The 72089-nt window shown below is 41.8% G+C and overlaps 1 protein-coding gene across 1 annotated transcript; it reads left to right on the top strand.

Annotated features, from left to right (window-relative positions):
* The first annotated feature begins 20519 nt into the window (after nucleotides 1-20519).
* Nucleotides 20520-46693, top strand: CD86 (CD86 molecule). The gene is given in 6 exon segments (XM_060149317.1): nucleotides 20520-20555; nucleotides 28719-29064; nucleotides 30659-30967; nucleotides 33907-34059; nucleotides 41946-41991; nucleotides 44468-46693. Coding segments are annotated over 6 exon segments (987 nt in total). The 3' UTR covers nucleotides 44565-46693.
* The last annotated feature ends 25396 nt before the right edge of the window (nucleotides 46694-72089 follow it).

Genomic DNA, 72089 nt, shown 5'->3' with positions numbered 1-72089 from the left:
TGCCTGGTGCCTAAGAAGTGGTGGAAGTCCTAGTCTGTATTGGTTGCCATTGGCAGCCTTACTTTCTAGCCCACAGTGGTCTGTGAAGTCTGGCAGCTCTTTGCCCCACGCCACGGTGGGGAATGAGGTCACGTACTGAGGCTGGGTCCCCTGAACCAAGGGCGCTGGCTCTCTAGGCATGAGCCACTGCCCCTGAGGTTGTTGTCTCTTTGGGAGCAGTGAGAGCGGTGCTTGATTCCCACTACACGTGGCCCCCATGCCCCTCTGCCCTCTCTCCCTTCTGCATCTCAAAGGCACTCTCCGTGTTGTCTCTCACCCTCTAGGGCACCTGTATTGTCTTTTCCAGGGGCTTTCACAAAAGTCCAGAAGTGCCTTTGACTTTAGATCTCTTCTGCTTTCTTCTCTGCGAAAATCTCTGTGTCAAGGAAGCTCAGAAGACAAACACTAATTAACATTTCAATAAATCATTTCTCTACAATTATTTGTGGAAACTATTTTATCCAGTATCAGAACCACCACCTGGAATACTTTTAGAGTGCCTCTTGACCACTGGCCACAGGAAGCCATTTATATAAAGCAACAAATACGAATGGAATTGGAAAATTCAGCTAAGTGTTTGGCTGTTTCCAAATACCACAGGTTTCTAGCTTTGCCTCCCAGAGTGGACCCTAACGATGTGGTCCCAGAGGAACATCTCTTGAGCAAAGCTGAGCAAGGACATAGGGAAGGGATCTGTTTCCTCCACTCAGCCACCATCTATAAGCCGCTCCCCTCCTGCTGCTTTCCTGGTAGCCTTGGCCTCCTCAGACCTTACAGCACCTGGGAGTGAGGCAGTGGAGGAAGCAGCCCCACACAGAAGGCAGGTTTCTGAGGTTACCAGCAACTTCCTCCTCACTAAACACAAGGAACTGATCTTCATTTTGTTTGACCTCTTAGCATCTGAAACTGTTGACCGCCATCACTGTTGAACCCTCTCTGTCCTTGGCCCTGATGACCCTTGGTAAGGCCTCCTTATCAGATTTTCGAATGGCACAGGCTTGGAGGGATGGCTAATTTACAATGGATGACATATGTGGGATTCAGAGTAATTTCGATTGGCTGAACGCTGGCCCCAAATACTGATACACAAACAAGATGGGGCCAGAGGGTGGTGATCTGACTGGACAGGTGAAAAAAATCATGGTCAGCCAACCTCCCAATGCAACTATTTACAGGCTAATTGGATCTCTGACTCATTAACAAAAGTGATCTTGTCACTGCACCTTTCATTCTGTGAGCAAAGAGACAGTTGACAAACTCAGGGAGATGGGTGCCAGTACGAGAGCCACCAAGTTGATTAGGGTTCTAGAGACCAAATCACATGAGGAACAGTTGAGGATGCTGACCATATTTAGTTGAGAGAAGAGACTATTAAGGAAATGTGTAATATCTGCTTTTGACTATTTGGAGGATTTTATATCTAGATAGATATAGATACAGATATAGATATAGACACACACATACGTATATTCTGGTAGTTCTAGAAAACATGTCAAGGACAACTAGATGGTACTTATGGGGGTGAGGAGTAAGGAGTGGGAGGTTTGGGATTATTATAAAGAAGACCTTTGTCTTTTTTTAAATTAATTTTATTGGAGGATAGTTGATTTACAATGTTTTGTTAGTTTCAGGTGTACAGCACAGCGATTCAGTTATACATATACGTATATCCATTCTTTTTCAGATTCTTTTCCCATATAGGTTATTACAGAATATTGAGTAGAGTTTCCTGTGCTACACATTAGGTCCTTCTTGGTTAGCTATTTTATATATAGTAGTGTGTGTATGTTAATCCCAAGTTCCCAATTTATTCCTCCCCCCCATGTTTCCCCTTTGGTAACCATAAGTTTGTTTTTGTTGTCTGTGAGTCTGTTTCTGTTTTGTAAATAAGTTCATTTATATCGTTTTTAAAAATTAGATTCCGCATATGAGCAATATGGTATGGTATTTGTCTTTCTCTGAAAAAGACCTTTGTCTTATAACTGTCTTATCAGGTAGTGAGTTTTCTAATATTAGTGAAAAGGCAAAGACTGGACATCCATCTATCAGAGATGATATCGAGGGGGGTCGTTACTTGAGTGAGAGACTGGAATGACTTCTGAGGTCCCTTAAACAACCCTGCAACTCAAATTAAGTCATAGAGTAGGAGAATTCCATGACACTGTATCATCTTTTATTTCTGCTGCCTGTCTCATCTCCCTGCACTTCTATGTTACAGCTTTGGAGGAGGTTGCTCTAAGCAAGAACTAAAATAAATGTATGAAAGAAGGGATATGGAAAAAAGAAAACAAAAACCAAAACCCTTTTTTAAAAAAGGGCCTACTACATGCCAGAATCTGTGCTAGGTACCATGTATATATATGTATATATGTCATCCTATTTGACCCTCACAACAAGCTTATAAGATACTTAGTATTACTTCTGTGAGGAAACTAAGGCTCAGAGAAGTTAAATAACTTCCCCAAGAGCACACAGTTATTAACTATTGGAGCTGGGGTTTGAACACAGGTCTCTGTCATTCCAAAGTCCAGTGTGGCGTGTTATTTTTACTCATCCTTTACTTATGGAAAATGATACTGCTTTTTAAAATTTTTAGTATTGACATAAGGATTCCTTTTAAAATAAATTTATTTAAAGTAAGTTAAGAGAAAAATATTGTACAAAGAATAGTACAGATTTTACATGGGTATGAAGTGGTACGAGTACCTAGAATGACTGAAGTTTGGGAAATACTATTCCAAATATTTTGATAGCAGGACTTTCCAATTTAGTCAATCTTATATTTTGATGGCTGAGTACAAGGAAGAGAAGAAAAGTTGAAGAGTAAGTTGAATGTGAATTAGTTCCCTGTGCTCTGATAGGTGGGGTAATTTCATGTGTTACAATAAGGAAACCAAATGGACCCTTTCAAATTAAAAACTATATGACTGTAAAATCCAGAGGAAAACCCCAGGTGGGGCCTATTCGAGTAAAGGATGACGTTTCCAAGGTATGCACACAGAGTGGCTGAGGGGAAGTAGTGGGAAAGAATGATAATCACCTTTCCAGTGATAGAAGGAAGATTTTTGTGGAAAGGTCAAAGTGAGAATTGGAAAGTCCGAAAAGAAGGTAGGAAAGTAGTAATGAAGACTAAACAGTGCAGAGCATGCTCTGTGTCGGGTGCTTTACATGCAAGACCTCATTTGTTTTTCACAACAACGCGGCAAGGAAGCTATTACTAGTCACAATTCATAGATGAGAAGACTGAGACTGGGAGGCGTTCAATAACTTGCCCAGGGTCCAGTGGCTCAAGCCAGGCTTTGCCCTTGGGCTGATCACCAGTTCCAAACCTGCACTACTTCCCCTGCACCACACGCCCTTGCTTGGGTGGACCTCCTCCACTCAGACAACATCAAGCAGTTTTCACTCTGTCACTCTTAATTTCTCCAGCCTTGCAGGGCACAGCTAGCCTCCAAGAGGTGGGGAGGCATGCTCAGAGGGGGGCTGCCTCTCTCCTGAGCTGCAGACTCAGAGGCACATAATTGCCCCCAAAATTGAGCAGAGGGCATTGTAGGGCCTGATCTGGTCAGAAAAAGAAGCTATGCGTTTGGGGCATGATTATATATGTGAGGCCTATTTCTGCCTAAGCACTGGATTTGGAAAAATCCACTTGGAATTCACATACTTTCATACTTCTTCTTGTGACTTTTCCCCAGACTCAAGAGTACCATCGGCTTCCAGGAATAGCAAACCAAGGTAACAGAAACGTTCTAGGCTACAACAATGGGGATTAGATTAGGGTAATCTGAAAATAGGGGCTGTGTAGGCTCATTGGGTTCTCACAGGATCCATGGAGTGAAACTCAATGAATGATTTTGTGGGGAAGGTGACAGGTGAAACACTGGGACTCTCTGCTCTCTCTCGTTGAGGACTGTCTCCTGCAACCCGGCCGAGCCAGACAGAGCATCTGGCACATGGCTGCCCAGTAAAACATGTGCTGAACTGAGCTGACTCTTTACCTGTAGACCTCTGCAATCTGTCAGGGAAGGTGTCTTTGCCATGTTTGTGGCGGGGCTGTCTTCGGGGGGTTTCCTCAGGGCTTTACAGTCACTCGCTCTCAGGAGTGCATCTGTAGTCATTCTCATCAGTGGAAATGCCCACCTGTCAGCAGAAGTTATCTGGAACCAGCGAGAACACTGTCACTGTCTGTGGTGTTATTTCTCTCTGGTCAGTTCCCCTTTCTGCATTTGAGATCTAGCCTCAGCCCTGACATTCTTTCTCTGTTAGGAGTGTTAGGAGGTATGGGGAGCTCACAAAGGCTCCTCTTCGTTTATTCTTAATACCTTGCTTCTGTGTTCCTCGGGAATGCCACTGGGCTTATGCCTCTGGTCTCTGGGAGCTGCAGTGGATGGGCATTTGTGACAGGTATGTTCTTATGAAGCTTGTATGCCTGGGGGAGCATGGTATGGGATCAAGCTGCATCTGGGGCAGATGTTCAGAGGTGGGGCTGACAGCCAACAAGGGAGTGGGTAAGAAGGGGTGAGGGGTACGTGATTAAAACCTTTGACCATTAGGCTTGATTCTCAGACGAGCTACGTCGGAGGTGGGACATTATTGAACCGTGTCTCTTCCAGTCAGATCCCTTTTTCTGCTTTGGTGAGCTAAGAGACGCGACAGGCAGGAAATAGAGGGCACCACTCACCAAACAACTGGCAGTTGCTCTTGGCCTTGGAGTGCTGGGGGCTACAAGTAGCTCTGCTCCAGGAGAAGCTATCCAAGTATGCTAGCCCTGACTGAGCCCCTTGTGCCAGTAGAAAGTCCAGAGGACGGGGACAAAACTTACACCCTCTGAAATGGCCTCTGCTTTCTTGTTTGGCCTTTCTCTTCTCCTGTCCAGAAACCTTTGCCCATTTCTTCCTCCCATCCAAGTGCCCCATCCCAATATTGGCCCCTTCTGGCACCAGAGACCAATAGCTTCTTTGGAAAGAAATAGTCCTAGGTCAAAAGAGAGCCCAGGCAGTGGTTTATCATGTTCTGTATACCATGAACATATTTGCATTTGCAAATAGGCTTAAAATAGTGCCTCCACTAATAGTTATTTAAGGCTCTGGAGAGACAGGTGAAAATAATTTTTGGCCAAGGGAACTTCCCACTCCTCTCAAATTGTAATAACTGAGGAGTTGACCTGTTCCTCCCAACCTCAATCTTGGGACTCAGAATCTAGACTAAAATAAGTCAATTTAATTATGTGCACAAGTTCACAGTTTTATATCTTCTGTTTGCTGCTACAGATACCACTAACTCTATTTACATGAGCTATCCTGTTTATAATGGAAGCTTTTTCAAATCTCTGCTCATTTGTGTGTTCTAAATACATTTATTGAATGCTTCCTACATCCTAGGTACCAGGTTTCTAACAGGGAGCATAAAAGACATGGTCCTTGTCCTCCTGAAGCTTCTAACCTAGTGGGAAAACAGTGCTAATTAAATAGTCACACTAAAAAATGACCATATAGCAACAGTGCTTTGAAGAGAAGAAATGGTTCTTTGTGACTGTGCTCACTGTTCAATAACTATGCCTTTGAGCTTGATATTTTGGCTCCTCTGATATCCCCAGATAACAGATGTCCCCTCCTGGTGGAGGTGAGGACTGGATTTCATGAAATTGAGGCTAGGGTGGGAGGGGAGAGAACATGAAAGGTGGAAGGGTGAGCCAAGCTAGATTCCTTAGGAGAAGAATCAAGGTTCAGATACCATGCTTCAAAAATCAGATGGGCTTCCCTGGTGGCGCAGTGGCTGAGAATCCACCAACATGGGTTCAAGCTCTGGTCCGGGAAGATCCCACATGCCGCAGAGCAACTAAGCCCATGCGCCACAACTACTGAGCCTGCGCTCTAGACCCCGCGAGCCACAACTACTGAGCCTGTGCCCCACAACGAGAGAAGCCACCGCAATGAGAGGCCCGCACACCGCAACAAAGAGTAGCCCCCACTCTCTGCAACTAGAGAAAGCCCGCGCACAGCAACGAAGACCCAAAGCAGCCGAAAATAAACAAATAAATAAATTTATTTTAAAAAAATCAGACAGAGGTGGGAGTTGAGTTTAGGGGTCTCTGGGCCAGGAGATTGAAGCTGTGAAGACACAGAACTAGAGCAAACATGTCTAAACAAGTGAGGAGGTGGTGGGGAGTTTCCTGGAGTCATTCAGAGTCCAAGCAAGTGGGGACACTTCACCTTTCATGGCCAGGAAGGACCGATAGGGCCCTAGGCTGAGCATATAACCCTTTATTAGACCCTTATCCTCATCTCGAATCTGATATAGAGACCTTCTGAGCTGCACATCAGAGTATACTTAGGCTGAGGTTTGGGAGAGAGAAACCATTTTGAATATATGTAGAAGAAGAAAAGTATCCAGCACTTTCTGTCTCTCCATCAAGATGGGAAAGGTCCCATTCCCTGTTCTCCCTCCCTTCATGAATATGATTTCTTTCCGAGTTCCATTTCCTATTTAGATAAATTAACTTGAACTTAACTCTTTTATTATTTTTTAAATTAATTAATTTATTTTTTGGCTACAATGGGTCTTCGTTGCCGCACGCGGGCTTTCTCTAGTTGCAGGGAGCAGGGGCTACTCTTCGTTGCAGTGCGCGGGCTTCTCATTGTGGTGGCTTCTCTTGTTGCGGAGCACGGGCTTCAGTAGTTGTGGCACACAGGCTTAGTTGCTCCACGGAATGTGGGATCCTCCTGGACCAGGGCTCGAACCCGTGTCCCCTGCATTGGCAGGTGGATTCTTAACCACTGCGCTACCAGGGAAGCCCAAACTTAACTCTTAATAGCTAAAAACAAAAGACATTTCTCCTTTCCAGATAGCATTTGCATTTTAACAGGGGTTTTCAAAAAATGCCTTTACCCAAGGAATGAGTAATTTGGGAATTCCAAGTACCAGGGTAGGGTTAGTACATGGAATGGGGAGAAGACTGTGCCCTTGAAACTTTGGTTTTCTCTTTTTGACCGTGATTCTGGTTCTGAGAGAACAGGAAGGGGCTCCCTTAGGTTGCCGGAATTGGCATGGCTGCCTTTTGGTAAGTTCTGTGAGTCTTATTCATGGCAGGCAGAGCCCCTAATTGGATGTTTACAGACTCAGAGAGAGGAACTTGTAAAACTTTGCATGATACTTACCCATAGGAACTTTTTGGCAAAAGGGGAAAAGTGGTTTCCAAAACCATTGATAATTTGAAAAAGCAGTGCTTCTTGACTGAGAAAGGTCCGATTCTCGATACGACTAGGAAAACTGGGCATCTGTCTCATACACAAACTTGCTGCTGGGAGACTGGAAAAGCTAATTACTATTGCCATGTTACGCTCCTTCTTCTGGGCAAGTGAGGGGAATGGACTCAATTTTAAGACTTTAGTTACCTACAATATTGGGGAGTGAAGAAAAGCATCCCCCTGCTCCTTATGAATCTGCCTAGACATTTCTTCTTTGTACCTAGGCATCTTTGATACTGTTCCCCTCATATCTGTGTGGAAACACTGTGCTCCCAAATGGGTGAGCAAAAGGACAGCTAACGAAAGGAAGGCAGTGTTAGGTAAGAAACTTCTCCGCCAATGAGGGCCCAGAGGGATTTGCTCCAAGAAGAGACTGGAAACCAAGTCAGACATATGATCCAGCCTAAGCTAGGAGATGTGGCTGGTGGGGAAGCTCAAGGAAAGCAGAGCTCAGGATGGGTGACGTGTGTCCGTACCAATCACCTCCCATGTCCACCAGACACCAGGAAGTGTTCACGTTTTCATCAAGGCATCACTCATGTCCATCTTCTTTCATGTCATGCCTGCTGCTCCTAAGCTGGTTCAGCCTCTTCATCTGAAGGTCTACAAGCCTTTAACATTGGCTTTCTTGATCACCCTGATATCAGCCCTCGCCTCCTTCCTCAGGCCACTGACAGGACTATTTTCTTTAAATTTTCATTACGTAATTCTTTTGCTCCCACACTATTAATCCCAAACTCCCAATTCTCTATCAAATCAAATATAAACTCTTTATCTGACTTTCTAGGCCTTGTTAAGCTATCCTACGCTGCTTACAGAAACTCATTTCCCATTATTTGTCCAGAGTCAACCATCAACCTCTCTTCCAGTCCAGCCTGATTTTCTTACTGTCCTATGAAAAGACCATGGTACTTCCCCTATTTCCAGGTGTCATAACATTACTATATTTGATTGTGGCTTAGGAAGTTGCCAAAGACTTTTATACTAGTAGGAAACATTGAACACAGGGTTCTGCCTCTGTTCTTATGCATGTGCATGCACCTCAAGAATATGGCTAAAGGGCTTCCCTGGTGGTGCAGTGGTTGAGAGTCCGCCTGCCTGCGCAGGGGACACGAGTTTGTGCCCCGGTCTGGGAAGATCCCACATGCCGCAGAGCAGCTGGGCCCGTGAGCCATGGCTGCTGAGCCTGCGCATCCGGAGCCTGTGCTCCGCAACGGGAGAGGCCACAACAGTGAGAGGCCCACGTACCGCAAAAAATAAAATAAAATAAAATAAATAAGAATATGGCTAAAATACTTATCCAGCTAAACTCAATCAAACATTTAAAAGTGGTTCATCAGGAGGCAGCAGTTTTTTGAGACACATTAACTGGATGCCTAGGATGGTACTTCTTCAGGAATCTGTTTGAAGGGCTGTCCTGGGAAGAATTGTTGGAAGCTTGCAAAGGCTTTCAAGGACAGAGGCAGATAGCCACCACATCGAGGTCTGGACAATCAACAATTGCTAACATGAAAGGAAGACAGAAATTCTCTGAGAAAGATTCTGTTACGCAGTGGCCTAGGCTGACAAGTCTCTGGAGTGGGAATATCAGAATGAGTGGGCTTAGGTGGAGCGCTGGGTAGAAGCCTCATCTGCTCTAACAGAACTTGACTCTCTCCAGCAAGCACTAACACCCCTAGCTTACTCTGTTCCTGTCACCAGAGGACAGATCTGAGACCAAATCTGACCTACTTTTAAGTCCCAGGTCAGTTATCACCATCTTCACCCCACCCTTCTGGACTATAGGAGTGCTTGCTGTTCTCCATCTCTTCTGAAGCCTTAGACCACATGTCAGCTCAGCAGACCCTCCACAGACCCTGGGATCCTCTAAATGCACCCTACCATATACTATGCTAAAAATAAGAGGAATGGAATTGGGTGGGGGCAGGGAAAGGTGGTGTGTCCAGGTTTTCTCCCTTATTTTTCCTCCCTCCTGGGAATGGAATGAGAAGCTTCAAGGTAAACTTAAAAGTTATGAAGTTCAACCACCCACCCAATTCAAGCATCTCTCTTAAAATGTCTCTCTGCATTATTACCCCGCTTTTGCTTGAGCAAGTCTCGTGATGAGGAGCTCATTACCTCACAAGAAAGTCCAGTCCTTGGTTGTACCACTCTATTCAAAGTTCTTCATTATCTGAAGCTGAGCTCTGGCTCCCTGTAACTTCCAATTATTGGAACTACTGGCCCTTTAACAACAGTGCATGTGTCTTCCTGTGGGAGGGCCATTAAATATTTGCAGAGGGCCATCAGGTACTTACAGGCTTCTCTTCTTTAAGTTAGTTAATCCCAGGCCTTTTAACTGTTCCTCATTTGACATACTTTCACTATTCCCCGGTGAATCCCTTGATAAACTCTAATTTGTCATTGTCATTCAAGTATAACCACAAGTGATGTGGTCTGATTAGCACAGAGCACAGTGACCACATTCTACACTAAGAGTGAATTAACTTTTGGTTAGCCTTGCCATGCGAACGCTTATATGATTTTTACATTTACTATGGATAAGCTACTTCTCTGTTGTCTACTTAACTACTTCACTTAAGTGCAGATCTTCATGTGTACCCTGAGATTCAGCATGCTAGTATCCCACTTTCTTTTCAGGCTTTATAAATATTAATTCAGCTTACCAACTGACCAGCAGCTATCTGGCTCATTCTTGTGCACATTTTTATGCACATCTGCACATTTGAAAGCAGAAGTATGATTTCTGTGCTTTCATTCATAGTTTTACTAAATATGTGAAAGTGAAAAAACAGCCCCACAGCACCCACCATGGTATCAGTCTATTAAACAAGAATGATTCCTGGCACTCAGTTGTTGAGTGAATGAATCAATCAATACCTTGTCCTCATTCCCCATATTTAACCCATCACCATGTCCTGCTGGCTATAATCCTGCTTGAACCTATAAACTTCTATCTACTTTTGCCACCACAACCAAAGGCCATCTTCTTTCACTTAAACAACTAGAGTAGCCAACTGATTGGTTTTCTGGCCTCTGCCCTGATTCCCTACTATCCATTTGCTACACAGCAGCCAGTCATCTTCAAAATGCAAACCTGATTATGTCACTCCTCTGCTGTTGATGTTGCTCTCAGAATAAAGACCAAAATTCTTAACTGACCCATAAAATGAGCATGGTCTGACCCTTGCCGACCTCTCCAATCTTGTCCTCCACTGCTCTGTCCACATTGACCTCCTTTCATGTGCCCTCAGTGCCCTTGCACATGCTATTCCCTTTGCCTAGCATCCTTCCAAGTCACCCCCACAACCCTTCACCTACTTAGCACCTATTCAATCTGTTCTCTTTACCTATTGATGTATCACAATCTGTTCTCTTTACCTACTGATGTAACACAAACTGCTCCCAAACTTAGCAGCTTACAACAATGAATATCTTACTCTTTCACAATGTGGGAATCAGAAATTTGGGCAGGCTTCTGAGTGATTTTTCTGGTCCTCATGGCATCAATTGAGGTCACTTGGCAGTATTAAACTGATGAATGGGCTAGTCTGGAAGTACACTGTCCAGTTCACTAGCCACTAGCCACATGTACCTACTGACCACTTGAAAGGTAGCTCATCTTAATTGAGATTTGTTGTAGGTATAAAATACCCACAACATTTTGAAGATTTAGTACAGAAAAAAGAATGTAAAATATCCATTAATAGGGCTTCCCTGGTGGCGCAGTGGTTGAGAGTCCGCCTGCCGATGCAGGGACATGGGTTCGTGCCCCGGTCCGGGAAGATCCCACAGGCTGCAGAGCGGCTGGGCCCGTGAGCCATGGCCACTGAGCCTGCGCGTCCGGAGCCTGTGCTCCGCAACGGAAGAGACCACAACAGTGAGAGGCCCGCATACCGCAAAAAAAAATAAAATAAAATCCATTAATAATTTTTATATTGATCACATGTTGAGATTATAATATTAGGTATATTGGATTAAACAAAATATATTATTAAAATTAATTTCATCTATTTCTTTTTGAATTTTTTAATGCAGCTACTAGATATTTTCAAATTACGTATGTGGCTTGCATTATATTTCTGTTAGACAGTACTGATCTAGAGCAAGGGTCAGTATTTTTTTTTCCATAAAAGGCCAGATAGAAAATATTTTCAGCTTTGCAGGCCATATGGTCTGTGTCACAGCTACTCATTTCTATCATTGTAGTACAAAAGCGGTCATAGATAATAATTAAATAAATGGGTACGGCTGTAGTCCAACAAAACTTTATTTGTAAAAATAGGTGATAGCCTGATTTGGTCTTCACGCTGCAGTTTGTTGACCTCTGATCTAGATGATTCAAGGTTTTATTCACATGTCTGGTGGCTTGGCAGAGATGGCTGGAAGGCTGGGTTCAGCTGGGTCTATTGACCCAAACACCTACACATGGCCTCTCCAGCATGGTGGTCTCAGTAGTGGGACATCTTACACGAGTATTCCAAGAAAGACAGAAGCTGCAAGGCTTCTTTTGACCTAGCCTCAGAAATCCTAAACATCCCTTCTAGTGCACTCTATTGGTCAAACAAGCCTCTAAGCCCAGCCCAGACTCAAGAGAGGAGATTAGCAAAGACTATGTGTCCATCTTTAATCTATCACAACATTCTTCAAAGTTTAGACTAGACCTATTATGGGCCCTCAGAGTACCATGAACCTCTCTTCTGTAGCACTTGTCATCATTGTAATTTTACATTTATTTGTATGGTCATTATCCTGCTCCTCTGCTAAACTGTAAGCAACCACATGAAGAAGAGTCCTTTCTGGTTTTGCTCATCATTCTATTCCCAGCACCTAGCACAAGGCCTGGCTTCCTAACTATTTGTTAAATGAATGAATGACATTAGGGCACAGCTTTTCAGCCAAGTAACTGTGCGAGTATATATCCCATATTTCTCCATTGCTCTCAAGCATATCATGAGACACCCTGTCAGAAGTTAAAATTCAGATATAGTCAAGTCCCAGCAACCTTCTTATTTTGCAGTTCAGAAACTTCGTAAAAAAGGAAATAAGCCTACCCTATTCCTCCCAGGGCCTCAGAGGTTATCACAGCTGCTCTAAAGGTAGAGCTTCTGGTGCCCTGAGAAGTGATTCATGCAGCACGTCACCCCGAGGCCAGCCAAAGCCCCGGGCAAACTTGTCCTCCTCCTGGCCTTCACTCTCTTCTCACCTGGCTGGCTGTGCCCATCCAGCACACCTGGCTTGTCTAGTCACAGTTTGAGCTGGCAGAAGGCAAAGGGCCAGGGCCTGAGCACTGGGCTGAGGCCCATCTAGTCCTCCCTCCATGGAGGTTGTGGCGTCTCCCGCTTCGCTCGGAGCAAGGACTCTCGTATGTGCCAGGAGGAGATAAATGAGTCCACCTTCCACACTGGCCTGGAGCTTGAATGGTAGCTATTTGTGGACATTCTGTTTCTCTTTTTAATGCTGGGTCAGGGACCAAGGCCTGCAGATCTTTACACTCCCCCATAACCTCCAGAACAAGCCTGACGCCAAGCAAATTCACTACATGTTGGCAGGAGACGGTCTCAATGAACACCTTCCTTAGACACCAGCAAACCTATCATCATTTTTCCTGGTGCCCTGATCACCACTAATAGTCTAGACAAAGTTGAGAAATAGGCAACTTTTTTCGTGCTCCCCAACTTCTGCCTTGGAATCCTTCTCTCACTTCCTGAGTCATCATGTCTGTGCTCCCCTGTCCCACCCCATGGCTGGCCACCACTACACCACACCTCTGCATATTGCATTTGGCCTGAACTAGATCCCACATCCTCCTGCAGACCTGAGATGAAAAAGAGCTCTTCTCAATCCTCTCCTTTTTCTGCCCCAATACCTGTAGTTCCCCGAGCTCTTCTAGGTGAAGCTTAGCTGAAACACAGTAACATGTGTCTGGAGGTCAGCCCAGGCCAGGAAACTGATTACCTGTCTAGGGCTGGAATGGAGAGGAGCATCCCCCGCCGGGCACATAGTGGGTGCTCAAGCAATATTTGTGGACTGAATGGCAGCTCAGGACAGAACTTTTCCTGATACACAGGAACACTTATGGCTCCCTCCTGCCCACAGCCCAGCCCGTCCCCCTGAGTGTCACACTCTGATTCCAGGAGCCACCGTCACACTTGGCCCCAGGGATGTGCTGCTCCCCTGTTGTCCTGAGAGGGTAGAACTGGGATCCTTTCACTGGGTCCTACAGCACATCTGAAACCAGCTGGAACTTTTAAAGGAACCACACCAGTGTTAAAAAGAACACAGTGAGTGACGGATGGAGACTAAATTTTTGGTGGTGAGCAAGCTGTAGTGTATACAGAAGTGGAAATATAATGTTGTATACATGAACCTTATATAATGTTATTAACCAATGTTACCTCAAAAGAATTTATTAAAAAGAATGCAAGGAGGCTGTGCAGGTTTAAATCCCAACCTTGGATCTCAACCTCTCAATCTCAATCTCAACCTCCAGGTGACTCGGAACATTCTTTAACCTCTCTGAAACTCCATTTCTTCATCTGTAACACGGGGAGAAATAATCTCACCTTGTTGTGGGGCATAATAATATACTTAGTCATTCAGCTGACTCTCACTCACATTCTATGATGGCCAGGTATGTAAAGCAAGGGAAAGTAGTGTCTGATGGGTACTTTTCTTTGGTTTCTGAAGTGAATCTCCAGCTAAATGGAAGCTACTCATTCTAGGTTTCTGACCAGTTCACATACCTACAGACTTTACTCTGCTCATAGCTGACAGAAATCTCCTCTCAGAGAATCCTCTCTGTAAATTCTTAGGTTCTTTCCTCTCCCATTCCCCTTTTTGCTCTCTCCCTCCAAAGCCTAGAGTGTCTACTTCTCAGGCCCTCTGGAAAAAGCAGTGACTCATAGTTGGGGTTAAGAGTTCATTGCACAGGAAGCAGTGACATTTCTGCTCTTCCTCAGAGCCGATGACATTGAAGAAAACTGGCTTCCTAAGTCAAGCCTCCACCCTCACGCACACTCCATGGCTAGAGGTGAGAGAAATTTTTTACATGGGGCATTTATACTGTATAAGAGAGAATCATGTCAATCTCAAGTGTTTTAGCCCTATATTTTAAAAGGGCCTCATAAACTAAGTGTCTAAAGTGTTGGCCAGGATGGTGGGCAGTCTCCAAATTAATGTTAGTGAAGTTTACTAGGAATGTCACTGTTGGGCCAGGATTTTGAGAACAAACATGATCTCTACCCCCCAAATCCATGAAGGGCTGAGATAGAAGTGTGGTAGGCTTATTCTGCATAGTTTGAGAGAACAACACCAGTATCAATGAGAGGAAATAAAGGAGAGGCAGCTTCTCCCTCGGGAAGAAAGAGTTTCCAAACAGAGAAGTCAGAAACGATGTTGACTTCCTTCTCATAACCAGTGCTCCTCCCCACTGCACGAATTACACGGACCATCTGTCCAGGATTTCCCAGGGCCATACCAATTTCATGTAATTGTTTGAACTAAACGTGATTCATTGGGCTTTCCTGGTGGCGCACTGGTTGAGAGTCCACCTGCCAATGCAGGGGACACAGGTTCGTGCCCTGGTCTGGGAAGATCCCACATGCCGCGGAGCAGCTGGGCCCGTGAGCCATGGCCCCTGAGCCTGCGCGTCCAGAGCCTGTGCTCCGCAACGGGAGAGGCCACAACAGTGAGAGGCCCGCGTACCGCAAAAAATAAATAAATAAAATAAAATTACAGTGAGAACCACCTCACACCCATTAGCATGGGTACTAAAGAAAAAAATACAGAAAATAACAAGTGTTGGCAAGGATGTGGAGAATTGCAACTCTCGTACATGGTTAGTGAGAATGTAAAATGGTGCAGCCGCTATGAGAAACAACATGGTAGTTCCCCCCAAAATTAAAAATAGAATTACCATATGATCTAGTAATTCCCCTTTCGAGTATATACCTGAAAGAAATGAAAGCAAGGTCTCAAAGAGATATTCGCACATCCATGATCATAGTATTATTCACAACAGCCAAAAGGAGGAAGCAGCTCAGATGTCCATCAACAGTTGAATGGATAAACAAAATGTGGCATATACATACAATGGAATATTATTCAGCCTTAAAAAGGAAGGAAATTCTGACATATGCTACAACATGGTTGAACCTTGAATACATTACGCTAAGTGAAATAAGCCAGATACAAAAAGACAAATATTGTCTGATTCTACTTACGTGAGGTCCCTAGAGTAGTCAGATTCATAGAGACAGAAGGTAGAATGGTGGTTGCCAGGGACGAAGGGGTGGGGGAGAGTATGGAGTTAGTGCTTAACGGGTACAGAGTTTAATTTTGGCGAGATGAAAGAAGTTCTGGAGATGGGTGGTGGTGATAGTTACACAATAATGTGAATGTGTTTAATACCACTGCACACTCAAAAAATGAGTAAGATGGTAAATTTTATGTGTATTTCATGACAACAAAAAATTTTTAAAAATTACACTGAGATGTCATTTTAACCTTCCCTATTGATAAAGATCGCAAATTAGCTTTTGTTGGCAAAAGCTACATGAAACTAAGTACACTCATGTTTTGCTGCTGGGAGCATAAACATAAAATTTTAGGGGAGAACAATTTTTTCAGTATCTGTGAAGATTAAAATTGCAATGACCTTTCGGTCAAGGCATTCTGCTTATAGGAAGATAGCTTACTCTCACATATGTGATTTGGCATATGATCAAGGTTTTTCATTGCAGCAGAAGATTGGAAAAACCTAAATGTCTATTGATAGGGACTGGTAAAGTAAATTATTGCCATCCAATAGAATACACCAGAATAATATGCGACTGTTAGAATACGGATACTCAGTACATGCGGATATAGAACAATCTCCAGGGGAGTGGTTAGTGTGCAAAACTGCATTATAGTATGCTAACAGTTGTGTTTTATAATAAAATGAAAAAAAATATGGGTATAAGTTTTCATTTCGTTTTGCCTAAAATAACTTCAAGTAGAGGCAAGAAACTGCTAACAGGTATCACTGGTCACTCCAGTTATTTCTATGGGGGAAAATCAGACTGCTAGGGGGCAGGGTTGGGAGTGAGTTGCTTCCCACTATTTATCACCTTTGCATTTTAAATTTAGTACCATGTGCAGGTATGATCTACTAAAATTTTTTTAATTAAAAATGAAAGGTTATAGTCCAGAAAGGAAGAAACAGACACCTTTGGCCCAAAGCTGTGTGCTGGGTGCTATGGGAAAAGAAAGGAAGGGTGTTTAGCCTAGCCCAAAGTCATCAGGGATGGCTTCTAGACAAATCACCCCTAAGAAAGAAATTTCTGCTATTGCATCAGGAATAGTTGCATATTTTCCCCTGAGCATTGGTGTGTTTTTATCTCATGGACAGATCTGTAAATTAATTCACCAATTAAGTTTACCTTTTCTCTTTGGCTGTTAAAAAAGCTACAAGCCAAACTTGTGACCCACACCATGCAAAGTGGGCAGAGTTCTATGGTAAGCATTTGGCATTTGCCTTGTACTCGGCTCCATTTTATATTCCTGCGTTTGGTTTGCTTTTCCCCTGTTTGTAATGTTGGTCATCTTTCCTATTCTGTGCTTCCCTGTAAGCCACTTTACAGCCCTTTTGGTCTAAGTTGGGGTAAGTGGGTGAATGAAGAAAGACAGAGGGCAGGAGAGTTAAAAAGAGAGGATGGAGTTTATAGAGCAATGCCTGTCATTTTCCTTGGCTCCATCATGTAGATTAAGTGAACACTCTAGTGCAGTGGTTCTCCAAGTGGGGTCCTTAGACCAGCATCGCTATCACCTGTGAGTTTGTTAGTCATGGGTTTCACTCAATCTACTAAATCAGAATCTCTGTGGACAAGGCCCAGGAAACTGCTTTGACATGCCCTCCAGATGATTTTTGTGCACAATAAAGTTTGAAAACCACAGGGAAGCCAAAGAAAAATTGATTTCTGAACATAAATACTTTCTATTTGCCCCGCCATACCCATTTATTGGTCAAGATAAGTAATGCTAGCTACTGCAGTAAACAACTCCCAAAATTTCATTAGCTGAACACAATAAAGGTTTATATTTTGCTCATGTCACAGCCCAATATAGATCACTGTGGGGTGTTGAGAGCTGTTTTATTCATTTGTCCAGCAAACCAGCTTCTTTCATAGTGAGGCTTTCCATCTTCTAGGCCCTTGGACTCCTCCTCTGGAGCCTCTGCATCCAAGAAGGCAGGGGAAGGAGGCAAGAGAGAGGCTTTAGTGCTGCTGTATCTGGAAGTAACACCTGTCACTTCTGCCCACAATTCCATTGGCCAAAAACCAGTCACATGGCCCACCTAACATGGGGTGGGGGGGACTGGGAAATAGAGCGTGTCTGTGGGGTTAGGAGGAAAAGAAAATGGCTTTGGTGTACACACTGTTTGATCTCTGCCACACCCATGGGCCTAAGTGAATTTCAAACTCCACTTGTTATATTTTGGTTTTTGGTTTCATTTTCTAATCAAGTTTTATCTCTCTTTTTTAACTTTAGCACCATGGGACTGAGAAACACTCTCGTTGTGATGGCCCTCCTGCTGTCTGGTAAGCACCCTTGGGGCTTTATAAAGTCCTAGAATCCTCCCACTCTCTCCCGATGAACCTGACCTCCAAGCTGGGGTTTGAGATTTGATGGGTTTTACTCACTTTCTATTCAGCGTTCACAATACCACATGCAAAAGACTTTCATGGAGAAGAAGGAAGTATCACAATCGAGAACAAGTATCTCAGCTGATGGCAGGCCCAGCCTGAGATGGAGCCCTACACCTTCTGTCGTCTCACACCCATGGTCCTGGATGCACAGAGGAGGGTAGCCTGGCCTGTCCATTGGTGCCCAGGGAGCTGGGGGAGGGTCCCTACTCTGACACGCCTGAGGCTTAACTCCTCTGCTCCTCTGTTCCCACTTCTGCATTCTCACACTTTTAGGAAATGGCTGACAGGCTTCTAAAAGTCTCCTTCCACTAGCGATCATTGTTTTTCTCGTTCCCTACCTTCCCTCTCCCCCCCAATCCACTGCCCTCCCCACCAGCCCGTGCCCATAGATCATAGTTGGCACTGATTACTGGGAGGGTCAAGAAATCCAGCTCTGCTACCACCTGCTTCAGTGAGCCTCAGCTAACTGTATCAGCTGATTTACCATCAAGCTAAGGGACTAAGCTTCAGGGCTCCTACTTGCACAGCTCTTTCCAAGCCCCTCCGAGACCCCAGGAGGAGCCCTAACAGTGTGGTCCTGTGTCTTAAGCCTTAGTAAAATTTTCATTAATAAGATATTTTAACCACAATAAGTTAAGACCACTGTCTCTTTCCACTGCGACTTTTCGACTTTTCTATCACATTCTCCCCATGTTGAGTGGCACTGTAGTGGCCATGGGCATTTTGTTTTGTGTTCTGTATTCTTTTTCTGAAAGAGCTCTTCCCCCTCAAAAGAAATTTTAGAAGTGTCAGGCCTCACAAAACTCAGACCTTCCCTGTTTACTGCTCTCTTTGAGTTTCAGTTTCATCTGTAAACTGGGGTTGGCCGAGGTTCCTGCCGCCCATTCTGCGACTGGGTGCCTTTAGTTTCTCCTGGCTCATCCCCTTCCTGCTGCTTGTTTTCCCCACCCTTAGCACCGAGAGGGAAGGCATCTGGTCCTGATGTGGGGCAGACGTGGAGGGGGAGCCCAGCCTGCTGTTTGGCTACAACAGCACACAGGCTGCCCCTGACTAACTGGCCCGGCCACGAGCTTACCTCCTTCTGATAGCCACACACCAGGCCCTTGGCCACTGTCCTTGTCCCTGCTGTGGGTAAAAGGAGTCAGGCTACAAGGGAGAGATGCTCCCTCAGATTGATGCTGGCTGGGACAGGCCTTTTGTGATGTGTTTTCTGTTTAGCACCTTGGAGCTTGTTGGGTCTGTGCTATAGATGTGCTGCCTGATCTATAGATGGGCTAAGTGATCACTTTACTGACTTAGGTCATAACAGCAGCTTCCACCTCCCAGCACCAATATGACCTGTTACTCTAGCTCTTGGGGAGGTAGAAGTGATGTGTGAGCAAGAGCAAGAGAGAAAGGGGATAAAACAAAGCTTTGCAGGACATTATCCAGCAAGAACCCCTTCCTATCCCACTTCTTATTTATTTGACAAATACAGAGATGTAGTGCTTACTTTGTGCCAGGTACTGTTCTAAGCATTTTATAAATATTAACTCAAACGTCACCATAACTCTCTGCTTTAGGTCTTGTTATATGATTCCCCATTTTACAGCTGTGCAAACTAAAGCCCAGAGAGGTTCAGTAATTTGCCTAAGACAACATTGCTAATAAGTGGCAGAGCTTGGATTCACACCTAGCGGTATAGATTCAGCCTCTCTTCACTTCACCTTGACATTATGCTGTTCCTCCTAACTCTTGCTAGGGAACTCTCCATAATACTAGGATTTGTCCCTTGGGGACTCAAACAACTTCGATAGATAATGTGGCTTGTGCCTTAGTCAAGTTCACAAGTTCCCCACCAGGTCCATCCTCCACCTTCCCAGCAGCTGACACCTTAGCTGTCCCTACAGCTCGGGCCCTGGCCCTTCTCATACAGTGACCAGCCCAGCTTTTATGACTTGGGAGAGAAGAAAGAAAAATGTACCAGGTACTTGGATACCTGGATACGTCCTAAATTCTAAAAAGAGAGTTATCAATATTGAAACTTTAAAAATAACTCCCCCAAACGGAAGTCATTTAAGCTTTATGGTGGTGAGAGAATAGTAGTTATATTTTTGGCAGTAGAAATTTTAAGTGGGATAGGAAAATGGTGACACCTGATTGGAAGATAACATTGCCAATACTTAACACACGATTAAAAATAACAAAACAGATTTCATTCTTTTTTAAAGAATGAAAAAGAATCTATTTGAATTTTATCTTTCTTCTCAGGGCACATCTCTGCTTGCTGGGCTGGCAAGCAGTGACCTGCCCATAGGCAGGAATCCAAAGGGAGAAAGGAGATGCAATTGACCCAGATAATCCACGGCAAAAATGCAGGGCTGAATAATTCATTTGACAGCAGAGATAAAACAGGACAGTGAAATAATTCTGTGTCTCCTTTTTCCTCCATATGTTTTGTGTCCTCCCCTAGTCATGGAAATCAGACATTGTAGTTGCTGCCCCGGCCCATGAGGCGAAAATTGGACGAGAGTTTAAAACCTAAAAGGGCGAGAGGGCAGCCATGGCCTTGCAGAATTAGGTTATAATTTGTGCTTTGTATTCATAAAGCCAAAGGAATGTTGAAGTGCCACTTGCAAAGGCACCTCTAACTGTCCAGCTCTGTTGGTTGCTACCCAGCACCTCCAGTAGCACTTAAAGCTGGAGTCAGAGCGGTGTTTGGAAAATCAGTAGCTCACGTATCAGGAGGAAGTTTCTTCCTAGTTTGACTTTTTATGGTGGCTCTTATTGTCTGGGGGTTTACCGGGTCCTAAGGCTTCTTATTTCTCTTGAACAATACCTCTGGTTCAATTAATGTACCAGGAGTATAGTTGGGGGTCTTCATTCACTTTAAGATTTACATAAAATTGGCTCAAACCCTCATTTCGTATCTTGTGTAAGGGTCTACTGTTTCCTCCTAGGTTTTTGCAAGTTCCTACATGGGTGGCTGCATGAGGATTATGTTTATATGATTACTTTGACTCCTACTTCCTGTTGCTGTTGATAGTTGTCACTATAATCACAGAGGTGAATAGATAGATAGTTCAGACGTAATTCCCAAAGAACTGTCATGGAGCCTAGTAGTTCTCCTATTGGAGTCACCCCTTTATGTTAAGGTACTGTCTCAGAGGCCTTTGAAATAGATGTTTGCTCCCCAGTAGGGAGTATCTTACTTCCGAAGTAGTGGATCATTTTAGTATTTAGTAGGTTCCAGAGAGAATGGGCTGTCAGACAAGTTAATTTAGTGGAAGATGGTCACTGAATAGGATAAGTAGAGGGCTGATTGGGAGCAAGAGTGAAATTTGTAGGGAACAGAGAGGCTCCAATGGCAAACAGACTACTTTGGGAAGCAGCAAGAGTTTGAGAGACTGTGGCTTGTTTTTACTCTGTGAGAGATCTTAATACCATTTCCAGAGTATGCAACTCGGGATTTTGGCCCCCTCGGTACTGTTAAGATTTACAGAAACAAAAACACTTGTAGCCCTTCCTTTATAGCCATTGCCAGTCACAGGGCCAAGTTCCAGGACCTCAAAATTATGAAAACTCTTTCAACAGTCTCTAAGAGTATTTACCCATTCTTGGTTTCATTTTCACTCTTTCTTTCATTCATTCTCCCTATAGATGTCTCCATTAAAAAGTAGTCAGCTCCCTCCACTACTTAAAAATCACTCCTCTGGGACTTCCCTGGTGGTCCAGTGGTTGGGACTTTGCCTTCCAATGCAGGGGGTGTGGGTTCAATCCCTGGTCGGGGAGCTAAGATCCCACATGCCTCACAGCCAAAAAAACGAAAACATAAAACAAAAGCAATATTGTAACAAATTCAATAAAGACTTTAAAAATGGTCTACATCAAAAAAAAACTTTAAAAATATAGAAAATTAAAAAATACATAAAAATCACTCCTCTGGTCCTTACTACAGTGTAACAGACAAGAGAGTAAAATTAGTTATATATAGTTGTGACCACAATATATAGGCAAATCCCTGAATATGTTCTATTCAATATTGTTTCATACACACTTTCTCATGTTTCTAAATTCTTTTCATTTTTATAATTTTTGAAATTGTATTAGTCCAGTGGGTTGTAATTTGCTTTATTTGAATGTGTGTGTGTTTTACTCATTCAGAAGTTATTGCCCCATTGTCTTCTTTGGTTTATGGTTGCTAAGGAGCTTTCATTGTAACTGTCATTGTTTTATAGGTATTCTTTCTTCATTTTTTTAAAGAATGAAAAGATTCAATTCTTCTTCTTTGTAAATTTGAAAAAATATTTTATGCTTTTTGTTTATCAGCTTCAGCACAACATATCTAGGTGTGGATTTATTCTCATTTATCTTACTCGGTACTTAGAACACACTTTTGATCTGAGGACTTGCGTCTTTTTCCATTTTGAATAGTCACAATCTTTCTCTCTTTTAATATTGTTTCTCTACCATTCCTCGCATTCTCTTCTTCTAGAAAATACTAGAGCTTCTCAGACTAACTCCCCTTGACTCTTAACTTGTTCTTCCACACTTTTATTTCTTTCTCCCTCTGTGCAGCACACCAGTCAAGGATCAGGTGGATCAACACAGACACGGGGGTTCTTCTCACTGTTGAGGGAGCCCCAGACAAAAGGCTCCAGCAGTTTTATGGACCCTGGGGAGAGGTGGAAGGGAAGGATGAGGGGAAAGGGCTAAGAGTAGAAATACTGAGTCAGCTGGGGAAAAGTAATTCTCCATGGGGAAAGTGTCTCCAAGGTCCTCCTTCCCTCCTACCATAAGGCAGCCTGAGCAGAAGCATCTGAAGAAGACCTCTGCCCAAGGCCCCAATAAAGAAACTGAGGAACGAAAGTGCCTGGGCTACAAATATAAATATGTGAAAGAGCGTGACTGACCAGTGACAGGGCCGAGTCCTTGACTGCAACTCCCTTCAGAGACTGCAATGCCTTCTTGGCTGTGCAACAAGAGTGAAGGGGGGAGGTCTTGAGATAGAATGTGCCTGGCATTTTGGAGGAATGGCAAGGAAGCCAGTATGGCTGGGGCAGAGTAAGTGAAGGGAAGAGGTCTGAAAGGTACCAGGGGCCAGATTACATAAGACTTTGTAGGTCATGGGAAGGATTGGGGGTATAGTTCTCAGCGTGATGGGAAAGGATTTGGATATAATTTTCAGAGTGGTGGGAAGTCACCAGAGACTTTCGAACAGGAGGGTTATACCATCTGAGACATATTTTAAAGGATCAATTGGGCTTAAGGAATTAGATTTGTGGGCAAGGGTGGAAGTAGGGAGATCAGTTAGGAGGCAATTGCAACTATCTAATCAAGAGGTAATGGAGTCTTGGCCTAGGGTAGTATCTGCAGATACAGTGAGAAATATTCCAATTCATAATATATCCCAGTGAGGTGGGAGAATTGATGGAGTGGTGGGAGAAGAAAGAATGAAATGAAAAGATAAGAGGTGGTGGTCACAAGGTGAGATGCTTGATATTGAGAGTTTTTATGGGGTGCAGTGGTAACAATAGGGTCTGGGGTCTGGTCTAGGGAAGAAATGGCTGGGGTAGAGTGGGCGACAAGATACTGGAGGAAAAGAGGACAAGAAACTGAGAGGCTAGGCACTGTGCGCAAGAGACCGAAATTGCCTAGGCAAGGGAAGTGATGGAGAAGCCAGGTGCCTAGGAGGAGATGGATACTGGGAGCAGTGGGTAGTGTAATCTGATGGCTTGGACTTAACAGGAGCTGAATTTTTTGGCATGTAATGATGTGTTTTACACTTTACATTTTACATTATATGATGCTCCATATATTTTAATAGATCGTATTTCATATAACATATAGTATAGTTCTATATTTTATAAAATATACACATTATATATCTATAATATATAAATATACATAATTGTATATACATTATATTTATATCTATAGTGGGATCCATGGTGAGCATGAGATCAAAGCAAAGCTAATCTTAACAGAAATACCATATCAGCCATGAAAACTCCTGGAGAACCATCCCTGCCCTAGTCACCATTTAAGGAGTGATGAGAGAAAACTGACCAGGATGTCAGAGGTTGGGAAAGAATAGAGTTTCAGAAGGAGAGATGGCCAACAGTGTGGCGTTCAACAGCGTGGTCAGAGATGACGAGGTCTGAAAAGTGTTCTGCGTTTGGCAGTGGGGGGAAGCCACTGACAACATCTGCCAGGGAAGTTTCAGCACAGAGGTGGGGACAGAGGCTGGGGGTGGAGGCAGCAATCTCCACTTACTCTTTCAGAGAGTTGACTAGAGTCTGTCATACAGAGTGAAGTAAGTCAGAAAGAGAAACACAAATACCGTATGCTAACACATATATATGCAATCCAAAACAAAAAGGTCATGAAGAACCTAGGGGCAGGATGGGAATGAAGACACAGACCTACTAGAGAATGGACTTGAGGACACGGGGAGGGGGAAGGGTAAACTGGGACAAAGTGAGAGAGTGGCATGGACATATATACACTACCAAATGTAAAACAGATAGCTAGTGGGAAGCAGCCACATAGCACAGGGAGATCAGCATAGAACAGGGAGATCAGCTCAGAACTGGGAGATCAGCTCTGTGCTTTGTGACAACCTAGAGGGGTGGGATAGGGAGGATGGGAGGAAGACGCAAGAGGGAAGAGATATGGGGATGGATGTATACGTATAGCTGATTCACTTTGTTATACAGCAGAAACTAATACACCATTGTAAAGCAATTATACTCCAATAAACATGTTTAAAAAAATAGGAGAAAGAGAAACTAAAAGCAGTAGCAGAGGGTACTGCTGAAGTAAGTGCTGTGAGGAAGGGAGAGGGTGGTGAGCAGGGCGAGCAGCTCAGAGGCCAAGTTAAGTGGAACTACAGTCTACCAATTTGTAATGTCACCAGCCTGATCAACTGCATAATTTCCTCCAGGAGTGCTCAAACATTCAGTCATAAGGAACAGATATGCAGATCAAAAGTAGATTGCTCTTGGGGTGAAATCTGCACAAAGGGGCAAGTTTATTGAAGTTGCTTGCAAGAGAATGATTGAAAAAATATTCTATCACTGTGCAAACAATATGACCACCACCGGCCACATGTGGCTATTTAAATTTAAATTAGTTAAAATTAAATAAGATGGAAATTCAGTTTCTCAGTCATACTAGCTACCTATTAAGAGAGTGCTTTTGGAAAGCACTGCATTATAGGGCCTAGACTGGACAGAGCTGAGGTCTTAATAAAGTTGAAGAACAGATGTAGGTAGAATCAAGAGCAAATCTTGGTGGAAAATATCTTGTGGACAGAGGTTGGTACACTGAGGTTTAAGATTCTAGGGGCAGAGGTGTTCTTGGTGATAAGGTTTAAGATTACGTCATGGGAAAGGGGCTGCTGAAATAGCCTGTGGATGAAGATCTTTGAAGTGGGAAAGATCAAAGAACTTTGAGGCAAGGGTGTTGGTAAACTCATCCATGCCAAAGTCACCCAATTTGATAGGAATAACTGATTGGAAAGAAAGACCTTGCATCTAATGCCAAAAATCTTCAGTGAGCAAGGAAGTAGTGACAAATGATTAGTAGCTAACAGCAGTGAGGGAGGAGAACACCTCAAAAGGGGAAGAGTGCTGCTCAAGGTCCCTCTGATGTGTGATAAAACAAGCAGTGGCTGGAGGCATGTGACGTTCTTTGGGTTGGGCCAGATTTCAATGAAAGCACAACCCTGGGGGAAACATTTGATGAAGAGGTTGAAGACATAGAGGAGTTTATTACAATGGAATGAGGCTTCCATAGGGCCTAGTAAAGCTCTGGAGGAAGTTTAGTAAAAGAAGGGAAATTCATGAGTACAGATAAGCATAGTAATATGAGGCAGATATGACCCTAGAATACATAAGACATGCATGCGGGGTAGTAGCTGGGGAAGACTGAAGTCCCAGGTGGGGTCAGAGACCTCACAAAGTTAGAAGACTGTAGTTTTTGTCTGACAGCCAAACAGTTTCTTGCTGATGACGTCCTCAAGTATCCTTTGAAAGAAATGTCTTCAGCTGATTAGGGAGGTGTCTAGATGGATTCTTGAGTGCCTAGCTCCTAACATCATCATAGCAACCAGTTTTAACTAGACCCAGGCCATTTCTATGACTCAAGTGCTAGGAAAGAGAGAGAATCTCAATGCTTACCCTCCAGGGGAGCCCAGCAAGTCCCATAGCTGGGTGGCCTAAGGTTTAGGGTCATAACAGGGGAGGCCTGAAGCCACTTAGAAAAAACGGACTTTGAGCTAAGTTTTCCCATATCATCAGAGAGGCAATTAGCATACATAGCTCTAAGTGATGTCATGGAAGCCAGTGGTTGGCGAGGAACTATGGAGTAAGTTGTGAAATACTTTCAGTTCCACTCAGAATGGACTTCAGAGTGATTTCCACCCAGGGTGAAGAGAGAGGGTTTGGGGAAGGATGGATGGAAACAAATTTTTCTTGTTCCGTCATCTCTCTGTTCCACTCTGGAGGCAGAGATAGAAATACTCTATTGCAGCTTCTCAAACTGGAGGTCTGTTAAAAATGCAGATTCTGACTCAGAAGGTCTGGAGTGGGGCCAGGGATTCTGCATCCCCTTGGGGATGCCGATGCCTTTAGAGCACAGACCACACTTTCGGTTGGCAGGTGAGAGGGGAGCAGTTACATGGGTGGAAGAAAAATTCCATATAATCTTTGGGAGAGGGAGCCTGGGTCTTGGACCCCTCTGTGAGTGGAGAGAGTGGGTGGGCAGGAGAAGAGGCTCTGTGAGGCTCTGTAGAGAAGCAACCCTAAATCAGGAAGACAGAAGAAGCCAAAGGCAAAGTCATTTCCAGGCCAGAGGCACTGCTGAATAATAACATAATGGTGACTGTTAACTGGCAGAATTTTCAACTATGTGTTTGGTTTCCCCACGAGGCCATCTGCTCTATATCATATGGCAAGTTAGTGATAAAACCAGCATGAGTTTCCCCAGAGATAGTTGCTAGAAGCTTTTACAGTAGGCGACACCCTTACATTATCATTCAGAGTTTAGCAGAGGAGTAGCAGCACCCCAGGAGTGCCTGATAAGTAGTTACTGAACACAGTAAGACTTCTTTAGGTCCCCCTTTCACTGTTCCAGGTACCCAGGTAGATTTTCCCACCTCCCTCCAATATGGGAATGCATTTTGTACAGACTGTACTTTCTGCTTTCAAGAGCTTCACAGGCTTCTAGTGAGTGTAATGCAATAGGCAGTGATTCAAACTTGTGCTGACTCTCACTGATGCCTGGAGTCCCTTCCCATAGAGTTCAAGACCACCCCAGGCACCCACCCCCTTGATTATGGTTCTCACTGGGCCGCTCTGCACACAGTTCAATTTCACCAAGTGCATGTCACTGTTATTTCTCTTCTACTCCCTCTTAGAAGAGAACCCTATTGATCAGATCAATTTAATTTCTCCTGCCACCCCTCAAAGAACGCGTCAGATAACTCCTCTCATCTCCCTCACCAACCTGCTTCTCCTTTCCTCCTTAATGTCAACATCCCTTTACTGAAGTCTGGAATGATGAAGCTTTACTTAGAACCCATCCTAACTCCCTCTCCAAGGTGGCGTCTAACTTCATATTAACTAAGAAACAGCATTTCTCCCCTAACCCTGCACTTCTCACTCACCACTACTTAATTTCTTGGCCGGGTCTCAAGTAATTCTGTGATCCAGAATAGGTCCTACAGAAACCCTATAAGCAATCACATTTAAGGAGTGAGGAGACCCAAATCCCTCCACAAACCCCAATATGCCCTCAGGGATGAAAGCATTTCTCTGAACTCTCCCAGCACATTCTCCAGGGGTTGAAAACATTTCCAAAAGCAATGCGTCCTGGGCAGAGCAAGTCTGTGGTACCTGGGGATTCCCCAGTACTCCAAAAGTACATCCTCACCTTCCCATTTATGATTCATTTCCAGCATTTCATTCATGTACCTTAAATGGTCTTCGACCACCACAATCCCAAAACAACCATCAAATCTGCCCAGGTCTCTTTCTGATCTCCGAAAGAGCTTAGAGAGGTCACAGAATAGAGGCCTTGGTTGACCATTTGTGTCATTTCCAAACTGTTTTTACCCTTGGGAGAGCTGGCCATGGGAGCAGCAGTCATGAGGGAAAGTCTATAAAGGGAACTATTTGAATTTCAAAGATATTAGTCACTGTGATCCCCAGCTACCGAGGCATAATGAAAGGAGGGATATCGGAACTCTTTTCACCACAGCAGGCCAAGGAATAAGGGGATAGGGAGGGGAGATAGGGAGCTTTTGGTCATGGTGAAGAAGTAATGGAGCCTGTAACAGCTACAGTGAAGAGGATCAATATTCAGATTATAGGGAAGTAACCAATGGGTGAATGAGTTGTCTAACTTTGCTGATTTTCTCTATTCTCGGATTTAAATTCACAGAACCATAGTACTGGAAAGAACCTTAGAACATTTAGTCAACCCCTTCATTAAACAGATAAGGAAACTGAACCTCATAGGCGTTGCAGTTTGCACAAGGCCACCCAGGTAGTTATCAGTAGAGTGAGGACAAAAGCCCCTTCCTTTCTGCACATGCCAATGTGTATGCACAGTTCCAGAGTTTAATATCTACTTCTTCAAGATCATTACTGATAAGATAGCATCTGGGTATTGTATAAAGAGAAATGGAGTTTCTGGTTTTTTTTTTTCTTTCTTTCTTTCTTCCCTTTTGTGTCTCTTTCCCCACTTTCCACCTTTCCTTCTTTTAGGTGCTGCTTCCTTGGAAAGTCAGGCATTTTTCAATGAGACTGGAGACCTGCCATGCCACTTTCCAAACTCTCGAAACCTAAGCCTGGATGACCTGGTGATATTTTGGCAGGACCAGAATAAGTTGGTTCTCTATGACCTGTACAGAGGCCAAGAGAATCCTCACAATGTTCATCCCAAGTATATAGGCCGCACGAGCTTTGACCAGGACAGTTGGACACTGCGACTCCACAACGTTCAGATCAAGGACAAGGGCTCGTATCAATGTTTCATCCATCATAAAGGACCCCAAGGACTGATTCCCACCTACCAGATGAGCTCTGACCTGTCAGTGCTGGGTATGTAGCCAATGGCGCGTTCAGATCCGGGGACTTCTCAGATGAGACTGCAATAGGTGGGGGAGAGGGCCGCCTCGAGAGAGGCAGAGGACAGCCAATTCTGGGAAGCCCGTTTGAAGGGAGTGCGGGGCTTGGGAGGAGGGAACTAAAAGTCCTTCGTACTTTTTATAGTTTACTTCTGAATGATCTGTAAGAATCTGCTTTGGGGACCAGATAGAACTAAGGAAACCAAGGTAATGTGGCTAAGTGAAAACCATGGGTGATTTGGCCCTTAAGTTTATATGAACCATATAGGTCTCAAATCTCTTTTACATTCATTTTCTCCTTTAGTCCAAGAGTTCTCACCCACTAAATCTTTGCCTGGAGCTCCTACCAAGGGTGACAGCTGGCTGATCTGGGATTTCCCTTCGGCCTCCTGGAGGTTGCTTATGACTTGTTTGCGGCCCAACCATAAGCCCAGTAGACAGGAGGGAAATAACCCAAGGCACACAACCCGAAAGCTGACAAAACAGCTCCCTTGTTTTTCCAGGCCTTGAAAAACCTAAATGTCACTACAGACTTTTTAAAATTAAAATACAGTAAAATTATTTTTATTTTGGCATACAGTTCTATTAATATGAACTTATGTATAGGTTTATATAACCAGCAATATAAACAGGATACAAATCATTTTCAGCACCCTAAAAAAATTTCCCCATGCTATGCCCTTATAGTCATACCCTCTCTATACCCATAACCCCTGTTTTGCAACTTATGGTCTTATCTTTGTGTGAATATCACATAAATGAAGTCACACAGTATGTAACCTTTTACGACCAGCTTCTTTTATTTAACGTAATGACTTTGAGAGTCATCCAAGTTGTTGCACGTATCAAAAATCTGTTCCTTCTTATTACTAAGTAGCATTTTGTTTATCCACTCAACCCATGGAAAGACATTGGGTTGTTTTCAGTTTGGGGCTATTATGAATAGATTTGCTGTAAAAAATCATGCACAAATTTTTTGTGTAAACGTAAGTTTTCATTTCTCTAGAGTAGATACCCAGGTGTGGGATTACTAGGTCCAGATTAATTATTGTTAATGAGGTTTAAGGTAGGTAACACCATGGCAATCTACCTTCCACCGGCCACATCACGTACAAGCAGAGCGCTTAAGGAGTAGTTGGATATAGCAAAACTTGTAACAATATCATGCGAATCACTGAAGTTTTAGAAACAATATACTAAATTATAAATTAGTACGTAGAACCTGCACAGTACCTACTGACTACAGAAGAAGAGCAAGGGATTTGGCTGGCAGAAGGAGCTAGCCCTCTTGTTGCTCAGAGAGCCCCTCCTGTTGCTCAGAGAGCACATCCTTGATTGGGGTCAGCGGGAAGTAAGCATGGTGGCCCCAACTCCATTCCTGAAAAATAAATGTGGGATCATTATGTGGCTCTCACCGTGGGCTGAGGCCCACAATTTAGACACCCTGAGGCCTGCCAGGTGTGCCCCCAGTGAGTTCCCAGGATACCTAGTTATTTGTTGTTCCCTTCTAGATACATCTAAATTTAAACTGATTTCTGTTTTTTTTTGTATCTCTATTCTGCATTCAGCTAACTTCAGTCAACCAGAAATAAATCTAATTCCTAATCAAACAGAAAATTCTAACATCATAAATTTGACCTGCTCATCTACACAAGGTTACCCAGAACCTCAGAGGATGTATATATTGGTAAAAACTAAGAATTCTACTACTGAGTATGACACTGTCATGAAGAAATCTCAAAATAATATCACAGAACTGTACAACATTTCTATCAGCATGTCTTTTTCCATCCCTCCTGAAACAAATGTGAGCATCTTCTGTGTCTTGCAACTTGAGCCAACGAAGACACTGCTTTTCTCACCACCTTGCAATATAGGTAAGCCTGACAGTTTCTTTTATCAGGTATTATACACAGATGGGTAAGGCAGATCATCCAGTGTCCCCTGCTTGCCAGGAAACCTCCAAGTGGGCCATTTTCATACTGTTAGGAAAGACCCAGACAGAGGGCTCTTGTTTCATCTGAGTGCTACAAGGTCCAAGAGGCTATGAACCTATGCCGCTCTTGAGGAAGCACGTTCTTAGCCTTGACACTGGCCCAGTCTTTTGGGCTACCTTTAGATAGAAGATTCTGAAGCTTAGGTTAGAAGATGCCAGGATTTCTCCAGGCTAAAATTCTTCCACTCATTAGAACACACACACGCACACATTCATATATACATATAGCACTTGTTATGAGTACAAAACCATTCTAAACATTGTTGATTTCAGGGGAGAAAACCAAAAGGTTTAAGACACGCTCTCTGCCCTTCTAATAGAATCAGAACTCCACAATGGACACACATGGTAAATTGGATTGTAAAAGGACTGAATTAGAATCTAAATTATATCCCATGGAAATATACAACTAAATTTAAAAACAAGAGTGCCTGATAATAAGATTTATAAGCATTCAGAGATAGGCAAGTTCCTTGAGGGTCAGTGAAGGCTTCCTAAAGGACATGGGACCTTATATTACCATAACAGAAATAACTGGGCTTAATAAGTGTGATAAAGAGATGACAGGTACTCAAACTTGTGGTAGCTTCTGAAAAATTCTGAAACAGCATTCAGGCTTGGGAGGTGAGAGGGCCACAATCTATTAGCAGTATCTGCCATGGGCACAGGCAGTGGTGGCCATCAGCACACATGTGTCAAGGAAATATGCAGAAGCAGAAATGCTTGTGGCATGTTGACAGTGTAGTATGGGGGCCAATCCCACTGGGAAAGGGTTGAAACTAAGCCGTGTACACTAATAGGAGCCTGCCATTTTAAATTCCTGGCTTTGCCCTAGAATACATCCATACTTGAGACCCCACTTTTGAGGAGCAGTAATTGCAAGAGTCTCTCCTGCAATAAAGGCACTCTGTACCCACACTGCCTTCAACACTGCTTGCTCTGATCCTGACCCCTCCCCCCACCCATCTGCCTTCTGTTTGCCTTGGCCCCTCCTCCAACTCTGGCCCCTTGGTTTGCCCCCTCCTAAGGCATCCATCCAGCTCCTTGCTCCATCCTCTGGCTTTAATGCCTCCCCTCTCCTGGTGTTTCATTGTTCAAACATAACTTGGCCTCTTGATGCATTCTTACGGACAGCCCCTGGGGCCAGTCCCCACCAGCCAGCTTAGCTGTACCAGTGGGCCAGTCCCCTGTGCAGGTGCTGATTTCCTTCTGATCAGACACCTCTGACTCTTGACAGTTCAGTAACTGGCGAGGTCACCCTGTCTGTCCTGGTTGCTTCCACTGTAGCCTCTCTTGGCCTGATAGAAGCCTCTCCCATGCTGTCCTGAAATTTAGCACCTTCTTGGCACTGCCAACATCACCACACATGACACACCCTGGGGCTTTCTGCCATGACTCCCACAGGAACAGAGCCTCGCCACCACTAGAGCCTCACCCTGGCTCACCTTTCTGCCGTTTCTCAGCTGCTGCCAAAACCTTCCTAGCTGCTGCCATGTTCAGAAATGTTTCAGCTCTAGCTGCCTCAGGAAAATGGGGCTAGATAAGATATAGGTTAGGCCCTGTGTCAAGGAATCTTTTGGGGTATCAAAAGGTAGCAGCCTCCATGTTAACAAGTATTACCCTCCTTCACTGGGATGCCAAACAGGTTCAAGTGAGATTAAACTGGGATAGACTCAAAAAGTGTTGAATGTGGCCTGCAGTACCAACAATTCCTTTTCTTAAGGTCCCAGAAACAGGGCATCGGTCCACAAAATGCCCCTAAGCTAATGGAAGGTCAGCTGGTCCTATTCTCCTGTAATTTGAGATTAACTACCAGACCTCTTCCCATAAATGTCTATAACATGGGCCACTCAGTCCTAATTTTTCCACCCAAAGCCTGTTTTTTAACTTCCCGTAAGTTTAGGAGTCCTTGTGCAAGGAAGTAAGTCCTGACTTCCCAGGAGCTGATTCTGACCCTGATCCTCAGGGCATGAAGACATATCAAAAGTTTTCCAGTAGGAGAGAGAGGCTGAACGCCATGCTTGAGGAAGTCCACCCAGACATCAGGGGAAAGAACAAACAAAGCTGGAGATGGGTGCCTGTAAAGAGGCTGCTATGTTTGTCCGGGTGACAGGTGTCTGGAGCCTGATTTAGAGATGATAGTGGATGGAGGAATTACTATAAGAGAAACGTCAAAACTTGGGGCCCAGGGCTTCCCTGGTGGCGCAGTGGCTGAGAGTCCGCCTGCCGATGCAGGGGACACGGGTTCGTGCCCCGGTCCAGGAAGATCCCACATGCCACGGAGCGGCTGGGCCCGTGAGCCATGGCCGCTGAGCCTGCGCGTCCGGAGGCTGTGCTCCGCAACGGGAGAGGCCACAACAGGGAGAGGCCACAACAGTGAGAGGCCCCTGTACCGCAAAAAACAAAACAAAACAAAAAACCAAAAAACTTGGGGCCTGACCACATAGGGGGCTGAGGAAGCCGGATGCTGCCCAGATGACTGTACCTTCATAGCCTCAGTACAGGTACATTACCCAGATTCCAGAACCAAGGGCCAAGGTGACCCTCTTCTAGATCATGGTCATTGTCATGTCAGTCTGTGGGAAGGGAAGGCAAGGCAGCTCAGTCCAGGCACTTGGTCAGAGTCGCTGGCTTGGTTCTCAGTCAGCTGCCGAGGCCCTGAGACTGGGATTTTCTATGGCCCAAATCACGTGGATTTCAGGCTGCTCTGGCAGGAGAGCCCTGAGGAGATTCTGGCATGCAAATAAAGAGAAGAGCAGCAATTATAAAGCTTTTATAATCAACCTTCCTGGCTGATTGAAAACTTGGGTTCATTTTTAGATGCAAAGCCACCTGTGCCAAGCCCCCCTGTCCCAGACCACATCCTCTGGATTGCAGCTCTACTTGTAACATTGGTCGTTGTGTGTGGGATGGTGTTCTTTCTAACACTAAAGAAAAGGAAGAAGCCGCAGGCTGGCCCCTCTAAAGAATGTGGTGAGTCAGTGCGTGTCCTCTGCAGATTGCCACTTTGCAGCTAACTTCCCAATCAGCTGCCTTCTGGAGCTCGTTGGCTGAGCCCAGGCTGGCAAAAAGTCAGCAGGTGTTTGGAGGAAAAGGTTCCCTCAGGGTTTCAAGCCCATATGGACTCAGCAGCTGATAAGGTTGCCTGGATTTCCAGGAAAGGCAACACTTCTAACCTAAGGTTTACAAATGTACTTCTGGTTTCCAAACAAAGCTGATGATTCCTTGCCTTACCTACTTTATTTCATGAGGTTACTGTGAGAATTCAATGAAGTAAAATGGTGAAAACACTTCTAAATATTCACGATTATGGACCTGATGATGTTCAAGCAGGAATGTTTGGTGGGAGAAGGGGAGGATTAGGTGACCATAAGATTTACCTTCTCATCTCTAAGAGTCTCGGTTTACCGAGAAGTAAGTTAGATGAACTATTCCCCACTGACTTTAAAAAATAATATTAACTCATATGGATTACCAAGTAGTACATATCCATTACCAAATATACTGAAAATAAAAATCACCTATAGTGGGCTTCCCTGGTGGCGCAGTGGTTGAGAATCTGCCTGCCAATGCAGGGGACACGGGTTCGAGCCCTGGTCTGGGAAGATCCCACATGCCGCGGAGCAACTGGGCCCATGAGCCTGCGCGGCTGGAGCCTGCGCTCCTCAGAGAACAAGAGAGGCAGCGATAGTGAGAGGCCCGCGCACCGCGATGAAGAGTGGCCCCCGCTTGCCACAACTAGAGAAAGCCCTCACACAGAAACGAAGACCCAACACAGCCATAAATAAATAAATTAAAAAAAAAAAAATCACCTATAGTTATACTAGTAAGAAAAAATGATTATGCTGACTTTTTAGTGTATAACTTCCAGATTTTTCTATGTATTAACCTGTTATTTTTCCATAAGTGGGACAGTATTATGAGGACTGTTTTTCACAATTTGAATAATATAACATGTACTGTTTTCTAACTTTTTTATACTAAATGTTGGAAGAATATTTTCAGTGTCACTAAGTATTATTCTACAGCATCATTTAAAATGGCTGCAAGATACTCCGTTATGTGGATACACCTTAATTTATTTAACCAAGTCCATATTGTGGGACAGTTGGGTTGTTCCCATAGTTTTGCTATTTTAAACAGCACTGCATTGAGCTGCCTCCCCACTGACTTCTGTTGTAAAAACGCCCTGTGTTTAATGGGGGGCAAAGTGGTCCCTGACTTTATAAGAATCCCATGCCTGTTTGTGGTTTGGGCTGGTTTGGATGAAGTTGTAAGATACGCTTGGACTTTATCTCAGTAACTGCCTCCAGTAAAAGTTTGGTTGGTGCTAATAATTAAGGTAAAACCTTCTTACTCGCTTATGGTAAGAAGCACAAGATGAGTAAGGCTTCTGGTCAGCATCTTAAGATTTCAGGGTACTGATTTTAAGATCCATCTAGAAAATAGACGGATGACATTAGCAGTCATTCATTTCATCCAGCTGTATTCCAAAAACAAGAAATTTAGGAGTGCTAATCCAGTTTCAATACATTAACACAAAGCTTATAGCAGAGCCGTTCAAACTGCCAAAGTACAGGGTATACCGAGAGATTTCTATGATACAAAAGTGTAAAATTCACAGTGCAGGGTCAGATGTACAGATATATCATGCTTGTCCAGGCTTTGACTTTTCAAAGTGAGCGTTTTGAACTTCTCTTTCTGTCAATCTCATTGCCATTTAGAATTAGCTAAATGTGCAGAAGCAACCTTCTGCTTGGAAATAAGCTGTCTCCTAAATTTGGTTTTGCATTGGAATGATTAGCTTACAAACGAAACAAAGAAAAGGGATGGAGAAAAGCCAAGTAAAATGTTTCTTCCCCTAAAAAAGCAATCAGAAAAATTCAGGAGACTAGATAAAGGGAGTTAAAGAGGATGTGTCTGTACACATGAGAGAGTTGTAAGGGTGTCTGTTGCATTTGAGATGGTCAAATTGAGCTATGAGTATTAAAAGGCAGAAGACCACAAGAGAGCATAGTACATATACGACCCCCTCAAGAATGTGATAAAGAATATTGGTAGATAAAAGTTGTTTGGTCTGGGGCTTCCCTGGTGGCGCAGTGGTTGAGAGTCCACCTGCCGATGCAGGGGACACGGGTTCGTGCCCCGGTCCGGGAAGATCCCACATGCCGCGGAGCGGCTGGGCCTGTGAGCCATGGCTGCTAAGCCTGCGCCTCCGGAGCCTGTGCTCCGCAATGGGAGAGGCCACAACAGTGAGAGGCCCACGTACCGCAAAAAAAAAAAAAAAAAAAGTTGTTTGGTCAGATAGTCACATGTGCCAGTAAGTTTGGTCAAAGAGAAGAGCCTTGATATTACTGGAGGAGGGAGATGTACCAAGTAACCATGCCACGTAGATATGAGATGTTTGTAAAACTGGGTTTTGTAACTTTAGCAATGTCTGCACTTGTTTGTGGATACCCCTGGCATTGGCTGTACGATAGGCAGAATAATGCCACCAACAAGATATCCACCTCATATACCCCAGAATCTGTAACATGTTATCCTACATGGCAAAAAGGACTTTTCATACATGATTAAATACTGAGTTTAAAATGATGGGTTTATCCTGGATTATCCAAGTAGACCCAATCTAATCACATGGGTCACAGAATCTTTCCCACCTGGATTAGAAAGAGGAAATGGAAGGAGGAGAGATCCAAAGCTTGAGACAGGCTCAACGCACCACTGCTGACCTTGAAGATGGAGGAAGGGGCCGTAAGCCAAGAAATGTGGGTGGCCTCTAGAAACTGGAAATAGCCCCCAGCTGAAAGCCAGCAAGGAAATGGGGATCTCAGTCCACAAGGAACTAAATTCTGCCAGTAGACAAACATGAAAACAGTCATGACCCATCCACAGAGACACAAGCTTACTGATGAGTAGAAATTTTTCCAACAGTGCAGCTTCCTCTTAATCCAATATTAATCCTTTTCTCAGAGGAGACAGCCCTCCAACTAACTAACCTGGTGTCAAAAGTCCTTTCCAGTGATTGTTCAGTAGTTACAGTTTTTCTATTCCTCAACCGTACATATTTACCCTGTTTAGGCTGTTAAATGAATAAAAGGGAAATGCCATGGTTGTTCTAGCTGGTTTCTAATCTCTCTTCTCCTTTTTTGTTTTGTCAAATAGGGCAGTTAAAGCATGAGAAATTGTAACCTTCAATTACTGTCTTTTCCCAATCAGAAGTTACCCTCTCAGCTTACCCATTGGGGAGAAAGACTAAAATAGCTCCTCCTGAAGTTTTACTTCCTCATTTGGTTCTTGTCTGACTAAAATCTGTATTGTAATAGTGCCTAGCAACCTACAATTTTTACAACTTGCCTCCCTCCTCCAAATTTGGAAGAGTCTCAGCTCTTTCAGGAATGATTTCTTAAAGGGTAAATGTCTTTTCCAAAATAAATTATTTTTAACCACCATTTAAACAGAAAGTTTCACAGGGCTTAAAAACTGAAACCAGGGGATACCATCATATCTACTCTTCAAAATGCTAAATTTGTAATCAAATCCAAAAGTTTAGAAGCTGTCTTTTTATTGTCTGCTTTCATTTTAAAAAAGAAGCTTTTTTTTAAAAAAAAAACAGTGGTGATTTTGTCATGAGTATGAAAGGATAATATTATTTGTGTTGGTGTACAGACATCCTGAACTACTGTATTCACTATAAGCACCATTATTTTTAAGAGGAACTCTGACAAAAATAGAACGTAATTAGATTTACAAAGTATCTGGAAGATCAGTCAAATATGCAATGGAATATTACTCAGCCATAAAAAGAAATGAAATTGAGCTATTTGTAATGAGGTGGATGGACCTCGAGTCTGTCATACAGAGTGAAGTAAGTCAGAAAGAGAAAAACAAATACCGTATGCTAACACATATATATGGAATCTAAAAAGAAATGGTACTGATGAACCTAGTGGCAGGGCAGGAATATGGACGCAGACATAGAGAATGGACTTGAGGACATGGCGGGTGGGGTGGGGGAAGCTGGGGCGAAGTGAGAGTAGCATTGACATATATACACTACTGGATGTAAAATAGACAGCTAGTGGGAAGCTGCTGCATAGCACAGGGAGATCAGCTCGGTGCTTTACAATGACCAAGAGGGGTGGGATAGGGAGGGTGGGCGGGAGGCTCAAGAGGGAGGCGATATGGGGATATATATACATGTATATGGCTGATTCACTTTGTTGTACAACAGAAACGAATACAGCATTGTAAAGTGATTTTACTCCAATAAAGATGTATTTTAAAAAAGAAAGAAATATCTGAAATAACTCAGAATGCTCAGCCAGGGGGGAAAAAAAAGCCTTGGGGAGGACACAAGTGCTGCCTTTAAATATCTAAAAACTGCCATAGGGTGCAAAGATCATACTTAACTGAGGCTCTAAAGGGTATCTCGATGAAGGTTATAAGAAGGTAGAAGGAAATAAGAGACTTTTCTAACAGTTAAAGCTCTTTTAAAATTATATAGAAGACACAGACTTTTCCTTCCTCCCATTAAGGCTTAACTGCTACAGGAATTGCCCTCCTGCCGTAAACAACTAGAATCAGACAAAATATATGCAACAACTGTTTTCAGATATTGGACAACAGGCTACAGAAAACTATAGTCCCTGAGAGAAGGGAAAAGATAAGGTGAGCCCTATGATTTTCCACAACTTACTGCCTGGAGTCGGTTTCTAGGCTGCTCTGAAGGCAGGGGGAGCCCTAATACCAAAACTAGAAAAAGACATTACAAGAAAAGAAAACTACACATATCCCTTGTGAACGTAGATGCCAAAATGCTCAACAAAATTAGCAACTGAAATCTAGCAATGTATTAAAAGTATTATACATCATGATTAAGTGGGGTTTATTCCAGGAATATAAGGTAAGTTTAACATCCAAATACCAAGCAATAAAACTCACCTATTGACAGACTGAAAAGAGAAATCATGTGGATACAGAATACGTGTCAATGGATACAGAAAAAGCATTTGGCAAAGTTAATACCCATTCGTAATTTTTAAAAAGAAAGATAAACTCTCATAAAAGTAGGAATACAAAAGAATTTCCTCAACTTGGCAAAGAACAGCTACTAAAATCCTTTAGTTAGCATCATAGTTAATGATAAAAGACTGATTGCTTTCACCTAAGATCAGGAATAAGGCAAGGATGTCACTCTCACTGCTTCTGTTCAACCTTGTACTGGAGGTCCTAGCCAGTGCCACAACTCTAGAAAAAGAAATAAAAGGCATACATATTGGAAAGAAAGAAGTAAAACTGCCTTATTTTGCAGATGACATGATCATGTTTGTAGAAAAGCCTAAGGAATCCATTAAAAGCTATTACAACTGATTTAGTGTAGCAAAGTATCAGGATACAAGGTCAATACACAAAATCTATTGTTTCTCTACATACTAACAACAAACAATTGTACACTGAATTTTTTAATACCATTTACAGTAGCATCAAGTAATATTAAAGGCTTTGGAATTAATTTTTAAAAACAAGTACAAGACCTGTATGTATACTGAAAACTAAAAAACATGACTACTGACAGAAGTTAAAGTAGACCTAAATAAATGGAGAGTTATGCTGTGTCCATGGTTTAGAAGACTAGCTATTAAGATACCAGTTCTCCCAAACTGATCTTTGGTTTCAATGCACTATCAATCAAAATCCTGGCAGGCTCCTTAGTGGACATTAAAAAGTTTATTCTAAAAGTTATGTGGAAATGCAAAGGATCTACAATTGCCAAAACAATTCTGAAACATGACAACAAAGATGGAGGACTTATACTACCTAATTTCAAGATTTATTATATAGCTATAGTAGTCAAGGTGTGACACTGGTGAAAGGACAGACATATCGACCAATGGAACAAAATGGAGAGTCAAAAAATATGATTTTGTCAACTGATTTTGACAAAAGTGCCAAGTTAATTCCATGCAGAAAGGATAGTCTTCAACAAATGGTATCGGGTCAGTTAGATATCCACATGGGAAAGTATGAACCTAGACACCCCAAAAAATAACTTGAAGTGGATCATAAACCTAAAATAAGAGCTAAAATTAAAAACTTTTGAAAGAAAACATAGAAGAAAAGTTTTGTGAGCTTAGGTTAGGCAAATCTCAGATAGGACATGGTAAGCATAAACTGTATTATAAAAAGATAAGATTGATAAACTGAACTTCATCAAAATTAAAAATGTTTGCCCTTTGACTTTAAGAAAATGAAAAGTCAAGACACAGACTGGGACAAAATGCTTGCAAAATATAAATATAATAAAGGACTTATAACCAGAATACATACTTATATACTACTACTCAGTAATGAGAAGACAATCCATATAACAAAAGGCAGAAAGTAAAAGACTTGAATAGATACTTCACATAAAAATATACACAAATGGCCCATAAGCACAGTTACACAGTCATAACACCATTAGTCGTTGGGGAAATACAAATTCAAACCGTAATGAGATACCACCCCATACCCACTAACATGGCTAAAATTAAAAGGACTGATAAATATCAGATGTTGGAGAGGATGTGAAGCAACTGAAATTCTTATGCTCTACTATACAACTCAGCAATCCTTGATATTTACCCATGAGAAATAAAGACATATGTCTTCACAGACACACACACACAAATGTCCATAGCAGCTTTCTTCATAATACTGAAAATCTGGCATCCTGAATTTTTGCAGTTGGTGAATGGATAAACAAATGGTGCTATATACATACAGTGAAATACTGCTGAGCTATAGAAAGGAATGGACTACTGGTAACATGAAACAACATGAATGAATTTCAAAAGCATTGCGCTACATGAAAGACACTAGGCACGAAAAGACTATACATTACATGAAATCCTAGAAAAAGCAAAACTACTGTGGCATTAAGCAGATCAGTGGTTACAGGGGATGGGGTGGGGGGAAGGAATTGATTGAAAAGGGGCTGGAGGGAACTCGTTGGGCTTATATAAATGTTCTATATCTTGGTTGTGGTGGTAGTTACGTGACTGCATACATTTGTTAAACTCATCAAAATCTGTATGGAAAATGATTGGATTTTACTGTGTATTTTACCTCAATAAAACTGATTATTTTTAAACACACACACACATGCACACACAAAGAGAACTGCCAAAGACAGGAAGTGTTCAAAACCATCAGGGGTGTTGTTGAAAGGATTGCTGCAGTCCCTAAATTCCTCCATGGACCCTGGGTTAACAACCCCTGCTATAAGGCGCAGAGCGGGACAACAGCACGGTCATAACAGTCAACATAGAGGAATTTTCACCCAAAGTTGCATCAGTAGTAAGTCCATGCCAGTAGGAACTCAGGCTTTGGGAGGTCTAGCCCACTAGAAATTTCCCACTTGAACCTCTCCATGCAACCTTGTGTATTATTTGGTAGCACCAGCTGGCTAACCCATTTAGTCACCAACATCTGCAAGATTTCCTTTTCCTCCTCCTTCTAAACCTTACTTTCAGAAAAGGATTGGAAACTTTTTTCCCCATCACTAAATGATTGCTAAAACTAAATGTATTATACCTCCCAGTAGTATTTTTAGTTTAGTAAAGAATAGAGCTGTAAGTAAAACCTATTCCCAACATTAGAACTTAAGGTACAATGAACAAAAGAAGGCATTTACTTTTTGGATGAAGGAAGCTCCTTCTCAGTCCCCATGAAATTTCATCAAGGAACCATCTATTCCACATATATGGCAACAATGATTTCTCTCTGAGTCCTAGGACTTAGGAGCCTCTTCAAACTTTCCCTCTTTTAGTATTTATGGGCAATACATTTTCTGAAGTTGTTTTTGTCTCTTTCAGAAACCATCAAAGTGGAGGGGACAGAGAGTGAACAGACTGAGAAAAGGTGAGTCCTGACCCTACAACATTGTTGAAAGAGGTACAATCCCCAGAGAGTCTATAATTTAACTAGGCTTGGTCTGAGGCATGCTGGGATCTCAGCATACATGAACTAATGGAGAGGAAAAGGAAAGTGAGACTAGTTAGGACTTGGAGGGAAATGCCCTAGCTATAAATGGATGGCAGTGTGCCCTATGCACAATGCCCAAGGGTCATGGCAAGTTCAGTTGTGGTCAAGTAAAAAATTAATACCAAAAGGGTCTAATGTGGTGAGCATGGGCTGCATCTTATTCAACATGGTAACTGCAGTACCTGGCACAGTGCCTGGGTGTCCTATATGTGTGGAATGAATAAATAAATAAGTGAGGAGTGATAATATGTACCCTCTAGCCTCAGTGTCTTTGCATCTGCTGTGCCCTGTGCTTGGAATGTTCTTTGCCACTTCTTCACCTCATTCTTCAGATCCTGACTCAAGTTGCACTTTCTTAAAAACCCTTCCCAAACTAGATTGTGTCAGCCTGTTATAGTATCATGTGGATTCCTGTGTTTTTTCTTCATAACACCAGGTTATACTTATATACTGGTGTAATTATATTATTAAACTCTATAAACTTAACTAAATCAAACTTTATAGAGGGCAGGGAACATATCATCGAAGCTCATCATTGTGCTGCCAGAACCTAGCACAGTGCCTGGCATATAGTAGGTGCTCAATAAATTTTTTAAACTGTAAAACTGCAGCAGCAGATATGTTTGGATCTATAGAAAGTAGCCTTTTAATAATATTAACAGTTTTCAGTAGTTGTAATTTTCATGGTGAATACTGGTTGAAAGATGATAGGACTTATAGAATTTATACTCTAATGGTTTGATAAGTATATAACATGTTGAAAAGGAGTTCTGTGGAAAAGTAAACATTATTCTGGGCTTTAGTTTCTCTTACGTTTGCTTTCAGCTGAGCAATAATTTGTTTGTTTGATTTGTACTTATTTTTCATTTATTTGGCTTTCTTTCTAGATCCTTTACCTAATCAAATTCAAATAAGAACAGCACTTAAGTAACCCTAAATATGGCATAGGGAGAAGTGTGTATACCCTTTTCTTTATATTTTCCTTTGTTCACGTACGAGGGCTGTGGAAGGCAAAATTTGGTGAGGTGCTTTTTTTCTTTAAGAGTTCAAGTTTTCAGATTGTTTTAAAAAATTCAATTTATTTAAACTAAAAAAAAATTTACCCATTTCTCCCACCTGCTTACCGCCCCCCCCACCTCTGGCAACCATCAATCTGTTCTCTGTATCTATAAACTGATTTTTAAAAGTTATTATTATTCATTTATTTTTAGATTCCACATATAAGTGAAATAACATAGTATTTTTCTTTCTCTGTCTGACTTATTTCACTTAGCATAATACCCTCGAGGTCCATCCATGTTGTCACAAATGGCAAGATTTCATTCTTTTTTATGGTCTACTGTATGTGTGTGTATGTGTGTGTGTATCACAATTTCTTTATCCATTCATGCATCAGTGAACACTCAGGTTGTTTCCATATCTTGGTTATAAAAATAAATATTTGTTGAAAGAATGAATGTATGCATGAAGGAATACACAAAGATTCCTGGTGATCCATCCTTTCACAGCATGATGCAATCAGATTGTCTGTACCTCCACCCACCCTGAGAAACTGGACTCTCAAGAATATCAAGGCTCTGGTCACACAGTCATGGGGTCAAAGCAACCCTAAGTCAAAAACCTGGTCACAGGTCTTCCCTGGTGGCGCAGTGGTTAAGAATCCGCCTGCCAATGCAGGGAACACGGGTTTGAGCCCTGGTCCGGGAAGATCCCACATGCCGCAGAGCAACTAAGCCCGTGTGCCACAACTACTGAGCCTGCGCTCTAGAGCCCGTGAGCCACAACTACTGAAACCTGCACGCCTAGAGCCCACACTCTGCAACGAGAAGCCACCGCAATGAGAAGCCCGCGCATCTCAACGAAGAGTAGCCCCTGCGCACCGCAACTAGAGAAAGCCTGCACGCAGCAACGAAGACCCAATGCAGCCAAAAATAAATTAATTAATAAAAAAAAACCTGGTCACAGAGACACAAGTCATGATCCCAGGGTGCACAGCTCCCAGTGTGCCTAGCACTTATCTGGATACACCAGTCGCTGTGAGTCTCGGAATCCAGGATGGTGAGCCCAGGTGCTGAGATCTTGCCTGCCCTGTCAGACTTAGTTCAGAAGTGGTCCGGAAGAGCTGCGGAGGGAAGGCAGCAGAGAATCAGCATAGGGCAGGGGCAGGCCCAGACAAAAATCAAAGATAGTAATTTAGGAAGTATGGACAGTACATCTCCACTTCTCTTCAGTAGTTTATTTCTCCTCATTGCTATTGCAATGTCCCCTTATATTCTGCCCTATCACTGAAATCTAGAAAGAGAAAGTGGCTCTACTGTGAAATCTCACTGAATTCTTTTCTCTGTTTTTCCAGAGTAGAACTCCAAGAACCTGAAAGATCTGATGAAGCCCAGTGTGATATTAACATTTCAGAGACAGCCTCAAGCGACAAAAGTGCTACCCATTTTTAATTAAAGAGTAAATGCCATACGACTATCCGGTTTTTATATGCTTTTCTTTTCAAGTTTTGACTGACCTTTTTCTTGTCTCTCTAAGCCTTCCCAGAAGGCAAGAAAATATTACTATTAATAATAGAGGGGGCTTCACGATTCTCTCCAAGTGAAATAGCCTCCCTACAATGCCAGCTCTGCTCTCTATGCCAGGAGCAGATTTTAACTGTTTCTTTTCATTTCAGAGCACACTTGTGGGTCAAGCCCACCTAACTGGTTCCTGGCTCGGAATCATGTGTAAGACTAACACCTCCTGTTTCAGATTCAGTCTCTTTTCTTAATGTTATACATTGTGTTTTATGTAAAACTCCCAATTCCTGGAATTGTGGCTTTTATCTACTCTGAATCTCAGGTAGTGCCTCATTCCATCTTGTATACCTGTGACTGAACAACTACCTTTTCAGTCCGGGTGGGAGTTATGTATTTTATGGCCTTATAGTGTTAATATTAATATTTTGAAGTATCAAGAAATATATACTATAATAATGTAATTACTGAGAAAAGTCCACCCTCTGCTAAGGAGTTCCTGTCCCTCTGTGAGGGTCAGTAAGGAAAGTGGTGGCCCAGTGTGCTGACAACAATGAGCAGACCAACTCAAAACCTGGGAAATTAGAGACAGAGAAGGAACCAGTCCTGTAGCCATTACCATCTGGGCTGTTGCTAATGTTAAGGAGGATCCACCTGCCCAAGAAGCTACTGCCGAGCCTTAGCAAAGAGTGCTGGATACAGCAGGAGAGTGCTGTGCATCATAAACCCTGCTGCTCTTCTCAGAGAAAATGACTGAGACGATGGCCTGGGGCAACTGTTCAAGAGCGAAGAGAGAGAGATCGCAATACTCAAAACAGGAAAGAAAATGAAAGATCTTGGCCAACAGAAATACACATGAATGTTCAGTCTGTCCAGTCCTTCGACAAGCCATAGGAAGAGCAACAGATGGACAGCCTGTCCAAATGGACTTAAGGCCGACTGCAGTTTCCTTGGAGGTTGGGGAGGGGGTTTGATGATAGCCAGGTTGTTGGGATGTTGCATCTGGCTGGAAGCAGAGCTGGCGGGGGAGAGCTATCATCTTAATAATGGCGTGAATGGAAGGAGGCTTAGGGCTCTTTCAATGAATGGCTGAGAGAGAAGGAGCTGGGGCAGAATTAAAAGGACCAGAATACAAATTGCCCAGAGGCTGACTTAGCCTGCAGATGTCCTAAGGAGGTGATGGTTGGCCTGGAGCAGGGCTAGCAAACTTGTGTCTGAGGACTGTCTATGCGTCATTCTCAATGACAGGAAACCTGGGCGCAAGAGAGGAATGTATTAGCCCTGTAGAAATGAGTTAGGAGACTCTGGCTCTAAGGCAGCATCACTAAGGGATGGAGAAGCCTCAGTCCAAACCTAAAGAGAACTTTGGGAAAGCCCCAGAAATAGTAGTTCTTCTTATTCTACATAAAGGACCCTAAAGGGTTATAGATGGCTATGCTAGCCATGCTGGTACTTGTAATAGTACCATTTGTGTGCTCTGCCCTGCCCTTGCCTTCATTAGGCTCTAAGCATCTTGCTGTTTTGTAACATGTTTTTTTATTTACTTTTTATTTTATATTGGAGTATAGTTGATTAACAATGTTGGGATAGTGTCAGGTGTATAGCAAAGTGATTCAGTTATACATATACGTTATCTATTCTTATACAGAGCAGTTCTCAATAAATTTCTATTAAAATAATGTAAAAGTCTAAATTTTCTTCTTCTATTTTAACAGTACTTATAGTCTGATATTACTCCCTCTATCCTCCTAATGTATGTCCTTCCTCTTAACAGCTCTAAGGTAGCCCCATTCTCCAGTCACCTAGCTAAAAGCCTCTGACTCACCCTAAACCCTCTCCTCTTCCCTTTCCTCTGTGTCTCATATGATTCTATGTTTATCTAGTTACTGAGACATATGTCAGGTAAGGGATGTTGTTTCTCTGGATAACTAGGAAATCTGAAGTTAAGGAAGGGATTCTCGCTTTTCAGTTTGTAATGTTTTATTCCATGTAATGTGTGCTTGCATGTACGTTAAACAAAAGCTTAGTATAAAAATTTATTCATTGAAAATACTTTGATTATAAAATAAATGCATGTAATTGTATATTTGAAAGTTGCTAAGAGTGTACATCTTAAAAGTTCTCATCACAAGAAGAAAAATTCGTAATTATGTGTAGTGATGGATGTTAACTTATTGTGGCGATCATTTCATATTATACACTATATCAAATCATTATGTTGTACACCTAAAAGTAATACAATGTTATATGTCAACTATATCTCAATTAAAAATAAATAAATACATGGCATGTGAGAAGAGTCATTATGGAAATTATGGAAATTACAGAAAAAAGAAAACTGTCCAGGCTTTGTGAGGGCAGGAATGTGTCTAATTTCTTCACCAGTGGATCCCAGGCACCTCAGGTAGTACTTCAAAACTATTTTTTTAAAAAGGACTTCCCTGGTGGCACAGTGGTTAAGAATCCGCCTGCCAATGCAGGGGACATGGGTTTGATCCCTGGTCCGGGAAGATCCCACATGCTGTGGAGCAACTAAGCCCACGTGCCATAACTACTGAGCCTGCGCACCACAACTACTGAAGCCCGCGTGCCCTAGAGCCCGTGCACCACAACTACTGAGCCCACGTGCTGCAACTACTGAAGCCCATGGACTCTAGGGTCCGCGTGCTGCAACTACTGAAGCCCGTGTGCCTAAAGCCTGTGCTCTGCAATAAGAGAAGCCACCGCAGTGAGAAGCCCGCGCACCACAACAAAGAGTAGCCCCCGCTCGCCGCAACTAGAGAAAGCCTGCATGCAGCAACGAAGACCCAATGCAGCCCAAAAATAAAATTTAAATTAAAAAAATGAATAAATTAAAAAATAAAGATAGAATAAAACACTAACATGTCCTCTGGTGAAAACATCCATTCTTTGTACATTAAATTCTCTAGGCCTTTTGTGTTCCAAGTCTGAGAGGAAGAACCCCAAGAAAGGTGAAAAGTGAAACAGTACTAGCTAATATTACTGGTGTTTATTTTGTACCAGGCATTCTTATAAACCTTTACACTCACTATCCCATCTAATCCTTACAACAACCCTGTGATGAAGGTACTGGGCCATTATGCCCATTTTGCTGATGAGGAAACATAGGCACAGAGAAGTCAAAGTGATTTACCCAAGGTCATTAACTTAGTAAGTGGCAGAGCGGGGGAAAATTTTGTGAATCATCATCCCTTCCACCTCTTTATTTCCCAGCTTTGTGCTTTCTGGCCATGGAAGAGGCCGCATCTTGGTTGGTTACAGGTTGAGTGCCTACACTCCATCTTACACTACACTACCTCAGCCTTCCAAGGTGGTGCCTCCAGAAGTCCCATCACTGAGTTTTCCAGAAGCCATTGCATCATCTCATAAGTCCAGAAGCTGTGGATGATAAGGCACATGATATGACCAATGAATGTTTTTGGTCAGAGAAAACGTGAGCTACGGTTGCCAACTCTTAACTCCTTCCCCTTATTATACTTTTGCAATCCATCCTCCTCCCTCTGCCATTCTGAAGCCAGTTTCATCTACTCAGTGTCCTCACATTTGTGAACCCAGGCTAGAAAGCAATGAGTCATCTCTGACCACTGCCCTCTGACCTTTCCTTTGGCGCCCACTGCCCACCCCCACCCTCCTGCCACATCTGGTCATCACCAGGCCAGGCAAAGATTCCTCCAGCTTTAGCATCCACCCACTTTTTTCTCATTCAAGCCCGTATTTCCTCGTTCCAAGAACATGACAATCACCAACCAAATAATCCCAGTCTACTGTCTCTCTTACCCTGCATTTTGTCCAAAACATCAAAAGGAATAAGGAGATAAATAGTGAAATGAAGGTCTTCCTCACATTCCTTTTCCCTAGCCATGAAGAGGCAGCACTGATCTCCAGCTTCTTATGCATCTTTCTATAGATACACTATGCCTCTAGGTAAGTGTGCATGTGTGTTTAACATGTGTATACATATATACACACATATATAGTATGTGTATACATATACATACATACACATACATTTATATGTGGGTGTGTGTTTGTGTGTATGTTTTCCCCTTATTCAGGCAGATTTGCTTTTACTCTATACCTAAGCAACCAAAAGAGCCTAAACTAAGGATCTTGCAAAGATAATTAAGAGAGATACCAGTCTTTAGTATGACCCTTCAAATTAAAAACGTACTTCTTTCATGTGTCAGTTTTCAGTCTCACCCATATGCCAGAATTATTATGGATCTTATAAAAGTGAGGTTCCATTGGCTTTCACCATGGCTACCTGTTCACACCAGGAGAAAAAATACATATAGATACAGAGTCCTGCAGTGTCTTTAGACACAAATTTCTGAACCCGTTCCAATCTGAACAAGCTAGATCCTAGGTCTGGTGAACAAATTCTGCACTGGATCTCCTGTTTCCTGCATTTCACGTATTTGTCTTTATTTACTCAATCACTTTGGTTGTACATACATATCCACCAGTAATTTTCTGAGAAAGGTATGTAGAGATTAAATTTAATGAGATTTTGTGTATCTGAAAATGTATTTATCCTACTCTCACTTAATCATTTGGCTCAATAGAGAATTTTGGACTAGAAATCATTTCCATTGTCTCTAGCTTCCAGTGTTGCCCTTGAAAAATCGGTAGATATTCTGATTCCTTATCTTTACGTGGAAGTTTTTAGGATCTTCTCTTACCTCCAGTGTTCTTAAATTTTGTAATGAAATACCTATTCACCCACTGTTATTAGCACTGAGGTGGCCTTTTCTGTCTGGAAACTCATGTCCTTCACTCCAGGAAAATGTTCTCAAATTGTTTCATTGATTATTTTTCCCTCTGTTTCTCTCATCTCTCATTCTAGATTATTGGATTCCAGTGTTGTACCTCCTAGAATGATCCTCCTATTTCCTTATCTTTCTCTCCTCTTCTCTGTATTTTTGTCTTTGTTCTATTTCTTAAAGGTTTTCACAACTTAATTTTCCAATCTGTCTGTTGTATTTTTTAATTTCTGCTATCATGTTTTCATGTCCAAGAGCTCTTTTTTTTCTCTGAATACTTCTTTATTCTTCAAGGACCTTGAAGAACCTTGTTCTTCATGGTTGCAATATCATCTATCAACTCTCTGAAGATATTAATGATAGGTTAAGCTTTCTTTTTCCTGCATTGTCTCTGTATACGCCAACTTGTTTCTTCCTGATTTGGTATATATCATCCATGTTGGGGGATTCCTTAAATATCTAATATTCCTTGATTGCCTGTTCATGTTAAAAGTGCAGAACTGAAGATCTATTTGGAGGATCTGAGTCTATGGATGACCTTGTTAACTTTAGCTTTACTGTAAAGGGATCTGGCAGGAGCGCTTTGTCAGGAAACCATCTTTACGTCTTTCCTGTTGCGCTGGTAGTTTTCCAGTATCTTGCCTGAAAGGTAGAAGTCTGGCTGTCAGAATTTTGGGAGACAAGTGAGAGAAGGGGGGGTGTGTGTACGAGTGGTGGAGTCTCTGCAATCTTTATTCAGTATGTACAAATTTACTCTGTCCCTATGTTTTCAGTAGGGTTAACTCCATCCTCAAATGTGTGAGATGTCCCTCTTTTCAAAAACTTTCTGCTTTTCCCTCTCCAGATAATAAAACTCCAGATTTCTGCCAGGGTGGGAGAGGAAAGTTGTCCAGTGGTATGGAGTGGGAAAGAGAGCTCAGCTTCTCAAACAACTTTTACCCAGTATTCCTTATTTTGGCCCTCACACTCACTGTCAATTGGCTCCCAGTCTTGCCATTTCCTGAGGCTTTTGATGACTCTGGGGTACAAATTGGGTTGTTTCTTGGTTTCTACACTGACAGGAAAGATTTGGCTATCCTGCCTTCCTAAGTTAGTTACCAGGCATCCATCTATTTTTCAGATTCCAAACTGTTGTCTCCTTTCTTATTCTTGTACTTGAAATTAAAAAATATTTTTTCTTTAGTTTTAGTGGAATTTCAGGAGGTAATGGAATTAGATGTGTGTATTTAATCAGCCCTCTTACCTGGAACTCCACTATTCAAAATTTTCAAGGACTCTACCATTGACTGCCTTCAGCCTAAAATCCAAAGTCATCAACAATGTGACTCAAAACTAACTCAACTCTTTACCAACCTTATTTTTCCCTCTTCTCATATTGGATAACCATGATGCTGCCAAATTTAACTACTAATAGTTTCCAAAATATAGCTTGTATTATCTGGGTTGTTTTCACTTGTGCTATTCTGTGTGTCTCTGGAATATTTCTCACCATCTCTTTCTGCTTATCGGACTCTTGTTCATCATTAGAGCTCAGCTCAAATACCACTGCTTCTGTTGGGCCACATACCTCACCACTAGCCAGGCTGCACACAATTGACACAGTATCTTGTGATCCAAGAATACCCATTCCAGCAATAATTCATTCCTGTCCCAACACTCCCTTTCCCCACCAAGCACCATGACTCTGGTCACTGGCCAGTATATAGAGCAGCTCCAGGTTTCCCAAGGGGAACCTCAAGCCACTGAATAAGTAAGTGTTCTTGTTCACAACCTTAGTCCTAAACTTCTTGGTCTGGGTAGTTTCATGCTCTACCTGCCATCTTCACCCCAACCATCCTAGCTCTCAACCGCCCAGCTGCCTCCTGTCCTTGCCACAACACTCAGACCTGACAATCAGCTCCACCTCCCAGGTTAGAACTTTAGTTTCCACTCTAAGAATGACTTGGATTTACTCCCTTAAAAAAGCTGCCTCTGGCCACCCGGGATAATCAACGCCCCATCATCTCAGCTTTCAGAACCCATTATTTCAGAGCGTTCACACCAGATGAGCTCTTCCCAGCCAACAGGAAGCAGGATCACAGAGTACATACTTGACTCTATACAGGAGGTAGAGGTATCTACCCTGTATCTACCCCACAATTTTAGTAGAGATCCTTATTAACTAAAGTAAAACCTCTCATTTCATGAAATCATATAATTCTAGAGCTTAAAAGAAGTCAAATATTCCTTGGCCTCATGGGAGATGGAGGCTAGGTACCACAGGAATTGGGAAGCAGGGTCTGAAAAGATGGGAAAGAAAGTGAAGATTCAGTCAGAGATGGGTGGGGTGGTGGCAAGGTTAAATTAGACTAGAAAAGGAAAAATGTCCATTAGAGCAACATTTCTGAACCGTGCTACACTTTGTTTGCCAGCATGTAACAAAATGCTTCTAATTATGTAGGCAGTTATCTATCTGTTCCTTATAACTTTCTTAAGAAAATACTTTCCTGTTGACAGTGCATTAACAAACATTAAGGATAAAAGGCATGATAATGAAGGAAACAAAAAGAGATCAGAATCAGTAGTTTCCACATCTTATAAGAAGCACATAAGATTTCCCACTGCTCAACTTATTTCTTATTAATCTACACTTTCAATTAGAGTGATTAATAAATTTTCTTTAGTGGACAAGGGCAATACATCTCAGTATGTATAGTGTCCTAAAGTAGTACTCTACTTTAGTAGAGTCTAAATCAGAATCACAGAGTTCGGGGAACCACAGATGCTATGCCTTAGGTCAAGGCTGTCTACTAATGACGCTTTCAGAGGAAACTTATACCTAGCCTTCCTCATGCTGGTACCAATTATGTTCTTCCCTATTCATATGTACACAAGAACAATGAAGCATTTTTCATAAGCAAGTGTAACTCAACAAAGATTAGAGTGCTTAGTACCTTTTAAGTGTTTTTATTATGAAAAGATGCCTTTTAAAAATACACATAAACTGATTTCAGAAAGTAGCTCTCCACCCTGGCAGTAGTGCCAGCTTGATACTACTCAGCACATGTGGCAAAGTGGCATCTCTTCCCATGATCTGATTGTAAATCATTGTTCCTGAGGTTAAATGCTGTGAACTCATGGATTTCCTAAATATAGAGAGTACAGAGTAAAGAGCCACTAAATAGTCCTAACAGTCTATTAGAAATGGAAGAAACATAGAAAGCATCCAGTAGAGCCCTTCCATTTTATGTGGCAAATAAGGGCAGAGGAGAGGGATTCACCAAACGTTAAAGAGAGCTATGACCAAAAGTCAGGTTCCCCAGCTTCAGTCAAGGGTGCTTTCCACGCTTCCTGTTACCCAGACCATCTGGGAAATGGGCATTGACAAGAGTATAACGCAGCAAAAGCGTGGACTTTCGGTCAAGTAGACCAGACACTGCTATAGTTGGCATGTAACCTTAGGCAAATTACTTAATCTTTCTGATTCTAGGTTTTCTTATGTGTAAAATAGGGTTAATAATACCTCCTTACGTACCTCATAGAATCAGGGGCAATCCAAAAGATACAAGGATTATACAGTTAAAGAAGGGAAGGGAAGGGAAGGGGCTTCAGCAAACAAGCAATTTGGGTACCTTGTTGCAGCAAGGTGGGGCTGGCGGTGGTGAGGGAGCATTAGAAGTAGGAGAATGGGAACAGGAAGCCATCGTGGAGTAATAGGGGTAGGCGTGGGTTCTTTCATATAACACTCAGCACAGAAGTCCCTCCACACCCTGCTGAAAGCCAGAAATGCTCCTACAATACCTCCCGCATCAGCCTCACTTGAAGAAGTCTCTCAGCATCTAAACCCAGGGACTGAGATGATTCATGCAATCATGTTATGCTCATGGGACTTTTCCATCCTTACCGACTGAGGCCAAAGCCATCTTTCTAAGACCGTCTTTATATTTCCTTTGTCAAGATTATTTCCAGACATGCAATAATATCTACTTCTCTGTCATGGTGGCAGAGAGCTCTGTCCTTACTAAGTATAACATGAGATTCTAAGCAGCTGGACTGAGAGGAAAAAGGGGATCTCTCAAGGGCTAGGGCCTCCCTGCTAAGATTCTGGAGGACTTAGTCTTAAAGTCGTGCAGAGGATGGTTTGTTGGGGGAGGGGTGTACGGGAAAAACAGGAAACTGGCACAATTAACCCCTACAAGTTTGGCATTTCTAAGGAGATGAGCTAGGAGAAGCCTCCTGACATTTCCAGACTGGACCCCAGAGCCCAGGCTCATCAGACCAAAGGCAGGATCAAGTAGACTCCACTACAGAAGCAGATGCAAATGACAGGGAAATGAAAACTTAAGTGAGCTGCTTTAGAAGATATGGACCACGGGAGTTCTCTGCACTCAATGGGAGGAAAGAAATCCTAACACTGGATATTAGAAAAACTATATGATTCAGGCATAGCCGGCAGACTGAAAATAGTATTATCAATCATAGTCTTTGATTTAGTCACCAAAGTGAAAAAAACTTTTTCTATGTTACAGACCCAACATGGGGTTAGGGCAAAGATGTGAGAGCCCAGAGACACAGCGTGGGAAGCAGGGGCTCTTTGCTCCCAGAACACTGGTTACCTAATAATTAAAACCCTCCCTTAAATTCATATTTTCAACCCAGAGCATATACCTGAAGCTTATTATTAGAACAGGCCAGGGTATGGTCACTCTGCTAACTGGTAACACAAACTAGTTGCATGCTGTTTCCACCAGTCCACCTGCCACTTTTTAACTGCACACATCAAGTATTTACCCTCAGGCTTCAGGCCTCACAATCTCTGTAAGAACAGCTGAGCTGTGTCCACTTGATGGGAAAACATCAAGCCCATTCCATTAAAAAAAAAAAAAAGCCAAACCAAACAATTAAATCAGTCCTTTACTTTTTTTTTTTTCTCCAGTTTTCAATTTACTTGTTGAACTCTCTTGGAGTCACAGCTTCAGAGTTATATTTGAGACTCTCTATCAATTTAAAAAGAAAGGAAAAAGAAGGAATGCTTTTTTAACATTAAAAATAAATCTTGTTCCTGTGTCCAAACCAGCCATGCATATTAACATGGGTGAGTGTCCCCTGGGTTTAAACTCTGGCTGGAAAAAAATATTGTAGCAAGACTCAAAGAAACAAGATGACATATCAATGAGAATTTTAAGAATTTGCATTCTCTCTGAGTAATTGCTTATATTAAGAACTTGATAGAAATGGTTTATTTGCAGCAGGAAATATAGGTAAGATATGAAAAAAGATCTCGTGTCAGGGTGTTTAGCATTGGAAACAATTGTCAAATCTTCCCAACACTAGGTAAGGGGTCGATGCTGCCTCATTGCCATTGTCATCGTCATCATCATCATCATAGCTATTTATTGAGCACACTACATGCCAGGCACTGTGTTAAACAGTTTACATATATTATCTTGGGAAGAAGGAAGAAAGGCTGCATCATCTTGTAGAAGTTTAAGAACTCATTTTAAGACGAGAAGGGAGAACCAAAAGGAAAGTGTAGTGATATGTGATAGTATGAGAATTCAGAGAAGAAAAAAAATTATGAGAGCATCAGAACAGTGAGCAAGTATGTTACTGTAGTGGGGCAGAGTGGGGAGGTGCAGTCTAAACACAAATTGTCCTACACTAAGACAGGTATAAGTGATCATGAGGAGAGAACTGGTGGGGAAGAACTGGTGATGCTAGGGAATAATTCATCCTAAAAAAAGAGAGAATCCAGGCATAGATGTTTGATTCAAGAATCATGGAACTATTGCCAAGAGAGGTAAGTAGATTTTGAGGAAACCAGAGTATCTGTCCCTCAGCTTATTGTCTGATTCATGTTTAGCCTGAAGATGGAGCCAGTCCTAAGAAGCAGATCCAGGAGATAGATCCTGGTGATGTTATGCAGGCACTGTTCCCACCACACCTGAAACAAATGTACTCCTGGGCTCTCCAGTTATGTTTTTATTTCTCTCTCTCCCTCTCCTCTCCTCCCACCCTTTTTATTCCTCAAGTTGGTTTTATTCCTTAAGTCCTACTTTCTGTTCTATACAACAAATATATTCCTAATTGAAACATCATAGAACAGGAAAACGTTGGCTCACCTGGGTCCAGCACAATCAATATTTTTAGGTCACTCTCTTTCCCTCTCTAGCTTCAGTTTTGGCTCAGATTTTCTCTGCATCTTGATCTCTTCTCCTATTACAGGCATATTCCTTCGGTGGAGCTAGAAAAGACATCCACAATCAACTCTAACTTATGTTGTCCAGAGCATCTTTTCTGTTAGCTTCAGCAGAAATATCCTTGAGAGGAAGCCGATTGGGCTTGTTTGGGTCACATGTTCATCCCTAAAGTAATCACCATGGCCAGAGATTTTTGACCTTATGAAACAGGTCCAAGTATTATTCTCCTCTTCTCCCTCTCCAAAATGCTAGGGGAATGGAGTCAACCCAAACTTAAATCCATGGAACTGGGGAAAGGTGATGTACTGAATGTTGCTGGTGCCCCGCCCAGGCCCCTTTTATATGCATGGATCCCCCAGATGCTGTGAATGTTGACTGACAACGAGCCACAGCTGCCCTCTCTTTGAGACTTGCCCTTGGCCAAATAGGAACCTCCTCCCCTAATTCTCTTTATTTAAAATTTGACTTTGTTCGTTGTGAGTTTTGGGGGTTAATTTTGATTTATTTAAAATATTGCATTAAAATAGTATTCACCTTGATTACTGAGATTTTGGCACTCCTCTAACTTTACCCTGCTCACCTCACCCTAGTCCTAGCCCTGGCTAAGAAGCTGCACTCCAGCCCTCTGCCATCCCCTCTGGGAGCAGACCTCAGCCAATGATTAACTGATGTAGCGGTACAAAAGGTTAGCCCCCTTGCCTCAAGATAGGACTAACTCTGCAGCTGAACTTTGTTCTAGAACTCCCCATGGGATCAGATTCTACAGCTAGTCTTTAGCTAGGACCACATTCCTGCTGGTTTTCATTCCTGCCCTGTTCCTGCCTTCCTCACTCTCTTTTTCTAAAAGCATTCATGGCAAGTTACTTGGATAAGATTCCCTGTCTTCAGGGAACCCTACCAAAGATAGTTGATACCAAAAAAGGTCCTAGGAAGTAGACACTAAGTGTGAGATTTTGTAGTTGGATTACTCACCAGCTGGATGACCATGAGGACTAGATTTTGAGACTGCCTGGATGCTGTGGTAGTAGACTAAGACTTACCTGTAATGAGCTATAGAGGGATACAGGTACAATGGGATGTACTAACTGGTAAAATGTCCTAGCATTAAAGTCATCTGGTAATCTCTTAAAAATTCCGAACCAAGACCATACCTAAGACTAATGACATAGCAATTTCTTGGGGTAGGACGGGGCAGCAGTATTTTTAGAAGCTCCCAGATGATTCCAATGTGTTGACCAATTTAGGAACTACTGTGTCAGGCAGTTGAGGGGTATGGGAGCAATAATAACTGTAAGGAAGAACCGTGGAATCAGATAGCTGTTGGTAATCACCACTGATTCTTTGCAGAGAGAAAATCACAGGCTCAGCTGTACTCATCAACAACTTTAAGCAGTGAAAGAGTCAGAGTATTTCCTTGACAGCATTTAAAAAGACACTCATATCCTACAGCTGGAGGGGAGGCACAGCTGAAGATCAGGCTGAGGATTTAATGAGAACTTTGAATTGCCTGAACCCTCTCGGCCTACCGAAGTGACCAACTCTCCCTTGTTGGAAGAGAGAGGACTTCCGCTGCTTAAAGGCTATAAAGAGGCCTCAAATGAGGCAGTAGGGTCACCAGATAATGTGCAAGATGTGCAGTTAAATTTGAATTTCAGATAAATAATGAATAATATTTTAGTATCCTTATCTCCTGTATCCTATTTTTTTATTTGCTAAATCTGGCACCCACACTTTCAAGGCAATCCTTGCCCTCTTCAGGATCTGTTCCCACCTCCATCTGGCCACAAGATGCACAGTTATGACCAAGACTCTGTAAAACCTGACTGAGGGAATACAGGCTTGATAAGAGAAGAAAGAGAAAATACACCAAAAGAACTGCAGGACCGGGCTAACATGTACTGGCAGGAACTGGGAGTAGATCCTGGGGGTGCTGGATCAAGGGAGGAAGAATAAAAATCTAAAAAAGGGATTTAACATCTGGTTATTAAAGGCTTCTGAGTGACAGTTCTAATACACCACTGAAATGGTGCCTGAAGATTAGAAAAAAACATGACACTTACGTAGCAAATGAAGTAGAGATGCAAACTGTGGAGGAAAGTCTCAAAGGGCTTTGGGAAGTTGGAATGCTAGAATAAGCCTGCTTATAAACCTGAAAACCTATCACTGTCTCTGTTTCTCAGCAGGGCCTGGAAGATACTTCATTAACCAAGGAGATGAGAAACATGCTGGTGAGAGAGGGACACACATTTTCAAAAGTCCAGTAATATCTGTTCTCTGTAGGCCAGGACTGACAGTAGAAGACACTTCTACAGAAGTGGGCTTTACAGTATCAATGGGGATGACAAAATTCTGGAATAGCAGAGACCAGGGGTGGCACTTAAACATCAGAGGTATTGGTCATAGTTAATGTGATGGGCAGCAAGTTTGGAACAGCAGCCAGGGGGGCCTCAGAGATGCCTAGAGATGGCTCATAGAACACGGTATTCCTGGGGGCAAGGAGATAGGCTGCCATCAGAGGCCCTGTGTGACTGCCCTAGTTGTATGCCCCATGAAGCCGACCCTGCATAAAATATTCATACAATATTCATACAATAGAACAACATAGAGCATTTAAAAGGAAGATGCTATAGGTGTACACACACTATATGTATAAGTCTCAGAAACATAATATTATTTTAAAGAAATTAGTCACACATAAAAAACCATACAGTATAACTCTATATAAAATTTGGAGTCCTGGGCAAATTAGACTATATTCATTAGGGTGAATACATAGCCTGTAAAACCATAAATCAAACAAGAAAAGGTTTATCACAAAGGCAGGATGAAGCCTACCTTTGGGGGGAATGGTGGGCTTTTGACCTCAATTTTCATCTCATTCATTTTTGATCCCAGACAATTACTGATCTGCTTTTTGTCATTAAAGATAAGTTCATAGATAGTAGATTGATTTTCAAGAATTTTACATAAATGAAATCATACAGTATGTATTGGCTTGGTTACTGGCTTCTTTCACTCAGCATAATTTTGAGAATCCACTTATTCTTTTTTTTAAATCTTTTAAATTTTTAATTTATTTTTTTTTCATATAGTTGATTTACAATATTGTGTTAGTTTTAGGTGTACAGCAAAGTGATTCAGTTACATATATCTTTTCAAATTATTTTCCATTACAGGTTATTGTAAGATATTGAATATAGTTCCCTGTGCTGTAGAGTAAATCCTTGTTGCTTATCTATTTTATGTACAGTAGTTTCTATATGTTAATCCCATACTCCTAATTTATCTCCTCCCTCCTTTCTCCTTCAGTAACCATAAGTTTGTTTTCTGTGTCTGTGAGTCTGTTTCTGTATATAGATTCATTTGTATTAATTTTTAGATTCCACATATAAGTGATATCATATGATATTTGTCTTTCTCTTTCTAGCTTACTTCACTTAGTATGATATTCTCTAGGTCCATCCATGTTCCTGCAAATGGCAATATTTCATTCTTTTTTATGGCTGAGTAATAGTCCATTATATATATTCCATTTTATACACACACACACACACACACACACACACACACACACACATATAATCTCACATCTTCTTAAACAAATTGTCTGTTGATTGGCACCTGGGTTGTTTCCATGCCTTGGCTATTGTATAGTGCTGCTATGAACATTGAGGTGTGTGTATCTTTCCAAATTAGAGTTTTCATCTTTTCTGGGTATATGCCCAGGAGTGGGCTTCCTGGATCATATGGTAGCTCTAGTTTAGTTTTTTAAGGAACCTCCATACTATTTTCCATAGTGGCTGCACCAATTTACATTCCCACCAACAGTGTAGGAAGGTACCCTTTTCTCCACACCCTCTCCAGCATTTATTATTTATAGACTTTTTGATGATAGCCATTCTGACAGGTGTGAGGCAATACCTCATTGTGATTTTGATTTGCGTTTCTCTAATAATTAGCAATGTTGAGCATCTTTTCATGTGCCTGTTGGCCATCTGTATGTCTTCCTTGGAGAGATGTCTATTTAAGTCTGCCCATTTTTTGATTGGGTGGTTTGTTTTTTTTGATATTGAATTGTATGAGCTGTTTGTATATTTTGGATATTAACCCCTTGTCAGTCGCATTGTTTGCAAATATTTTCTCCCATTCCATAAGTTGTCTTTTCGTTCTTCTTTTCTGATCTACCTAAGGCTATAAACTTCCCTTTTAAATCTGTCTTAACTGTATCCCCAAAATATGCTATGAAGCATTTTCATTATTGTTCAGTTCAAACTATTTTCTAAATTTCACATGGGTCATTTATAAATGTGTTTCTTATCTAAATATTTAGGGATTTTTTAGTTTTTTTATTTTTTTTTGCTTTTACCAATTTTAGCTTAATTACATTGTGGTCAGAGAACATGATCTGCATAATTTCCAGCCTTTGGTTTTGTTGTGACTTCTTTATGGCTCAGCATGTGGTCAAATTCTTTAATATGTTCCGTTTGGGCTTGAAAAGGAAGTACTTTCTGTAGTTGTTGGGTGCAGTGTTCTATATAAGTTCATTATGTAAAAATCTCTTAATCATGTTAATTAAATCATTTAAATCCTTACTGAATTTTAGGGGGGACTGTTGTTCTATCAATTACTGAGAGAAACTTAAAATCTCCCACTATAGTTGTCCATTTTTCTATTTCTCTTTGTAATTCTGTCAATTTTTGCTTTGTATATTTTGAGGCTATATAATTAGGTGCATTATAAATTTTAAATTGTAATGTCTTCCTGTGAATTGAGCCCTTTATTGTTATAGAATGATTCTCATTAACAGTAATTCTTTTTGCCTTGAAGTCTTTTTTGCATGATGTTAATTAACATACCAGCTTTTCTTGGTTAGTATCTGTATACTGTATCTTTTTCTGTCCTTTCACTTTTAACCTCTCAGTGTCCTTATATTTTAGATGTGTCTAAACATTTATTTTTAGTTTTGATAAATGCAGTTTATCAATTATTATTATATTTATTGTAATTGCTGATATATTTCAGTTTATATCATTTTATTTTGTGATTTTTATTTGTCCCACCTTTTCAGTGTATATTTTTCTATCATTTCTTGCCTTCTTTTAGATTATTTCCAAACATTCTAGTTTTTTCCTCTACTAGGTGTGAAATTAAACAATTTTTTCCCATTATTTTAATGATTACTATAGAAATTACAACAGCCAAACTTACCAAAGTGTACAGTTAATCACTATCTCCTCTTGGACAATACAAAGCCCACAGAACACTTTTAATACCATTTAAACCCCTTCCAACTTACATGTTGTTTTTATTATGTATTTTTTTAATTAATTTTTACTGGAGTATAGTTGCTTTACAATGTTGTGTTAGTTTCTACTGTACAGCAAAGTGAATTGCTTATACATTCACTTTGTATACAAAGTGAACATATATCCCCTCTTTTATTTCCTTCCCATTTAGGTCACCACGGAGCACTGAGTAGAGTTCCGTGTGCTATACAGTAGGTTCTCATTAGTTATCTATCTTATACATAGTAGTGTATATATGTCAATCCCAATCTCCCAATTCATCCCACTCCCCCTTCCCCCCTTGGTATCCATAAGTTTGTTCTCTACATCTGTGTCTCTATTTCCGCTTTGCAAATAACTTCATCTGTACCCCTTTTCTAGATTCCACATATAAGCAATATTATATGATATTTGTTTTTCTCTTTCTGACTTACTTCACTCTGTATGGCAGTCTCTAGGTCTATCCATGTCTCTGCAAATAGCACTATTTCATTCTTTTTTATGTCTGAGTAATATTCCATTGTATGTATGTACCACATCTTCTTTATCCATTCCTCTGTTGATGGATATTTAGGTTGCTTCCATGTCCTGGCTATTGTAAATAGTGCTGCAATGAACACTGGGGTGCACGTATCTTTCTGAATTATGGTTTTCATCTTTTCTGGATACATGCCCAGGATTGGGACTGCTGGATCATATGGCAGTTCTATTTTTAGCTTTTTGAGGAACCTCCGTACTGTTCTCCATAGTGGCTGTACCAATTTACACTCCCACCAACAGTGTAGGAGGGTTCCCCTTTCTCCACACCCTCTCCAACATTTATTGTTTTGATGATGCATTTTAATATCTTTTTTATACCACAAGATGTCATTATTGTTTTATATAGTCAATTTACCCACATATTTATTAGTTTATTGTCCTTTTATTTCTTGTTTTTTTTCTTTTTTTGTCCACACCATGCAGCATGCAGGATCTTACCTCCCCAGCCAGGGATCAAACCTGGTCCCCCTGCAGTGGAAGCACAGATTCTTAACCACTGGACTGCCAGGGAAGCCTGTCCTTTATTTCTTCTTACATTGCAGATCTTCCCTGTAGGACAATTTTCTGTCTATCTGAAGTACATGTTTTAGAATTTTTTTCTTTCTAATAAAATTTTTTAATTGAGATATAATTAATATACAAAATGCTGTACATATTTAACATATACAACTTAATGAGTTTGGAGATAAGTACACCCCAGTCAAACCATCACTTCAAACATTAGAATTTCTTTTAGTGATGCTCTGCTGTTGAAAAACTCTCTCAGTTCTTGTTTATTTACCCTTATTTTTGACAGATATAAAATTCTATTTTGGCAATTATTTTCCCAGTGCATTGAAGATACTACTTCACTGTCTTCTAGCTTTCCTTGTTAAGTTGAGAAGTCAACTGACAAGCTGTCACACCTCTGAAAGCAGTCTGTATTTTTTCCCCTCTGGCTTCTTTTAAGATAGTCTCTTTGTCTTTGTCTTTCTGATGTTTCATTATGATGTGCCTAGATAAGGATTTCTTTTTATTTATGTTGGTTAGCTTCTTAAGTTGGTATATTGCTGTGTCTTTTTCATTTTCAGTGAGTTACCCATTATCTCTTCATATATTATTTCTCCGAATTTCTCTTTCCTCTCCTACTGCAACTCTGATGAATTGATTTAGACCTTCCCATACTATCCTCCTTGTCTCTTAACTGTTCGTTTGTATTCCCCCCAGTTTTTTTCTCTAGACATTTTTTTCTGTCCTATCTTGTAATTCACTAAATATATCTTTACCTATATTTAATTTGCTGTTAAATATTTTGACATTGTACCTACTATGAAATATAATCCCTGGTCCTTCTCGGGATGTAATGGTTACCATGCATTCATTCATGTATTCAATTAATACTTACTGAGTACTTTCCATGTGCCAGGCACAGTACTAGGCCTTGGATATACAGTGGTGAAAAGCACACAAGACCCCTGCTCTCATGGAGCTCACAGTCTAGTGGAAAGAACATACATTAAACAAGTAATTAAACAAGAACATTCATTTCATATTGTAGTAAATATGATGCAAGAGAAAAACAAGGTGCTGTGAGAGAGAATGAGTGTTAGAGCTTCCACTGTGCCTGGCTCACCTCCACAACAGCTCTCATCATGATTTATTCTAATTGTCTGATCCCTGTGGCTATTATTTTGCCTGACACCATTCCTCCCTAACAGTGATAGACTCTACTTTGACTCTGCTTCCCTCTCTCTGGCTGCCCTGCTGACTCAGCATGGCCTGGGTCACTCTGGCTCTGAGAAACAAAGTTCTGAGAAAACTGAGCCAACAAACAGGTGACAGAAAAATAAAACTCCTAGCGTAAGGGATTTGGAGCATGTAGGGGTGGAAAAATCACTCTGGAGTTTGTCAGATGAACCTGATCCAGATAAAATACTCTGTGCTTAGATGAACAAACAGATAGTACGGTAAATAAAAGTACATTGTGAGTACTGTTTGAAGCACTGGCATGTAAATGCCTCCTATACCTTGAGAGAGGCCCTCACAATAATAGGGGAGATCTTGTCACAAAACCAAACCTAAATATATGGACTATGAAAAAAACAGAAAATAGAACATGCAGTCAATGAATCCACATTTTCTCTGTTCATCATCTGGGAAACAAGCCATTATAGCCTCAGGGTTTCAGGATCTTAGAAGTCCTAAAATGACAGGAAAGTGCCTTCCAGTGTCTTCCCTGAACTCAGGGCCTGGCATTTCCAATCAAATCTCTGCTCCACCAGCTGCGTGGTCTTGGGCAGGTTGTTTAACCTTACTCACCCTGGGCTCAGTTTCTTCATGCATAAAATGTGAATAATAATGGGTCTCCTATGTTTCCCACCCCCCAGTTTTATTAAGAATCCTAGGAGTTTTTAAATATTTAATATATAAAAGGCATTACACTTTTATAATATTTAATTTTTTCAGCACGCAGCTCAGTGCTGCACATATTAGGTACCCAATAAACGTTTTATTGTTTGATTAGCCATGCTTTTATTACTGGGGGCTCTCTGAAATAGTGAGGCTGCATCTCTGAGATAAATGAGTAGGTGGTCTCTGTGACCCCACAGAGGCTTTCAGAGCCCTGGTGATAAGTCTACAGAGTGACTCAGGGGCATTCAAAGACAGCTGAGCCTAGATAAGGCCCTCAGGGATGGAAAAGAAGAGCCTTCCTCCATTTACCTGCTCAAGTGCCTTGCTGGACTTATTTACCTTCCAACTTCCTAGGCAGACCTAGTCACAAAAGCAGACAGCAATATGGATATTCTTTGCTTAAGTGAATAAATTAAAAGCACTGGGTAATGTATATTGCACACTCTTAGTCAAGTTTAGCTAAAAGGAAATCTCAAGCTGGCCAGAGGCTTTGCCAACCACCTGCTCAACACATAAGGTTGTATGATGTTAGTTGGACACTGACCCTGTCCCAAGCCCCATACCTGGATCTGGAGCTTTCTTTCCTAACCAGAGCTCTATCCATCCCACACCGTGGTGGTCTTCAGTCAGCTCACATGTTTTAACTTTCCCAGTGGAGCAGCAGGAACTATCTTCTCTATTCTGTCATCTGCTTCGTCACCACCCCACGCCAAATCATGAACTGTCAGAGGATGGCTTCGGGGCCTGCCTGCAAGGGCACCACCTCTGGCTGCTTCCCTGATTGTTTAATGGAAGCTTTAGCTCTGCAGGGAACTCTGCTCACGGGGGCCCAGAAGGAGCTCCCTCTGAACCGCACTCAGTCCCAAACCAGTCTGTGACACGGGATTAGCTCAGAGAAGTAGAGAGACAGTCTGCACATCTCCACCTGAAAGGGGAAGGATCATCCGAGATATTCTGATGGAAATTCTGATGGACCCAATCAATAGATCATCTGAAACTCAAGGAGATTTTCTTCTACCGCAAAGAAAAATAAGGCCAGAATTTTCCTTCTCAAAGTAGCCTGAACCACTACTTGGAAAGGAAGTTTGATATTTCTAATTATGGTTTTCTTAGTAATCAGCTGACAATAATTTTAAAAATCGAGAACTGAGATAGAATTAAACACTCAGATATGAGCTTGGTACATCGCAGTTAAGGACAATACTGAAAGAGTAAAATGATTAATCTTGGGTTCACGGCTGTGGGGTAAGACTCAAAGAAAAGTTTATTTCCTGAAAGCTAAAGACCAGGCTCTCTCTCTAATCCCAGACCGTATTATCCTGATAAATAAGGAAGTTGTGCTTATTAACAGGAGCTTAATAAGATTGCAGACCCTTTAAATATCCTGAAGACACCAGCCGCTTCCCTCTCCAGCAGCAAATTGTGGTGAGCAACTCAAGGTCATTTCCTGCCTTGTCCTTGACTACCGGCTACAGCCTGTGGGCATGGCTGACCAGGGCACGGAGCCACATGTGTCATCTTTCTTCCAGCATATGGATATGAGGGCAGAACCATTTCACAGGAAAGCACAGTTTTGTTTTAATTTGTCTAATGTGGTTCTGGGACAGCACAAGCTGTCCCTAATCTGAGGCAAGAGAATTTGATTTCCTGTCTTACCTGTGGAAATGGGTTCAGCATATAAGCCTATTTAATCACAGACTATTAACACTAACCTTACTAAGATGGCCAGCCCTGGGCCACCACAGATGCAGCGCGGATCCTTCTCGCTGAACCTCGCTCCAATCTCAGAATACAGAGCTCTTGGCAGCCGCATCAACCACAGAAGGCATGTGTGATCTAAACCATCATATATTTCCTCAGTTCAAAGATGCATATTTTTTATTCACTAAGAGAAGAAAACACATTACTACTTTAATAGTTGACACCAGAATTCCACTAAGGGAAGAGTACAACCATTTCTCCCAACAGTAATGTACATTCATGTTGAGGCTTTTTCCAGTGCTATTTTCAAATTCCTCTCTGTTATCCCTAATTCCTCAATCAGAGTCTAGGATAGACAGCCACCTTGTATTCCTGAAGAGTTGGGGAATAAAGGAAGAAAGGTGGTGCCCGTGTGGGGTGAAGCAGGGGGAGACAGGACCACAGCTACTGATGCTGAAAGACAGGGTAGAAGCCAGGAAACAGTAGAGAGGCTGGCTGCAGTGTGGACAGACTAAGAGAGAGACAGACACAGGAGAAACCCTGCAGTCGAGGGGACAGGGAAGGGAAAACAGGTAGACGGGGCTAGAAGGCCTTGGGGCTGTTACATAGAAAGGGGCTTTCCAAGTGATAGGCATGTACTTGTTTAACACATCTGGGATGATAATTCATGAAAATCTAGTACCTTGACTATTTTTTGCAAAATATAATCTCAGTAGCACTTTCTATGTTAATAATGTATTATCTTTATGAATATCATTTTCAGTGGTGTCATAATAGTCTACTGAGCAGCTTTACCATGGATTACTTAACATTTCCCTATTTTGGACTTTTAAATAAATTCAAAATTTTAGCTATTAAGGATGATGCTATGAATATCTTTATGTATAAAGCTTTTTCGTAGTTATGATAACTTCCTCATGATAAATTGCCAGCAATGGAATTTACCAGTTCAGATGACATGAAATTTTTGAACTCTTGTTAATATGGGTAAAGTAGTTTCTACTCCCATCAATACTAGGGGAATCCCATTTTCTTTACACAAAAGAAGCTCTCTGTTAACTTCCACTTATTCTCTGGAGGGAGATGTTCTTAAGACTGATTGGTATTCTTAGAGGTATAACTGCTAAGTCAAAAGATATGCATATTTGAACTTTTGGTAGATAATGCCAAATTACCTTCCAAAAAGGCTAGACCACTTAAACTCTCATCAACCATGTATGCAAATACTCATTCCTCCACATTTCTGCAAACATGGGTATTATAAAATTCATCATAAAACTATTTTGGTCAATCTGATGGTCAAAGATATATTATTATTTTAACTTACATTTCCACAACTGCTAGAGGGGCTGTCTTTTCATATTATCAGCCACTTGTATTTTTTTCATCTGTGAATTGCCTGTTCACATACCTTGACCATTATTCTATTAGATTGTTCATATTTTACTTACTGATTGTAGAAGAGCTCTAAATATTACAAAAATATATTGCCTATTACATATATTGCAAATATTTCCTTCCTTCTTTGTTTTTAATGCTTTTTATTGTACAGAAAATTTTAATTTGTATGTAGTCAGATCCATCTGTCTTTCCCTTTTGAACACCTGTGCTTTTTACCTACCTGAGAAGGGTCTTACCCATCCAAGATTATAAAAATATTCTCAGAAGATTTATTCTAATATTTTTGTTTTTTATAGTTAGCTATTTAATCTATATGGAATTTAGTTATGAATAAAGTGTGATTTCATTTTATTTTTCAAAAACAATTAGCAATTGTCCATTTATCACATAATAAATTCATAGTCTTCTTGGATCTAGCTTCTTTTGTTTTGGGCCACGTGGCTTGAGGGAATCTTAGTTCCCTGAACCTGGGCCCTGGCAGTGAAAGTGCCAAGTTCTAACCACTGGACCACCAGGGAATTCCCTTGGATCTAGTGTTATACTCTCTAATTATTACCTTCATAATAGGTTTTGTTCTGCTAGAGCAAGTTACTCCTTGATATTTTTCCCGTTTTAAAATTTTATGGGTAATTCTTGTATATTAACTTTTCCAGATGAACTTTAGAATCATCTGAAGAGCATTTTTTTAAACAATTAATTTTTGTTGAGACTACACTGAATTTATATACTACTTTGGGGATGAATAGTACCTTGCTATAATATTAAATCTTTCTATGCATAAAATGGCATTACTCTCCATTCATTTATTTACTGGACTACTTTTCAATTTATTTTTATTGGTATTTTCAAATTTTTCACTTTGTCTTGATTAAATTTTAATAACAGCTTTATTGAGATACAATTCATGTATCATAAGGTTCATCCTTTTAAAGTGCATTATTGAAGATGGCGGAAGAGTAAGACGCTGAGATCACCTTCCTCCCCACAGATACACCAGAAATACATCTACACGTGGAACAACTCCTACAGAACACTTACTGAATGCTGGCAGAAGACCTCAGACCTCCCAAAAGGCAAGAAACTCCCCACGTACCTGGGTAGGGCAAAAGAAAAAAGAATAAACAGAGACAAAAGGATAGGGGCGGGACCTGCACCAGTGGGAGGGCGCTGTGAAGGAGGAAAGGTTTCACACACTAGGAAGGCCCTTCGCGGGCGGAGACTGCGGGTGGCGGAGGGGGAAAGCTTCAGAGCCGCGGAGAACAGCACAGCAACAGGGGTGCGGAGGGAAAAGCGGAGAGATTCCCGCACAGAGGATCAGGGCCGACGGGCACTCACCAGCTTGAGAGGCTTGTCTGCTCACCCGCCGGGGCGGGTGGGGCTGGGAGTTGAGGCTCAGGCTTCGGTCGGAGCGCCGGGAGAGGACTGGGGTTGGCGGCGTGAACACAGCCTGCAGGGAGTTAGTGCGCCACGGCTTGCCGGGAGGAAGTCCGGGGAAAAGTCTGGACCTGTCGAAGAGGCAAGAGACTTTTTCTTCCCTCTTTGTTTCCTGGTGCGCGAGGAGAGGGGATTAAGAGCGCTGCTTAAAGGAGCTCCAGAGACAGGCGCGAGCCGCGGCTAAAAGCGCGGACCCCAGAGACGGGCATGAGACACTAAGGTTGCTGCTGCCGCCACCAAGAAGCCTGTGTGCTCGCACAGGTTACTATCCACACCCCCCTTCCGGGGAGCCTGTGCAGCCCGCCACTGCCAGGGTTCCGGGATCCAGGGACAACTCTCCCGGAAGAACGCACGGCGCGCCTCAGGCTGGTGCAACGTCACGCCGGCCTCTGTCGCCACAGGCTCACCCAGCAGTCCGTGCCCCTCCCTCCCCCCGGCCTGAGTGAGCCAGAGCCCCAGAATCAGCGGCTCCTTTAACCCCGTCCTGTCTGAGCGAAGAACAGACGCCCTCCAGCGACCTACACGCAGAGGTGGGGCCAAATCCAAAGCTGAGCCCCTGGGAGCTGTGAGAACAAAGAAGAGAAAGGGAAATCTCAACCAGCAGCCTCAGAAGCAGCGGATTAAAGCTCCACAATCAACTTGATGTCTGTGGAATACATGAATAGACAACGAATCATCCCCAACTGAGGAGGTGGACTTTGAGAGCAAGATTTATGCTGTATAGCTTTGCTTCCACCATTTGTCCTAGGGTTCCATCCATACGTTGTTTTTTTTTAAAATTTTTTTCTTAATAATTATTTTTTTATTTTAATAACTTTATTATATTTTATCTTACTTTATTTTATTTTACTTTATCTTATTTTCCTTCCTTCTTCCTTCCTTCCTCTCTCCTTTCTTTCTTTCTACTTCTACTAATTCTTTCTTTCTACTTTTTCTCCCTTTTATTCTGAGCCATGTGGATGAAAGGCTCTTGGTGCTGCAGCCAGGAGTCAGTGCTGTGCCTCTGAGGTGGGAGAGCCAACTTCAGGACACTGGTCCACAAGAGACCTCCCAGCTCCACATAATATCAAATGGCGAAAATCTCCCAGAAATCTCCATCTCAACACCAGCACCCAGCTTCACTCAATGACCAGCAAGCTACAGTGCTGGACACCCTATGCCAAACAACTAGCAAGACAGGAACACAACCCCACCCATTAGCAGAGAGGCTGCCTAAAATCATAATAAGTCCACAGACACCCCAAAACACACCACCAGACATGGACCTGCCCACCAGAAAGACAAGATCCAGCCTCATCCACCAGAACACAGGCACTAGTCCCCTCCACCAGGAAGCCTACACAACCCACTGAACAAACCTTAGCCACTGGGGACAGACACCAAAAACAACGGGAACTACGAGCCTGCAGCCTGCAAAAAGGAGACCCCAAACACAGTAAGATAAGCAAAATGAGAAGACAGAAAAACACACAGCAGATGAAGGAGCAAGATAAAAACCCACCAGACCTAACAAATGAAGAGGAAATAGGCAGTCTATCTGAAAAAGAATTCAGAATAATGATAGTGAAGATGATCCAAAATCTTGGAAATAGAATGGACAAATACAAGAAACATTTAACAAGGACCTAGAAGAACTAAAGATGAAACAAACAACGATGAACAACACAATAAATGAAATTAAAACTACTCTAGATGGGATCAATAGCAGAATAACTGAGGCAGAAGAACAGATAAGTGACCTGGAAGATAAAATAGTGGAAATAACTACTGCAGAGCAGAATAAAGAAAAAAGAATGAAAAGAACTGAGGACAGTCTCAGAGACCTCTGGGACAACATTAAATGCACCAACATTCGAATTATAGGGGTTCCAGAAGAAGAAGAGACAAAGAAAGGGACTGAGAAGATATTTGAAGAGATTATAGTTGAAAACTTCCCTAATATGGGAAAGGAAATAGTTAATCAAGTCCAGGAAGCACAGAGAGTCCCATACAGGAAAAATCCACGGAGAAACACGCCAAGACACATATTAATCAAAATGTCAAAACTTAAATACAAAGAAAACATATTAAAAGCAGCAAGGGAAAAGCAATAAATAACACACAAGGGAATCCCCATAAAGTTAACAGCTGATCTTTCAGCAGAAACTCTGCAAGCCAGAAGGGAGTGGCAGGACATATTGAGAGTGATGAAGGAGAAAAACCTGCAACCAAGATTTCTCTACCCAGCAAGGATCTCATTCAGATTTGATGGAGAAATTAAAACCTTTACAGACAAGCAAAAGCTGAGAGAGTTCAGCACCACCAAACCAGCTTTACAACAACTGCTAAAGGAACTTCTCTAGGCAAGAAACACAAGAGAAGGAAAAGACCTACAATAACGAACCCAAAACAATTAAGAAAATGGGAATAGGAACATACATATCCATAATTACCTTAAATGTAAATGGACTAAATGCTCCCACCAAAAGAAACAGATTAGCTGAATGGATACAAAAACAAGTCCCATATATTTGCTGTCTACAAGAGACCCACTTCAGACCTAGAGACACATACAGACTGAAAGTAAGGGGATGGAAAAAGATATTTCATGCAAATGGAAACCAAAAGAAAGCTGGAGTAGCAATTCTCATATCAGACAAAATAGACTTTAAAATAAAGACTATTAGAAGAGACAAAGAAGGACACTACATAATGATCAAGGGATCGATCCAAGAAGAAGATATAACAATTGTAAATATTTATGCACCCAATATAGGAGCACCTCAATACATAAGGCAAATACTAACAGCCATAAAAGGGGAAATTGACAGTAACACATTCATAGTAGGGGAATTTAACACCCCACTTTCACCAATGGACAGATCATCCAAAATGAAAATAAATAAGGAAACACAAACTTTAAATGATACATTAAACAAGATGGACTTAATGGATATTTATAGGACATTCCATCCAAAACCAGTAGAATACACATTTTTCTCAGGTGCTCATGGAACATTCTCCAGGATAGATCATATCTTGGGTCACAAGTCAAGCCTTGGTAAATTTAAAAAAATTGAAATTGTTTCAAGTATCTTTTCCGACCACAATGCTATGAGACTAGATATCAATTACAGGAAAAGATCTGTAAAAAATACAAACACGTGGAGGCTAAACAATACACTACTTAATAACGAAGTGATCACTGAAGAAATCAAAGAGGAAATCAAAAAATACCTAGAAACAAATGACAATGGAGACACGACGACCCACAAGCTATGGGATGCAGCAAAAGCAGTTCTAAGAGGGAAGTTTATAGCAATACAATCCTACCTTAAGAAACAGGAAACATCTCGAATAAACAACCTAACCTTGCACCTAAAGCAATTAGAGAAAGAAGAACAAAAAAACCCCAAAGTTAGCAGAAGGAAAGAAATCATAAAAATCAGATCAGAAATAAATGAAAAAGAAATGAAGGAAACGGTAGCAAAGATCAATAAAACTAAAAGCTGGTTCTTTGAGAAGATAAACAAAATTGATAAACCATTAGCCAGACTCATCAAGAAAAAAAGGGAGAAGACTCAAATCAATAGAATTAGAAATGGAAAAGGAGAAGTAACAACTGACACTGCAGAAATACAAAAGATCATGAGAGATTACTACAAGCAACTATTTGCCAATAAAATGGACAACCTGGAAGAAATGGACAAATTCTTAGAAATGCACAACCTGCCAAGACTGAATCAGGAAGAAATAGAAAATATG

The sequence above is a fragment of the Lagenorhynchus albirostris genome, chromosome 5 (genome assembly GCF_949774975.1).
Source record: "Lagenorhynchus albirostris chromosome 5, mLagAlb1.1, whole genome shotgun sequence".
In the NCBI taxonomy this organism is placed as follows: Eukaryota; Metazoa; Chordata; class Mammalia; order Artiodactyla; family Delphinidae; genus Lagenorhynchus; species Lagenorhynchus albirostris.
The sequence above is the reverse complement of the archived record's forward strand: the minus strand, read 5'-3'. Positions and strand labels throughout refer to the sequence as shown.